Here is a 65,000-nt window from a genome sequence, read left to right on the forward strand (position 1 = left end):
AATGCAAACCTTGACATCCATTTGACGTTCACATATTGATGCCTTTTTGACCATCAAAGTAACAAAAGTATTATAATATGTTTCTATATCTGAAAGCCCCAATTGCAAACGATAAATTCACACTGGATTTTGTATTTCTACATGCATGTAAATTGAATTGATGTCAATTGACTACCTTCATGTCAAATTGACATCAAATCCACATCTTACAATGGTGTCAAAAATGCATCAAAAACTGATCACAGAAGTGTGCTGATGCCAATGTTTGATGTCAATTTGAAAACCTTCATTTTGACATGAAGGTAGTCAGTTGATATCAAATTGAAATCAATTTGTATTTTTGACGTGTGTTTTGTAAGTGTCAAAACAACATCAAATTGACATCAACACGACATCAAAAAACACATCAAAAATGCAAACCTTGACGTCCTTTTGACATTTACATATTGATGCCTTTTTGACCATCAAAATAACAACACAAAAAGTTTTCTAATATAATATGAGTTTATTTATCTGAAAGCCCCAATTACAAATGACAAATTTACATTGAATTTGTACTTCTACATGCATGTAAATCGGTTTGATATTAGTTGACTACACTGTAAAAAGATATATAAACAATTAGTCATGACTGCATGTGTTTTTAATTCATTGTTACTTATTAAACTAAGTTAATAATGTTCTGACTTAATTATATAAGTTACACAAGCTTCAGCTTAACAATTTAAGGCAACCAGGATTTTTTTACACTGTACCTTCACCTCAAAATGACATCAAATTGACGACTTGCACTGGTCTCAACAATGCATCAATGTTTGATGTCAATTTGACAACCTTCATTTTGACATGAAGGTAGTCAGTTGTTATCAAATTGAAATCAATTTGTATTTTTGACGTGTGTTTTGTAAGTGTCAAAACAACATCAAATTGACATCAAGCAGGACATCAAAAAACATGTCAAATTCAAACCTTGACATCCATTTGACATCCACATATTGATGTCCTTTTGATCATCAAAATACCAACACAAAAATTATTATAATATGATATATAATATGTTTTATTCATCTGAAAGCTTCAATTTATGAATTTGCACAGGATTTTGTGTCTCTAAAATACATGTAAACTACATTGGTGTCAAACTGACATCTGACATTGGCGTCCAAAACACGTCCAAATCACTTGTGTTTTTTGATGTCAATGTCAATTGGCAGAAAGGTAGTCAACTAGCTTCAAACTGATTTGTATTTTTGACGTATTTTTGATGACAGCAGATATTGGAGATTCATATACATTTAGTATGTTCAGTGCATGGACCATACGCACTATCATACACTCATAAAGAAACTGGGATGGACTGTTGGAAATTTTTAGTATACAGTGATTCAACATTTTAGTGATACTGGCTGTTTTAATACATTTAGTAATCACTAAAAATCACAAGTGTTTCTACAGACATTCAAACATTGGCGTCTTTCTATATTAGGTGAGATGAGATAGTAAACTATTTGTAAAAGTGGAAGCAACAAAAATAAATCGTTTCAAATGAAGTCCTCTTAGGGTTCATTGTGTAATTAGTTGATTAGAGCAGTGTTTCCCAAACCTAATCCTGGAGGCACACCAACAGTGCATATTTTGGATGTCTCCCTTTTCTGACCCATTAACTTCAGGTGTTGGAGTCTCTTCTGATGTTATGATAAGTTGATTCAGGTGTGTTTGATTAGAGGTTGAAAATGTGTACTGTTGGTGTGCCTTCAGGAACAGGGTTGGGAAACACTGGATTAGAGGACACTGTTAGTGAAGTTCCACAGAGCTGTGCTTGCGTAATGTGCAGTGACAATAATGTGGACAACATTTCCTACCTATCACTTGAAATATTGGTACTATTGTACAAATCGAGACCATAGCAGGAGATATTATAACGTGTCCTCTGCAAGTCTGTCATTGTGAAAGCAATACTTGACTTTACCCAGCTGCTTCCCATGAGGAAGTGTTTTATGGGAACCATATTAAAGCAACACACATCACTACTTCTACAGTATTTCTGCAAGCGTTTAGCTGCCGTGCAAAGTGATCATTGATTTAGCACGTATTTATCTGCTCAAGGACACCAGATACATTCGGAGTGGTGGAGGGGAAGTTTTCTTTTTCTTTTTTCTTTTGGTCTGGTAAGCCATTAAGCACAGTAGATGCTTTCAGTTGCCTTCAGTCTGTCATGATCAACGACTCCCTTTTAGGGCCTGGTAGAGGCACTACCCAATTTATGTATTAGCAACGGGTCCACCCTTAACCCGAGGATATTCGTCTGATACAAAACCACCTGTAATTATATTCTTCATGCAAGACCAACTTCCTTCACTCCATTTCCCAAGCCAGAAAAAACACGAGATGAACCACAGAATGGAAAGCCAGTGACCCAAAATACTCTGGCACTTCTGGAGATTCAAAGGGGAACTCGGGCCTTTTGTTGTTTCAGCTGGAACACTTGTCCCCACATCTTGTTTATGAAAAAACGGGAACGATTGATGTCGAAGTCCTTTGAACGTTTGATTCAGATGAATGGGTGTCAGATGGCCTGGCTTATAATGGTCCGGATGAGCTCATTCTTGATTGGGGACATCAAGAAAGTTGCATCATGGTGTAATGTTGTTTAGGCATCATCGCAAACATTGAGTCCTCTCAAGAACAGATTCAGTCAATGTAACTGTCACAGATTGTCTCAGAGGAATACAAGTGGAAAAAGTCAAAACTTGGAGATGTAATAATCTGAATTTGTATCAGTTTTCTAGTAATGTTTGTGAATTTTGAAGGTTTTACCTCAGAGATTTTGAACTATTTGACTATGGAACCATGTGAATGTCAAAATTGCTAATAATTTATTTATTTGATTGAATGAAACAGTGGAAATGTCAGAATTGGTATTAATTAAATCCTTTTTATGCAACATTGTGAATGTCAAAATTGCTAATAATTTATTCATTTGACTATGGAACTGTGTAGTATTCAAAATTGCTAATCATTCATTTGTAATTATTAATCTATTTTAAAATATAGGCCAGTCAACAGTAGCAAAAGTCAAAGTCGAAATGTTTAGCTTTACTCTACATTATTCAAATGTGCATGTTATCTCATATAATTAATAGGAAATGTGTTTCTATCTATCTATCTATCTATCTATCTATCTATCTATCTATCTATCTATCTATCTATCTATCTATCTATCTGTCTGTCTGTCTGTCTGTCTGTCTGTCTGTCTGTCTGTCTGTCTGTCTGTCTGTCTGTCTGTCTGTCTGTCTGTCTATATACACAACAGTTCTGTCTGGTTCTCGAATCTGAACTCGTACAGCCTTCTCACTATTGTGTATTACAGTGACAGCAGATCAATAAACTCACTACAGTTTGACAAATATTGCAGCTGTTGGACAACACAATGTACTTTTGAGGCTTTTTTAGGTGAGAATGTAGTTGTTTAGATTGCAACTATGCAGTTTATTTTTAAGAATAGTGCCTATTTTAAATATTTATAATTTTGTACACACAGTGCGTCTGCATCCATTAGCATGTCATAGTGAGCAGAGCACAGATGGTTGATGTTGTCCATCCACAAGATGGCGACAGAGACCGCACAATAAGCCCTTAGAAAGGAAAAGCTCGGCGTAATTTTAAACTACAGCTGATCAAATCATTATTAAACTGGTAAGTGACATTTTAAGTGGATCTTTCTCTTTTGTATGTTGTAGTGCTGTATTTATACCCGAGTAATTGCAGTATATTGAGTGTGAGATGGGACTCGCATATCAGGAATGTGTGTATTTTGTGTTGGCCACTTTTGTATAACCCTGAGTTACTTTTTGGTTGGCCATCTGTTTCTAATGAGTCTCCTGTTTTTGTTACTGCAGACTAGTTCAGTAAACAGAAAGAAAGAAGAAATGCCTGTATGTGTTTACCAACAGCAATCTGGTAGTGTTTGCGTTGCTTTGGCTTTTTTGGGGATAATCTCCCGATTGCAACAAAGAACTACTGGGAAATGTCTGTAGACTGATGGTATTTCATGCTGTTCAGCTCTGTAATCTTAAAATATGAGCAAAATCACCTGTTTTGTCATCACTTTAGGCATTACACAAGACAATCATTCAAATACTAGCTCTAAAGTGACGTTTGTGAAGTAGCTATGGTTTCTGCTGTTCTGACGTCAGCTGCAGATGTGAACGAATGGCGGAAGAAAGTAGTTCCTCATACAAAAGGGTTTTTAAACTCTCCGTGTTTGATTTTCTTTTTTATATACACGATTATGCCGTCGAACTGTTGTATAAACGCAATATCACATGAGTAGCAGGGCAATTTGGCACCAACTCACGCCTCCCACCAGTGCCGATATACAGCTATCACACTGCTACTCGTGTAATATAATTGCTCATATATAAGTTGGTTAAATATAACTTACAATTGCTTACTATATGTAACTACAAATTAATAACGTACAAAATGTGGTACCAGTTACATTGCAGGTTAATTTAGATTTGCTGAGTGTCGGCTCATGGTACCAAAAAAGGGAGGAAAATAAATAAATAAACGTTAAATAAAATAAAAACTAAAATCTCTCTCACTTTTCCGTAATGCTTCTCTGTTAAAGCTATTTATGTGTATTTTAGTAATCGTTTATTTATTCTAGCAATATATAGATTCAAGCATATGATAATATTATCTGAATACCCTATAAAAACTAAGAAAATAGTTCACATTTTTAGCCTGGATACTTGATGGTGAAGATTTAAAGTAAGTGCTGCTTTTACATTTTTGCTTCAGCATTTTTGTCACATTCCTCAGCCTAAAGTTGTCTTTCACACAATTCAATAATTTTTGTATTTAAAAAAACTTTTTGTAAAAAATAAAAAAAGCATTGTTTCATTAAAAATTTGCTAATTTGCATACATTTGTAACACTTTTGACATATTAGGTTCAAAGGTTTTTACAGAGGAGAATTTTAAGCACTCAATTCATAAAGTAGAATAAAATGTTGCAAACATTTATATTTGAACGTTACCTTCTATAGATATGAAAAAACAGTGAAAAAAACATTTAATAGACCTAAATTGTTTATATACTTAACACATTTACACATTTATTGTAAATACACGAATATAAAATAAATAAATTCACATTTATTTTTAAATACACGGGCTTTTATTTTGAAATCCAGTGTAGCCGGTAGGCGGAAGTTGAGGTCTGTATTTACTCGCGCGCGCGTGTTGATGATGGCAGTCTCCGGTGACAGCATGCAGAACATAAACAACACACTTAGTGAAATAACCTGTGAAAAACTTACAAACACGCATCTCGAAGCTTTACAAACCCTGACGAGCGCTTTCCGAGATGAGCAGTTCAGGTACCAAACACTTCCCAGTTCACAAAATGAACAGAAACGTGTGTTATTTTGTGCTGTAGTCGATTTCAATGCATTATAATTATCATAAGTATTACCCTTTTATCTTTATCATATCTGAATAATCCCCTTTGCCCCTTAAACAAGCCACAAATCTGTGTTTGAATAATAAACATGCAATAATTGCTTGTGGAGAAGCTGACAGGATGCACGAGCTGCTGTAAAATGTTCATCCTATTGAAAACTTTTGTCTGGTGTCATTATTGTCGTGTTTCAGAGGCAGTGTTGACAGGGAGGTTTTTGGAAATCTGTCTGCGGTGCTGTCAAGGCTTTCTGTGGATGTCCAACGTTTGACAGATGAGACAGAATCACAGGAAGAAGCAGCAGCATCTCTGTGCTTTAAACTTACAGCAGAGTGTTTCAGAGCACACAGAAATGCCTGCGTTCAATGCACTCAAAACCAGTGCAGTCTGAGGTAAGGTCTGAGACTTCTCATATTTTGAAATTGGTTTTATTTAACAGGGACAATGCTCATTAATCAACAGTAAAACTGTAAATAAGCCAGAGTTAGCCACAAGGGCTAATTTTCATCTGTTGCCCCCTGCCAGATTTTAAAAAGGCAACCTAAAATCAAAAAACACGTTATTACACATACAATAACATACATCAAAAAGACTAAACAAAAATGTCATAAAAAGCTAGAGAAAAGAATTACACATGATTACAAACTTGATTTGCTTTTAGCCATTTCTTTAACGTATTTAAATGGTGAATAATTTGTAACACCCCTTAAATCAATAGGAAGTGTGTTCCAGAAATGACTGGCTCTAAATGAGAAGACTGTCCGTGCAACACTTGTACGTCTAAATTGCACAGCACAGTGTCCTCTAGTAATAGATCTTGTTGCTCAACCATTGTTCTTCTGTGTCACAAACTCACATAATGGAGGTGGCGCTTATCCATTTAAAATTTAAAAAATCATACAAGCATCAGCAAAATATTTCATGTTATCAAAGCTCAATAAATAATGTTTTTGTGTTATATTACAATGATGATGCCTTATAGTCTTCTGATCAAATACTTTCAGTGTCTGTTTATGAAGTGAATCAACTGATTTTAAAACTGTTTTACTGGTGTGTGTGACCAACTAGTAAAGATGATATGTAATATGAGAAAAAATCATGGAGTGCATAAAAAGTTTTGCTGCTTCTTTAGTCAAGTAAGGTCGTACATGCCGAAAGTTGGCCAGATTAAATGTAACAATTTTAGATTAGATTAGATTAGATTCAATTTATTGTCATCACACATGTACAAGTACAAGGCAACGAAATGCAGGAAAAGAGTATTTTTTAGAGTATTTTTGCAGTACTGTAAAATACAAGCCTACACAAAAAACCTAGAAAAGGTTTCGCTAATTTGGTGACAACTTAATTTTTTTCATGGCAAGGTTGACATTTGCATGGAATTGCTGGAGAGTAAATGATGACAGAATTTTCAGTTTTGGGTGAACTATCCCTTTAATGTTCACAGTGAATCTCTCAAATGCTATTTCGTTGTTCGTTTAAAACTTCATACTTTGACACTTCTTAAACAATGAGATTTTATGCAGAATAAATGTTTAGTTTCATTGTTAAGTAATCGTCTGTTAATGACAGTGAACATTATTTCACCCTTTTTTTCCTTAAAGTTTTGACATTTTATTTTCACAAAATATATCTTTGACACATTCAAGTAGACACTTAATATTTTTTCTATGTACATAGAATCACTTGTAAATTAATTGATAATGACAGCAGCACAAGATTGAGTGAAACCTAATGTTTTCCTCCTTAATTTAAGATGATGTTTAAACAAACTGTATGTGCAAAGTAGGGCTTCTTGAGATTATGGCAAAAATTGGAATCATAACCATAAGCATTGGTCAATATTGTAATCAAGATTATTTACCATAATTTGTTTTCATGACCAAAAAGCTGTATATGTCGTAAATAAATATAATTTATGTAAATATGGTTGCTATGACAACTACATTTTAGAGAGCATGAAGAGTTCTCAATACCTCAACAGAGTGCAAGGCAAAGTCTAGATAGGATAGAGCTGCGGATACGCACATCAATATAGCATCATTTTTGCAACACCGTATAACAATAATTAATCTTTATACAGTAATGTGACAGTTGGGGTGGGGTTAGACGATAAAAGAATGCAATTTATTGGGTAATTTAATAAATAACATAAATAATACTCGGTACAACTACTGTTTTTATATTGTTGTGTCTTTTGGGTTTATGGTTGGGGTGGGGGTAAACGATAAAAGAATGCAATTTATTTGGTAATTTAATAAATACCATAAATAATACTCGGTACAACTACTGTTTTTATATTACTGTGTTTTTTGGGTTTATGGTTGGGGTGGGGGTAGACGATAAAAGAATGCAATTTATTTGGTAATTTAATAAATACCATAAATAATACTCGGTACAACTACTGTTTTTATATTACTGTGTTTTTTGGGTTTATGGTTGGGGTGGGGGTAGACGATAATAGAATGGAATTTATTTGGTAATTTAATAAATAACAAATAATACTCGGTACAACTACTGTTTTTATATTACTGTGTCTTTTGGGTTTATGGTTGGGGTGGGGGTAAACGATAAAAGAATGCAATTTATTTGGTAATTTAATAAATACCATTAATAATACTCGGTACAACTACTGTTTTTATAATACTGTGTCTTTTGGGTTTATGGTTGGGGTGGGGGTAAACGATAAAAGAATGCAATTTATTTGGTAATTTAATAAATACCATTAATAATACTCGGTACAACTACTGTTTTTATATTACTGTGTCTTTTGGGTTTATGGTTGGGGTGGGGGTAGACGATAAAAGAATGCAATTTATTGGTAATTTAATAAATACCATTAATAATACTCGGTACAACTACTGTTTTTATATTACTGTGTCTTTTGGGTTTATGGTTGGGGTGGGGGTAGACGATAATAGAATGGAATTTATTTGGTAATTTAATAAATAACAAATAATACTCGGTACAACTACTGTTTTTATATTACTGTGTTTTTTGGGTTTATGGTTGGGGTGGGGGGAGTCGTTAATAAAATATAATAAATGGGAAATTTTATAAATTATGTAAATTATTCTCGTTAACCTCCAGTTGCAACTGTCTAGCAACAACCAGAGTACAGGGGTAACTGATATTAATGACTAATAAAAAGTCTTCAAAGTTATTGAAAAAAAATTTGTAAGTAATAAAAAAGCAAAAGATACATGCATATGAATAAAAACAAACCAATGAAACAAACTCTGTTTAAGGTTTTTTGTTTTATGAAAGTCTCAAGTATTTGATAAACAGAAATTAATAATTGAATGTTAAATAACACATTGTGTTCACCTCAAGAAATGCTGTTAGTTTCACATTCGCATGTATTTTGATTCTTGTGTTTATTATGTATTTTTAAAAGATATTTTGTTGATTCATTTATGCAGATGGAAAATAGCCATTTGGCTAATTCTTGCACATTGTTCATTTCTGTATTTTTAATGTGCATATGTGCATTGTCCCTGTCAAATAAACCTAAAGAATACTAATAAAAAATCAATGCCAAAAAATAGAGGTCTAGAAATAATTCATAATCATAAAAAAATGTTTTTTTTTTTGTTTGCGCTATATTGAATAAATTAATTATTATTATTTTACACAAATATGTTTTGTTTTGTTTTTTTAATCTAAGATCCTCAAATGTTTTGATGTATTGTCTTAGTCTTATGAACAAATTTTTGTAACATCATAATCCTTATTGTATATGAATATGGCTGTGGGTTTTATAAACCAGAAGACAAACATTTTTATCTTCACAGAGATCTAGGCTCTATCAAGCGGTCTTTTGAGATTTTATCCAATCTCATCAAGATTTCATCAAGAGGTTCAAATGACATTTATGACGGTGAGTTGTAATCATTTGAGCTCCATCTGAAAAATCTTCTTCTTGAGACGGAGGCAGATAAATCAATGTACTGCTCTCTCCTTTGGCAGCGCTTCGATGTGGGATTCAGTTTCTTGGTAACATTGCTGTAGGAAACCAGCTCTGCAAAGATGACATCTGGGAGTTTGGTTTCCCACATATCTTTTGGTGAGTGAATTTATGGTCAAACGGCTGCTGGTGCATTTCTTATGATGTCATTTTAAAAAATTGTTCGCTCTTCACTTTGTGTTGTTCCACTGATATGTAAATTTCTGTATTGGTGTGGTTTTGTGAAATGTTTTTTTTTTTATTCAAGGGATATTTTGCAGCTCCCCGATGAGAAATCTGTTTCATACGCGTGTATGGTGATCCACACTTGTCTGGATGAACACAAGACGGAGCAGTTTGTTAAAGATACACAATGGCTTAAACTGCCTCTCAAGATCATGGACTTGTGCAGGACTTTGCCTGATCTCGACTGGACGTAAGCTTTGTGCTTTGATTTGTTTTCATTTAAATAAACATTTAAATAAGCACATTAATTTAAGTTCACACTAAGAATTATAACTATAGTAGCATCTACACCACTAGTAGCATCTACACCAATGCACCATAATGTTTTGTTTATTTCAAGCATGCTTTGTATTTTTTGTCATTTTTCACATTAAAGGAACACTAGAGTTTTTTTTTTGAAAATAGGCCAATTTTACCGCCCCCTTTAGAGTTAAACAGTTAATTTTATCCATTTTTATATATATATATATATTCGGTCAATCTTTGGGTCTGGCAGAAGCACTTTTAGCTTAGCTTAGCATAGATCATTGAATTGGATTAGACCATTAGCATCTCGCTCAAAAATGACCAAAAGGTTTTGATAATTTTTTTATTTAAAGCTTGACTCTTCTGTAGTTACATGGTAGACTAAGATCAACGTAATATCATTGTACCTGCTGTGGCTTTAGTACAGCATCAAAGTTCCTTGTTTATTACACCTGGAATGAGAGTATAGATCCTAGCCATATCGACCGAGAAAATAGCAAACTTTTAATTGTCTGTCGGTCTTAGTACAAAATGTAACTACAGAAGAGTCAAGTAAAATAGGAAAATTATTACTTAATTATTACTACTTATTACTTTTTTTGAGCAAGATGCTAATCCCATTCAATGATATATGCTTGCAACATTTACAAATAACAAACAAACTTACAAATAAGAAGTAGTACTTCTACAAGGAAACTTGCTATATAACAGAGAAATAAAAGCTAGATAAAGGAGGGAGAGTTTTTTGTATGGGTTTTCAATTGTCTTTTGAGTCAAATCAGTGAATCAGCACTCCTTGTGGGAATGGGAACGTCATTCCACCAGCGAGGAACATTGAATGAAAAGGTTTTGGAAAGTGATTTAGAGCCTCTCTGTGATGGTACCACAAGGGGGCGCTCACTTACTCTGACTCCCTCTAGGACGAGCAGCAGCATTCTGGATCATTTCTAGAGGTTTGAGTGTGCAAGATGGGAGTCCAGCCAGAAGAGCAGTGCAATAGTCCAGTCTTGAAATATCAAGAGCTTGGACTAGAAGATTGGTTAGGAAGGGTCTGATCGTTCTGATGTTGAAAAGTACAAACCTGCATCTTTGAAGGACAGCTGGTCATTTTAGATAACTCCAAGATTCCTTACTGATTTAGACGGGGTTTAACTAGACGAGAAATAGATAGTAGATATATAGATAGAGAAATTATGTTGAATGTGTGGAGGTACTGGGTAGATGAGTAGTTGTGTTTTTGCCAGATTATGCTGTAGGATGCTTTTTCATAAACCTATCTTATAAATGGTGGAGTGTACATCTTCCACCACTTATTTGAGTTACTTTCTAATGTTGAACAAAGAATGTTGAGAAAAAACTTTAGACTTTTTCTTCATTTTTTTGATCCTACAGTATCCTTGTGGAAGTCAGTCGTTGTTTTTTTATTCTTCAGAATGTCTTCTTTTGTATTAAACAGAAATTCATGAAAGTTTTGAACCGCTTAAGTGTGGGTAAATGATGAGGAAATGTTGTTTTTTGGGTGAAGTAGCCTTTAAATGTTCAAGCAAGTTGGGTGGATTCTGATTGGCTGTCAGTGGGTTTTTATAAAAACAATATTGTTCTAAATTTGACTTTTTGTCTTTTTTGATATTGTATTTTTGATTTGGACATTGTATTTAAAACTATGTCTTTGTTATTATTATTGTTATCTTCAATGGAAACTACTGTTTAGACAATTTGTTTGATTTTAATTAAATTTTTTTAATCATATATTTCTTATTTTGCAGGGTCTTTATTGTCACACAGCATTTCCTCAAGTCTACAGGGCTCATTAGGAAGATGTACACCGAGATGAGCAATGAAGAAAGGTATAAACTCAAATTTGTGCATCAATTTAACCCTTTATTTGTCACTCATTGAAATACTGGCTATTATTACAAGACTATTGTAGTTTTAGGACTTTTGTACTTTTAGGACAATGTCAATGAAATTACCATTTATGGTTCTTTGTCTGATAAAGCGTTAAAGCTTGAAAGAGGACAAAAATGTGTCACAAGGGCAGCATTTTTAAAAATATTTTTTACACTTTCACTGACATATTCATTAACCAGAACGAGCCCTGTTGATAACTACCAAAATGTAATTTGTTTTAATGACATTAATTATTTAGGTACAGTTTGTTGCTTTTTAACGAAAAAAGTACAACAAACTCTATTGTTGTCCATATATTAAAGGGCACCTATGGTGAAAAATCTACTTTTAGAGCTGTTTTGACAGACAAATATGTTGGTATAGTGTATAGACAGTCATATTGGGTTGATGTAATCACACTCAGTCCTTTTTTTCAAATTTAACAACATGAAACGGTGGACCAATTGAAGCGGTTTTCAGACCGACCGCAACTTGATGTAGGAGTGCGGTCCCCCCGCCCACCAATATTGATTGACAGGCGCGCATTAACATGTCTTCGTAGTAACGCATATAATCATATCAACAAGACAGGACGAGCGCAAAGCAACCGAGAATAAAAGGTCTGTTCAGTTCGCTAGGATCATCAATCATCATCAAACGTGATCAAGAGTGAGTTTTACAAGTTTAAAATGTTTTAAAACAGTGCACGTGTGTAATGAATTACAGCGATTTACTTCAGATTTACTTCATCAGCACAGCCGCGTGTCAGAACAATTATAAAGGAAGACGATTCAATCCTGGTTTGTGGATGTTTAATCAGGTTTATTTTGTGCGTTAACATAACAGGTATCCATACAGCAGTGTAGATTAACCTGTATCCTGTCACATATGTGTGCAAAAACAGTGCAAAGCTAAACGCGCTGTGTGTGCGTGCGTGCGTGCGTGTGTGTGCGTGTGTGTGTGTCTGCGCTATGTATATGTGTGTGAACGTTGTAACTACATTGTGTGTGTCTCATGGTTGCAACTCCACAAAAAAAATGCATTAAACACTCATTGGTAAAGTTCTTACTGTAGTATTTCTCACAAATGCAACGTGAGATCTGCTTCCTGAGGCAGCCGAGGGTGGCGATTGAGGCATGATGACAGGCACGTGGGAATGGTGGGCAGGGAGGACTAGCCTTAAAGGCCCAGTACAAAAAAACAGCAACAAGCTTTTACCAGTTATAATACAGAAACTTCAGACTATAGCTATAATAAATAATCTGATGGTTGTTTTGAGCTGAAACCTTACAGACACATTCTAGGGACACAAAAGACTTATATTAAATCTGGAAAAAGGGATAACCTTAGTGCCCTTTAAAGGCTAAGCTGATTTTATTGGATCGTTAAAGTCTTGGGTAAGCAAATGATCTGAAACAACATTCATTTTGATGTGATCAATTTGACTATTTTTGTGCAGTGTCACATTAATAAAAAAAACTACCACTCACACACAACTTCTCAATGTAGACATTCAAATCAACCTCTGATATCTGTACCAGCACACCCATATAATTAATATTACATAATTGTTATTAGCTTGGCCTGCAGTGCTCAAAAGCAGGCATTTTATGATAAAGCAGGGAATAAGTAAAAGAAAAGTGAGCAAGTGCTCAGAAGCTAATTTAATTATTTTAATTAAATTTTACAATTGTATAGCCTTGCTAACAAAATGAAAGTCTGTTAGCAAAGAATGTATGACTTACATTGGCAATAAAACATGAAATTCATACACATAGCCCCTTTAAATAACTAATCTTAACATTGTAGTAAACATTATCCTCCTTTATGAAGAATGCAATCACAGAAAGCACTGGGAGGATCTTCAAAACATTTGGCCAATATCAAATACCTAAAGATAAAAATAATGGGCTTAGTTAAAAAAAGACTTTTGTGCATTTTAAGTCTTGTATTATGTATTGAAAGTATTCAAATGAAATAATTCTGTTTAAGCCTATGATGTTTCTACTTACCTAAAAAGGTAATTCCCTATTTAGACAGCAAGACAGCTCACTGCTAAGTATTAAAACAGAGCTTGAGCATCACTCCTATTCTTCGTCACTCTTTTCTTATATACATCACATCAAATGTGTCGAAGTAGATTGTTTCATTCATTCATTCATTCATTTTTTTTTTTAGTTTAGTCCCTTTGTAGATTGTTTTATGTATGTAACTGTGTTCTTAACAGGCTCACACTACTGGAGCTGATATTAGCACAGCTTGGTGTTGTTGAAGAGCAGAAGGACTGTATGATGCCTCTGAGTGCTGCTCAGTTTCTGGCTTCTTGCTTCACCGATCACGGCAAAGCTGTTCTCAGTCTGAGCTCTGAAGCATCCGATGACCAGGTCAGACTCAACTGCAAATGTCATGTTGCTTCTTTTCTTGTTTATATATCCCAAGCGTTTCAGAATAAAAGTAGCATTCTCTAATTGACTATATATATTAATATAAACGATAAATATAATCTATCTGAATACTGTTAAACTATTTTTGGTAAATATTTTATTTAATTTAGCTTTATTAGTAGCTCATTTTTCTAAATAATATTTTGATTACATTATAAAATTCTGTGTAAACAAAAGTGTTTATCAATAAAGTTGTGATCAGGTGGGATTTGTGGCCAGTTCACAGAAAAAATATTAATTTTGAATGTTATTTAATAGATATTGAGATCATATTAGATAACAGGCAATACTGTGGATCTTTTTATCAGAATATGTTTCTAATGGATATTTATTGTCTGTAAATGGATGGCTATTTGTGTTTTTTTAGCATGTTTTATCTTCTTCCTATAGTGTATTTAATTTTATTTTTAACAAATTCATTACTGTAGATTTCTATGTTACATTTATTAATTAACATACCACAACATGTACATTTGTAATATGCATAGTATTGACTATCGTTCAGAAGTTTGAAATCAGTAAAAGAAAGGTTACAGTCATCATAACCATAATAAATCACATTTGCAATTAAATATTACAGTACTAAATAGCTGATAAAATGAATGCAGCCTTGTTGAGCGTAAGAGACTTACTACTTACTTAACTGTTGAACAGCAGTGTATGTTTTTTTAGAAGTTGCACTAAGCCTGCTATTTGTCTTGCATTTGTAGGCAGCATTGGTTGTCATCTGGCTTTTAGACATCCTTTGCGAGATGACCTCTGACCGAAAAGAGTTTATGGCACTACAGGATCACCCTGACCTTCTGAGCGCCACAGTCGGTAAATGTGAAGCACTGCTTTTTGCTTTTGTTGGAGATAAAAATCTTAATGCATTCTTAATGTGAATACACAGAAACCTTTGGAAATTATCAAGATTTTTCCATGAATTGGAGATAGAAATATTTGTTTTGGTCCAACTGCATACTTACTCCTTCAAAAGTCTCTTGTCTTGAAAACATGTTGCTGATCTCACTATCCCTCATACTGTTCGTCTTGCAGATGATTAACTAAACTGAATAATCTACCACACACCCCTATAAGCTTTTTCCCACTTTCCCATTTAAAACACAAAGCAGTCATTTCAGAGGGGCGCTGTATGAAACTGACACCGCTGACAGGTCACAGCTCACTGCCGACAGACATAATCTACATTCTTTACAGACTCTCCTGTCATCCGGCCAGCTCTGATGTCACACCTTAAACATGGGAGATATGCCAGTATGCTTTTCTCTCTGTCCTTTTCTCATCTCATTTGTACAGTGGAAATCAGAATTAGAAAACAACTTACAATTTCCCAAATTTAATGTAGATGTAAAACTGGTCTAAAGTTTGTTTAATGATGAAAGCGATTTTATTTATTTTGGGTCTGATGGGAAACATTGTTATGAGGAGAAAACTGAACCCAAAGTGTGTCCAGATATCAAAGATGGAGGCAAAGGTTTGTGGATGTTTTTGCAGCAGGAGTTTGGGGCTTTTATAAACATGGCAAAGTAAATGCAATTAAATATTTAGCAGAGGCTTTACAGGCAATATGCAGTTCCTTCTCTGCATTAATCAAACAATTATCTAGGGTGCATTTTCATTCAGTACAATTAGCCTATCACACAGCAAAATGAGTAAAAATGTTTTATGCATCTGAAATATTGAAATAGTGGATGGAAGCCAGAGCTCTGATCTAAACCTGATTGAAAATCTCTGGAAAATAATTGGTGACAAATTGATGGCTAATAAACCACAACTTTGGAAGAGACTAACAAAAGAGGATCAAGGTCACTGCAGAAAAGTGTTAGAGAGACTAGTGACGCCCTGTGAGAGACCCCATTTCCTGTACATTTTTGATTACTGTAACCCTCAGAAATTGTAGTTGTCTGTCTTTGTGCTACATTCATTGCTGCTCCCTAATTATTTTTGTCTTCCACAAAATATTGATCCTTGATCTGCTATTATGATGAAGCCACATATAACGTATTGGTTACGTATTTAACCCTCATTCCCCGAAGGAGGGAGTGGAAATGTCCAGTCGATCAACTTGGGGATTCACTTAGAAGGACCAGTCTGATTTATAGAAAAATGAATGAAATGCATATGAAATTGGGGAGCGCAGCTCTTACAGCTGTAGCCACTCCACAGTTAGGATTATAAAAGGCTGCCTGAGAGGAGCTCATCAGACTACTGGCTAAAGAGGCAAACCTGCCCTAGTGGCAGTAGGGCACCCTCCATGACCTTCTTAAAGACTTGAGACAGAGAGAGCCCAAACGATAGGACTTTTTATTGCCATGTTTGACCATTGAATGCAAACTGTTGTCGAGGAAGTATTGAAACACGGAAATACGCATCCTTCAGGTCAATTGCTGTAAACCAATCCGTGTGTTTATGCGTGAGCATCCTGAATGGTATCCTGTACGACTATTGGTTCAAGACGTGCAGATCCAGAATTGATCTCGACCCACCACTCTTTTTGGGCACGATGAAGTATGGGCTGTAGAACTCGGACTTCACCACGGGTGGAGGGACTGGCTCAATTGCATCCTTCGCCAGTAAGACTGCAATTTCTTTGTGCAAGACAAGGGTGGCTGCAGGATTCACCACAGAGAAATGCATGTCTCTGTACTTGGGAGGCCATTGGCTAAACTGAAGTGCGTAGCCGAGTTTGATCATCCGAATGAGCAACCATGCCGGGCTGGCCAGCGCTAACTGTTTCTTTAAAAGGCCTCTTTAAAGTCAATGACCTTCTACCTAATCTACACTAACAATAACCAAAAATACAAGAGTTGGTGCTCACCTTCTTAACTAGTGTATCTCTACACAGTTGTAATTCTACAGTTGAGATGTATGTTAAATGACCTACTTAGGGAAAGGATGGTAACACAAGGATATGAACAGACAGCAACAAAAGTCAAAGAACAACAACACAGTGTAAATTAAAAAAGACGGATAAAAACAGCAAACTAACCAAACAGGGATATCAAATCTATCTGAATACCAAGCAAAAAGCACAAATGCAAACAAAACTAACCGAAAGATGCTCAAACTGCTAGAATGAAAAGATTTTAAAGGAGAGCTTGCATGAGGGGTTTGACTGAAACCAGTACTGAGTTGTAGAGCAGGAACCGATTAGGATGAAGCAGTGACAGGATTGTTTGCAGCAGTGAAAAGTAAAATAGCCAACCAGGGACAGCAGTAGGCAGGACAAACAATAAAGTAAACTGGGGTGGTATAAGGAAATATACGATAAGACAAAAACAATAAATAAATATGTGCTGGCACATAAAGGAGCAACCACTGATGTATTCAAGGAAAGGCAACCGAGTACACAGGGGCATTTGCCTTGTGCCTCAGACCATGCACAGGGGGCAGAGTGACACCTGGGAACCGGTGTCCCATAGGCCTCATACCCGCTGACAATTTGTCTCTGTGCTTCTGTGCTGCGGGCAGAAAGATAACTTGTCCCTGACCTTCAGTGCCTGAAAATTAACACCCAGAGGAGGTGGAAACTGCTCTTGATGGAGGATTTTGGTACCACCGGCTCTTGGGCCAGTTTTCTTGACTTAGCGGTGCCCAGAGACGGGCATGTCACCTTCGAAGCAGGCTCAATGCAGCCACCCCGATGGAGTGAGAATTGACTGCAGAGTGGTGGAAGATGCTGCTGGGGGAAGTCTTTTGCGGGGAGATCTTGTGCTGCCGATAGATAACCTCCTTAATATCGCTGGACTGCTCCTTCACTGCCAAGAACACAGTCGTGTAGGTTCTGGACGCGAGCACATTAGAAAGCCTTCACGCTTTGGAAGGGAGATGAGGCACATCTCACCAAGTGGAAGCAAGTGGAAGCCACCAAGTGCCCTCACAATAAGGGCAGAAATGCACAGCCGTGATGGCATCTTTAAATAAAAGGTTTGCACTGACCATTTTGATCTTTTAGAAGAAAACTGCTCTGATAGAACGCTATTGTGGTCTTGGAAGCACAGAAATGAGAGACAAGTGAGGTGGACAGGAACGGGACCCAGACCAGCAAGAATTTTAAAAAATTTCATCAAATTTTTAATGATTGTCATGGCACATAGGAGGAAGAGAGAGTTGTTTGTTTTTCAGGTAAGTAAATCTAAAGGGACACACAGTGATGAGAAGAGCATGAAATGTGGAGACCAGGCAATACCTTGAAGGTAAGTACCAAAGGCAGAGTGAGTCAGTAAGTAATTTACATATATGTTGCATATTAATTGTGTATTACCATAATCCTATAGAGCTTTACAATCAGATCGTCTTGGTTGTGTATGTAACCCTCGCTCCCTGAAGGAGGTAACGGAGATATATATGTTGAGTTGATCAACTAGGGTTTCGCTTGGAAGCACCAATCACTCTAACTTATATAAAACGGCGAATAGAATGGCTGTGAGATTAGCGAGTGCAGCTCTCGCAGGTGCAGCCGCTCCGCAATTAGGAGTATAAAAAAAGAACCGAACCCGCCTGCATTCAGGAATCGTGGTTTCAGCTTCTGTGGCAGGGGAACATAGGCGTTTCTGTTCCCTCCTTCAGGGAACGAGGGTTACATTCGTAACCAGACAATCAGTACGAGTTTATGTTGAGAGCTGAACAAGAGCTGAACCCGCACTTTGATGAAACGTAAATATCCAACGTCCCTGGCCCTAATTACCTTAATAGGGAAAATAGTTTGGAAGTCGTACTCACCAACCATACCTAGCAACTTACGTTAGGGCTTGCCTAGCATGCCAATCTCGAAGGGGAACGCGAATCAATCCTGGGAGCGGACACATGCGATGATGCCCGCACGAGGCATCATCGGAACGACTACTAACCAGTGGTGGGGCAGCTTGTGGGGATCTGAGGCATCGCATCTCAAGGAAGGGCAGGCGGGTGACCGGAGGTCTTCGCCTTGTTTCTTAGACCCCGCACAGAGGCCAGAGTCACACCCGGGGTCCCACAGGGGTCTCATGGCTGCTGGCGATATTGTTCGCTGCTGCGGGCAGGAAGGCACTGCATCCCTGGCCTGCAGCTCCTGAGAGTGCACACCCAGAAGAGGTGGAAAATGCTCTTTTTAAGGAGGATTTGGGTGCCACCGGCCCAGGGGCCAGCAGCGAGATGTTGCTGTTGAAGGGCAGTGATGGCTTCCGGCCCTCCAGCGAAAACAGAGCAGATCTTCTCACCTCTGGGTGGCCCGTCTAATGGATGCGTTGCTGTCTATTTACCGAGCGTCAAGAAAGCAAGCTTTGTCACAAGCTTTTGCCAGAGGGTGGAAGCTGATCTGGACTATCATCAGAAATGGAGAGCTCACCTTACGATACCGCAAGAGACATCCGCTTACCAGTCATCGAGCAATAGAGAGGTGATTCTGGAGGAAGCACTGGCAGTATTGTCCAAATCCTGGATAGGGACTGTTCGGACGGGAGGACGGTTGTAAGCCTCAGGTCCCCTTGCAAACTCACTGCAGTGCGGGGAAGCACAGATGTAGTTTAGCTGTGCAAGCCATGACCTCAACGTGGCCACGGACATGCTCTCGCAGTGAGGGCATGATCCGTTCATGAGTACCGCAGCGTCAGTGCCTGACTATGGTACAGATTGTATTATTTCTAAAAATAATCTGGTATTTCTAAATTGTTTTACAATTCATTTTAAATTCACTATAAATTCTCCTTGTATCTTCTCACAGATCTCCTGAAAGAGATTCACTTGCTGGGCAAAAACAGTAGAAATGTGTTCACTGCAGCACATGATTTTACTTTGTCAAGGCCAGAGGGCGCCGAGACCCACCCGGTCCTCAGTTTCAAAGCCCATCTCATTCGTCTGATTGGGAACCTGTGTCACGGACATGTTGTCAACCAAGACAAGGTACTGCACATAATAATATATGTTATGCATTTATACAAGAGTAGTCAAATATGATTTCTTGAGGGGATATTTGCACAATGCTTGCTCTCCATTTTAATGATGTTTTAAATCAAACCATCCAATTATGAGGAACATGTTATTTTGATAAGAGGAAAATAGCCAAACTTGAATTTATCAAAGTAAATGGGGATTATTTTACTAAGCAGAAAACGTATAGAAAAATAAAATGATCACAGTATATTAAGCATTGATTGCAGTATCAAAATGGAAAATATACATAAACAATACATCAGTCATTTTTAGATACAAGATACATTAATAGATTATATTAAGATACATTTTTCTAGCTGGTCATCACCTGTATTTTATGAAAAAAATGTGTGTCTAATTTGTACAAATATATGTGCAAAATATGTAAAGATTAGATCCTATATTTATTTAAAGATTTTAAAAAAAATCATTAAAACCACAGTACTTATGTAAAGTAAAACAGACCAATTCTTAAACAAGAAATATAAAAAGATAGGTTATTTTGTTTATTAGATAAGGTCTTGAGCATTTAAACTCCTAAAACTAAAGAAATCAAAATTAAAATCTTAATCCTAAACGTTCAATGAAAATGACTGCACCTTCCTTGAAATACATCAATAAAACAGAGTTGATTGATGGTAATAAAACCTGAAATAGTCAACGTTATTGCCAAGGGAAGGAAGTATTTAGCAGAAATCTTGGAAATCATCTTTTAAACTTCCCCTCCTGTGATTTCTGTGACTGGTAGGAATGTGGAGGAATGTGTTGGCAGTAAGCGATGAAGCTAACGCCACAGAGTTTGCAGCCAGCAAATCCAGTAATGTACTGATCAACCCAGTCGTGGTAAACACATTAACAATACTGTGGTTTAGAGCCTCTCTCAGGCCTGGGCTTTTTGTTTGTGGAAGCTCCCTTCTTGAAAACTAATCAGGGGATTAACGCCGCTTCATAAAGACTCAAGAACCAAGCTGAATTTCATGCATGTATCATCTCATTTCTTCCCCAAATCTTTTTTCCACTTTTTGTTCCATTTCTCACAGTTTTTTCTTGTTAATAAATCCCCTTGTAAGCAGCCTATGGACGGATTTTATCCTTTCAGGTTTGCGTCCATCAGTCAGCTTAGAGGAGAACCTGCTACTGGCCTTCTTAAATAGGGTCAAGGCATACAATTGAGAGGTCAGAGGTCAAACAACAAAAGCAGGTCTCCCCCAGCCTGCTGACTCACTTTCACAAAAACTTTCTGCTCAAAAAGATTATGATTGAGTTCCTATCAATGCTTTCTAATGTGCCGTACAAACAAACAGGTTTTTGCAGTTCATTGGTCTCCCATTGTATTAATTTTTTTGTGCATATATAAGTTAAAATAAGTCAATATTGTTTATAAAATCATTGCCAAACGAAATTATTATTATTATTATTATCATGCCAAACGATTATTACAGGTAACTAAAACAAAATTCATTAAACTAACATGTTTTAACACTTAATTAAAAAAATATTTTCTTGTTTTTTTTTTCTCAGCTAGTTGCAAAGAAAGTTTCTCGTGTTCATTATTAAATTAAAATGAATTAAAACTATATAGATATGATTTTTTAAAAAGCTAATAAAATAACAATCACAAAACACAAGAAAAATCCCATTCTAATAAATGATGAGTAAAAAATAATGACTAAAAGTGACTATTGGTAATAAAACCAAACTTCTACTGATGTTTTTACAGTTTATTGCATATGTAATTTAAGCAAAATGTGTATTGTGTAAATCTCCTACAAGCATATTTGTTATGGAAACTTGTGAATTATTGATTATTGTCAGTTTAATAATAATTTACTGACTTTTCATCCAAAACACTATAGATGCATTTGTTGCTAATGCCAATGTCAGACACATAGAATATTTAATATAATAATAAAATTATAATTTGTAAATTAACAGGAAAATAATGACTACTGTACAGTGCATATTTAAAACTGCATAATTTAAAAATGAATACAATTTATTTTAAAACAATCTAATTATATTAATAATAACATTATCTGAAAATGAAAGTTGAAAATATCTACAGTAGTTATTAATATTCAAATTACATTTCTCAAGAATAGGGCCAGACAGAATTTTTTGCTATTTCTGCGCAGAATATTGTGAAAAATCTGTGGATTTATGTAGAATGATTTTGGGAGTATCATAACTAAAAACTTAATATGTTAAATTAAAAAATTATACATTTTTAACTTTTATTTAATGTTGACAATGCAAATCCTATCAGATCCATTTATTTGGTAAACAAAGCAAGTCTACTACTTTAGTAATATATCTACTAAAAGACAGAAATTATTTTATTACTTTACAAACTGTACTGTAAGTAAATCATGAGTGTTTTCATAGTAGTTAGTACTATTACCGAAATTAATTTAAAAACTGAATATATATAAATTTACACACCTTTACACACAACTGAATAAATAGACTTGATGGGCTGAAAATCTGCGGAAGTAAGAAAGATAATTTGTGGATCTCCTGACTTCCAGGTGCAGCTATCCTGCCGTTGTGGCTGGTGTATTCTGGGAAATTTTCTTACCCCTTGTTTTCAAGTGTGGTCCTGAAAAATCTCTATTCGAAGGGGTATCTAACCCTTCCCCTTAGCCCTACGCCTTCAAGCTAAAGAGAATTGGGACACCAATTGGGTGTCCCAATTCTCTTTTGCTTGAAGGTGTTAGGGCTAAGGGGAAGGGTTAGATACCCCTTCGAACGTAGATTTTTCTGGACCATGGGGAAGGGCTAGAAGGTAGAATTAAGATTGGGCCTAAATATCAGTTTATTCCACAAAATCTCCATTTTGGACGTTTGTCCAGTGTTTGCTAGAAGAAGGTGGAGGCCGTTTTGCCAAATTTAACATTGTGATTGTCGATGCCTTCAAATGCTGCCTTTGCAATAATCTCCTACATATGAGCATAGCCAAGCAAAACTAATTCTGTGGCCGAAGCATATGGTTTCCCTTTCTTTTTATTGCTAACACTACTTTCTCAATCAAACTCCATGCTAGTCATTAGCATCAGAAAATTGTCAGGGCTCTACGGCTTGTGTTTTCTCTTTCTTTCTCAGGTTTTTTTTAATGATTCAAGGTGGTTAAATGGCAACCACTGTAGCTCTTGGGTTACGATATGCACTCAGAATATTGTACGCTGTAGTTAGAAAGTGCATGTGACGAAAACCAGCGCAAACCTATATGACTGCGCCAAACCAGAACTCAACCGCATGGACTTTCCTCCATGGAAAGTAATTGTTTTCTGACCAGTCTGGCTCATGATGTCTCTGTTAAAAGCAGTTTTCCCTCTTTTTTTGTTTTGATTTCCTATAGGTTAGAGAAATGGATGGTATAGCTCTCATTCTGGACAACTGCAGCATTGACAGCAACAATCCCTGTATCCTTTTATATAATAAACATTTTCTGCTTTAGTTTACAACCGCCTTTAAAAAAACAGTGTGAATAGCTTTGTATTAGGGGTCACTGTTACTATACATCACACTTGGGTTTACTATTGGAATTTTTTGAGGGTACATTAATGGTAAAATAACTATAAGCTAATTGTCATTGCTTTGTGATAGCCATGATTAAAATTCAACTTTACTTTTTATTAATACATGGAAAAGCAAAGGTCTGCAATACAAAAAAATAGTGTTTGACATACTATTGAGGAACTTAGGCATTGCAACATTAGTTACAGTATAAATATTTTTGGGATGTGTTAAATATTACACATTAAGAGACATTAAGCAGCATAAAAAAAAAAAAAATTCAAATACAAATAAAAACAGGGAAAATTAGCTTGTAAATAGTTACTAAAGAACTGAAGAACCTGAAATATTAGAAATTGAAATTAATTCTTTTAAATACTGTTAGAATCATAGTAGAATTGTGATTGCAGTATTAACATTCTGCATGATAAACTATGCTTAATTGTACAATTAAAGCCCCGGTCAGATCACACGATTTTTGTTGTCAGTTACAAAAGTCACTATGACTGATTATGTGATTTTTATCAAGAAAACATGCCAGACTTCACGTTTCTTCACAATCAGTCATTCCGTGACGTCTATGACGAGCGTTATTTCCCAAAACAGTCACAAAGCGTTGCTATAACAATATTTTTAATCTCATTTTAATGTATTTAATTTAATCTTATTTCAATCTCAATAAACACTGATGCTTGCTGACAACTAATAACTGCATTATTTAAGGGCATTCGTCACGACATTATTAGGGTTATGATATTTTTTTGGAAATCTAAATGTATGTTTTCCTGCCATGGGTTTCTTATTAAACACTCGCCTGAACTTGTCGCAGGTGCGATGAAGAAAATGAAAGCACATAAGCAGCAACAAGAAAACAAAATCAGATGCTCAAGACATAATCTTTAAAATAATGACATATTAAAAAATTAGCAAATATATGACTGCATACAATCACAGTGAAGCATTCATTAAATCCTTATTTTCTCAGAGCAAAACAAATCATCCACCTGTATAGTTGGAGGGGCACAAACAAAAATATGATTCGTATATTTTTCTTGGACATATTATCTTTTTGAAACGAATTTCGTTTGCTATAAATTTTATCCTTATTTTAATGTTTCTTTTGTTGGTCAGTTATCTATAAACAAGAATAACGAATAACATTTGAGGTGATGCGCTTCAAAACAAGTCCGCTATATGCACCAAAACAGGAGATGCCTTGAGATTGTGTTGGTTTGTTAAATAAATAATATTCTAGCCTAAATAAAACTAAAGTAAAATATTTACAGTTTTAGAGAAGCCTATATTAAACTATTTTCAATAATAATGACAAATTTGAATAAGCAGGAAAAGCTTTTGCAATGTATTCGCAGCACTGAACATTTTCCCAGATTACCTCGGAAGAACAGACTCTGTTGGAAGAATTAGAGAACTCAGAAACTCGTTGTGAGAATGAAGATGTCTGCATATTTGTGCTATTCTGTCAGATTAAATTGCTTAAAACATCTTAATATTTTAGAAATATAGTTAAAGTTTGCATAACCAATGATTGATCTTATCCACCTGTGACCCAACCATAAGTAAATATGCAGCCTATTTTTTGATTACCTGACCGACGCATTAACAGCAGCACCAGCTGAGATATAAATTCTAAATCATGTGCTCCTATTGCACAGTGTCACCTACGTGATGGAACTCGTCGTAAAGAATTTTTAAAAATTAAGCATTCTAGACTTTCTGCGATGGTGTCATGTGACGACGTAGGCATGGTATCGGTTGTCGATGAACTATGCCACATTACACGAGAAGGAACGATTGAATCTTGTCACGATGCCCAGTTGTCGTTTACAAATCCCCATAACACTGTACGTCAAGGAAATCGTGCCGAAATCGTGACAAATTTGTGTGATTTGACCAAGGTTTAAAAATGACCTAACACAACTGTAATTAATCTACGGTTTTCAAGATGAAGCTATTGTTAGATGATGACATCAAAAATTGTACTATTTAAATTAATAAATTGTGAAAATTAGCATGCAAAATTAAACTTCCAATATCAGGAAAATAAAGTAAAAAAGTGAAGACTGGAGACTAAAATCAATCATTTTAAATGCTATCAAGGATAATGATCAACTGCTGTTTTAGTAACAACCGCCACAAAAATGCAAACAAATTGCTATCTAAAGTGTGAATAGCGTTGCAATAACCCCTTAAATTCCTTCACTAATGGAGGTTGTACTACACTATTTGATGTTTGAATGATTGGTGGCTTGTTCAGAGCTGCAATGTTATTAAAACAAAGCCAGAATTTTGCAGAACTTCTTCACGTCCCTCCGCCTTGCATCGTCTCCTGTAGAGAAGTGGAACCATCAGGCTGAATCACCATCATTTTATAACCCTCACTCATCAGTCTTCATGCGTAAAATATCTAGTCATAATAGTTTATGAAGCTAAATGTAGACATTGCATGTATGAGTAATACTGTGGTGTTGACTGAAATCCATTTTATAGACGTGCAACACTTTCTGGAAAACTTGATTTGCAATTCTGGGTGGAAAAAACACCACTTGAAATGAAATGACATGTTGTGTTTTAAAGAGCCCATATTATGGATTTTTGAAAATGCCCTTCCATGTAGTGTGTAACACAGCTCTAAGTGAAGTGAAATATCCAGCTAAGGCTTAAATCTGTAAGTGTACAGTGTTTAAAACTGTTGATTCATCTATAAAAGAGTCGACTCATAGTGCTTCAAACGAGTCGTCTTGATAACGAGTTATTAGGTGTTTCGCGATGACGCAGCTACGAAACACAAGTCTCACACACACACAGAGACACACACAGACACCGGTCGAATGAAGTCACGCTGTGCAGATGGAGATTATGGACAGTCTAATCAAAGATGAAACATCAGCAATATAGCCCAGCCTTGAGCAGTTTTGAGTGCTTCTGAAAACTATATGCTTTCAAAGAAGACTTCTTCAGTTTGTTAAAGGAAGGATCAGTATAGACTGTCAGAACATGGATCAGTGCATCATGGATCAGTTTCTACCCCCATTTCACAAGTGTAAGTACGTGCGATTAAAATTATTGCCTCGTTTACTCTATCTTGCAAATTCTGTCTTTAGTTGTGTTTTGTTACTTGTAACCGCGTGTGCTGTATCAGGTTAACTCTTTATTTTCTCATATCGCGTGTAAAGCCACGTTGAAAACGCGACGCGTGCCGCTTTGATTACGGATCGTCAGCTGTTTACACACATGCAACGGTCAAGTTTCAAAATATTTCAGCTCAATATTATTGTCTCCTCGTGTGTGTAACGCACGGGTATTCGCGGATATAACTGAGCGCCGCTCCTCTATGGACGCGCCGGCCCTGTGTGTGTGTGTCTGTGTCTCCTCGTGTGTGTAACGCACGGGTATTCGCGGATATAACTGAGCGCCGCTCCTCTATGGACGCGCCGGCCCTGTGTGTGTGTGTCTGTGTCTCCTCGTGTGTGTAACGCACGGGTATTCGCGGATATAACTGAGCGCCGCTCCTCTATGGACGCGCCGGCCCTGTGTGTGTGTGTGTGTGTGTGTCTGTGTCTCCTCGTGTGTGTAACGCACGGATATTCGCGGATATAACTGAGCGCCGCTCCTCTATGGACGCGCCGGCCCTGTGTGTGTGTGTGTGTGTGTGTGTGTCTGTGTCTCCTCGTGTGTGTAACGCACGGGTATTCGCGGATATAACTGAGCGCCGCTCCTCTATGGATGCGCCGGCCCTCTGTGTGTGTGTGTGTGTGTGTGTGTGTGTGTGTGTCTCCTCGTGTGTGTAACGCACGGGTATTCGTGGATATAACTGAGCGCCGCGCCTTCTCTATTCAGCCGGTCCTCTATGGACGCGCAGGCCCTGTGTGTGCGTGTGTGTGTGTGTGTGTGTGTGTGTGTGTGTGTGTGTGTGAAAAGAGCAAGAAGACTGTGACCTCGCCAGTTCTTGGACTTTTGCTTGATAAAATAGTCGTCAGTATTTTCTAGTACATCGTCTGTATTTACATTCACCCACTGGCAGCCAAAATCCACTATAAAGTGTGTGTGCACTGTGACTACTTTTATATTGTAGATTAGCAGCTGGGCATTTCACTCTGCCTCTCGCGCTGAAGCCTTGTCCGTGTCGACCAATCGCAGCAGGCTGTCATCGGTCCAATCAGCGCAGATTAGCTTCGCGCTGAGGAGGGGTTTGGGAACAAATGAATCGCTGAACGATTCATATGGGAGTCGCTGGGATAATTAGGTAAAATTAAATGCAGATTATAAGACCATCAAAGTGTTTTTTGACCTTGCATGCATATTAGACTGTTGTTGGAGACCCTTACAACCTAAATATGACCCTATTTCATGTATAATATGGGCTCTTTAATAGTGTTGACCTGCATCCTGCCAGCTCTGTTCCATATGAAACGGTTCATTGATAAAACGACAATCTGATGCATTACAGCTGTGTTTCCAAAGGCTCCTTGACTGATGCTGGCACTGCGGTTGAAAAAAAGCATGTTCATTGTGTGTTGATGACTGCCGGTCTGTATTAGAGAGAGCAGGGCACAGTGCCAGCTCTTTCACCAGGGGATGAGCCTCTAAGCTGAGCTTGTGTGCTCCCGGACGCTGCTTCCTGACTGCTTCAGTAAGTTGTTGTCCTTGCGTACTGTTTAGTGTGGTTGCTGGAGCTGGATGCTAGATTCACTTCTGGTATGAAGTGAGATGTTTGTATATGGCTCATTTTTAATTGCATAGGCTCAATTGACTTCTTGTTGCTTTCATGTCTGTTACTATTGATTACAATTTTAATATTGCATATTTGACACTATGTTGCAATACCAATACTAACACCAATACCAATAATTAGTTGGTATTGGATAAAGAGATAAAAATTCTACACTATTTTGAAAGAATGAATGGAAAAATGTATCACTAGAAATCTTTGGCATTTGCTAAAAATTGTGTAACGCTACTTCAGATTGCATGATTTTCAAAGTAGTTGTGTCACAGCTGTTTTCACACTGCATGACTATCTGGGGTAGCATTTTGTCGGTGCTGTGTTTACACTGCAGGATGGATCAGCAACAGGGAGTTTCACACTGTATGACAATACAATAGGATAATTGCTGATAACTTTGTCTCGGTACACAAACTACATCTCACAACCAAACGCATGCAAGAAATGACATGGAAAAAAAGTGTGGTTATGTAGTATATCTTTTGTTATTAACTACATAATGAGAAAGAAGCTGGGGTATAAAAGGTGCTTTATGTGATCACCTGATGGGAATTGTTTTCTTTTTTCACATGAGCGCTCCTGAAAAATTTACACTAGTTTTTCCTTTATTTCTTGGGTCTAAATTGACCGAAAATAAGCGTTTTTAACTTCACCCTCAACCTCCCGCTGGCCTGCAGATACTCATACTAGTAGATGCTGCTCTCTCATTGGCTGTAGATAATCGCCGATGTTATTTTCAATCAGAACACATTTCACACGGCATGATTTGAATTGCCGACAGCTCCAGATATTTAGCATCCCAAATATCTTGCGGGTTGGCGACTCATCTGCGATTCTCTCAGATACGTCTTGGGTAGTTTACACTGTGTGATTGTTAATCATGTGAACGAGCAGCGATTTGCCTGTGATTTCAGGCATTTGTCTGTGATTTCTCAAAACCTGTCGGCGAGTCAAAATTGGGGCTAAAATCATGCAGTCTGAACTCGGCATAAGTAGTGTTAAATGTAAAAAGCACACAAATTTAAATAACAACTAATAATAATTTTTTTTAAATAATCTGAAACACTAGAAACTAAATCCGTCATTTATAACATTTCAGGTATTTAGGTATTGCCGTTTTAATGTACAATATGAAAAATTATTATACAGTTGAAGTCAGAATTATTAGCCCCCGTCTGATTTTTTTCTTTTTTAAATATATTCTAAATTATGTTTAACAGAGCAAGGACATTTTCACAGTATGTCTGATAATATTTTTTTCTTCTGGAGAAAGTCTTGTTTTATAAATTTTTTAAAAACCATTTTAAGGTCAAAATTATTCACCTCTTTAAGCTATATTTTTTTTCGATAGTCTACAGAACAAACCATCATTATACAATACCTTGCCTAATTACCCTAACCTGCCTAGTTAACCTAATTAACCTAGTTAAGCCTTTAAATGTCACTTTAAGCTGTATAGAAGTGTCTTGAAAAATATCTAGTCGCATATTATTTACTGTCATTATGGCAAAGATAAAATGAATCGGTTATTAGTTATTAAAACTATTATGTTTATGTTAAAATCTTCTCTTTGATAATCAGAAATTGGGAAAAAAAATAAATGGGGGGGGGCTAATAATTCTGACTTCAACTGTACATATATACAGTATAAATACATGTATAAAAAGTGATGAACCCGGCTGTTTTCTGTTCAGAATCAGCAGTTTTGTCTTGAGATCTAACAGGTCAGATTTATTTATTATTTTAACATCCTCGTTGTACGATTCCTTGTTTGTATATTATAATAATCTAATGTATTGGAAATTTAAATTAAGCATTATTGTAATGTCATGTTAGCAAGAGTAGAACTAAAAAATATACAAACACAAAGGAAACATATTATCAGGACATTGAAATAAAGAAAACACTGACAACACCGCTGACTCTTAAAAGGAAGCAGAAGGCTTCATCACTTTTTTTTCTCCAACACATTTCTGTTGGTGCTATTTGGTGGTTGGAGCTATCAGCCCGTTTCTGTATTTGCATGTGTTGTTGTTATACATGTTGTTTTCTCAAAACAGTATACATGATGTTTCTCGGCCACCATAGAAAATACATGTTAATGCCTGATGGGCACTAATGTGTGAAATGTATGTTGGGGAAACATTACAAAATGTTAGTCATCAATTAGCCACAAATTCCCTAATTATGGCTAGTTGACGTGCAGCTACAAAGTTTTATGTACAGTAGTCAACTAAGAAAACCATCAAAATGAATTGCTACATAACTTTCCTCAGTACCCCTGCCAGTCACAAGCCATATATTTAGGCATTGCATTAACATAAAATATTGCATTAACATAAAAATTGTATTATAAAATATGGATTCATGTTGAAGGTGGGACCTGAATTATTACTCTGAACCAAAATATTGCAGCTGAAACCAACCAGGACACACAGACAACCAAATAGCTACAAAGTTTTATTTACAGACAATTAAGAAACCAGAATAACCAAGTGTTACCAAACTTTCCTTAATTTTCCTGCCAGTCATAAGCCAATGGGCTGTATTCGCCATCCGGAACATCCTGGAGCACAACCTGGAAAATCAGAAGCTGATTCAAGGCCTTCGGAGACAAGGTTTGGCAGACGACACAATGCTCAGAGACATGGGCTTCAGGGTGGAAGAAAGGGATGGCAGTTTGCTCCTCAGGCCACTAAAAAAGGACCCATAGCTTAGCTGCCCTGGGATGCCTACCCCCACACTATATTACTCTCTTGAGATGCCTTTAAAACACCCACAGAACACACTCGGGTCATTAAACATCCAATCAGTAGTTTTGGGAGCATGAGAGGGAGGGCTGGGTTTTTGTGTTCTCTATACAAGTAGATCAATCAGAGGAGCTTATCTTAGAGGACTCATGCTGATGTCTGGGATGCATTTAGGGGTCTTTGATTTCAACCTCTCCCCCACATCCCAAATTGGGATTCAAATCCTATGGAACAAGGAGAACCATGTCTTCATGGCTTTTCAGACACGAAAGAGACTTTGATGACCAACGGGGAGTAGAGGTTAATCCCTAATTCAGTACATTTTGTAGAGAGCAGTATGCCTCTTGATCTGTACACATAAAGTTGTGTGGATGGAGGTTATGGTATGTTAAAACTGTATGTTTAATGCATTCATATAATGCAATTATTATAATAAAGTAACAATTAGAAGAGTTAAGTGTTTCATAATATGTGATTTTCCTTCCAATGGTGCAGTTTCCAGCCTCATGTGTGCGAGTCTGAAACCAGGTCCAGCTTAACATTAATCCCATTAGAAATATTTTATTTGTAAAATACTTTTTTACCACCTTTATTTAATTGAAAACATTATTATTAGTTTTATATATATATATATATAATTGTTTAATTTAGAAGCTAATTAGGATTTTTCCATGTGCATTTTGCTTACCAAGTCTGGTTAAAAACAAAGAATAAAAACATTTAAATTTTGTGAGTTTAGTTTTTCAGGCAAATTTATTGCTGAGATTCAAAGTTTATTCAGCATAATAACTCTAGTTGTCATTGTTAAATAAGCTTTTACAAATTATTCTAATATGCTGATTTAATGGTCAGTAAACATTTCTTATTATTATCAAAGTTGATATGATAAACAGTGACACATGAAGGGTTAGATGAATATGGTACCTGGATGGAAGCTGAAGCTGATATGTGACCTCATTGATCTGCCTCTTGACTTCGAATGAACTTATGTAGCGGGCACTGGGTGTCGGATCTTCGGGGACCTGCAAAGCTTTTATGCCTTTAACAGTTCGCTGCTGTTGGATATAAGTAGAGTCCTGTGCTCTCTCTGTCACTCGGAACCAGTGACTGACAGCTGGAATGTAGGGGGGTTCTTTTGTCAGCGACAATCTCTTCTGGGAGATTAAAATTTGTATAAATAAAAAACAATGCATGCACAAAGGTGCTAAGAAAGCTGGCAGAGCAGCTGGAAAAATGCAGAGTACAAGTGAACAGCACATTAGCATCAACCAAACATGTTCAGATCAACATCAAGGAAGCAGATGACAGGTACAGAGAGAACAGCCTGGAATGGGGTGGGAGATGTGCATTTTCTTGTACTCACAACTCATCTTTCCAATGGAGATCACCCAAATATCATTAAGACAAGATGTGGTGATTTGGTCAGCAGTGACCAAGAAGAGTTTTGTGATTGAGTTGACTGTGCCAGGGAGGAGGGAATGGCAGCGGCGAATGAGTTCAAGCAGCTTAAGTACTGGGACTGACAAGTACTCGGATGGCGACAGTCCATCCCGTAGAAGTTGGGTGCAGGGTATTTGTCGGGAAGTTGGTAATTCTGCTTCTCCGTCCTGTTGGGGCATCTGGGATAAGTCCGAGGAGAGCTATTAAAGAGCTGGCAGAGAAGGCAGGTTACTGGATGTGGCTACAGAAGAGGGACAAGAATTGGTGCTTGGTACCCTATTAAGGGCAGCTGCAAGGGGTGGCAGGGAGATGTCTCTACAAGCCACACCCCAAACCCCGGGAGACGTAGTGGGTGGGGGCGAAACATCAGCAATAACCCTGCAGCTGACGCAAAAGTGGACCACTGGACGAGGTGCGGCAAGCAGGAATGTCAAGCAGGTGACACTTAAAAATATTTGGAAGGTGGGTGGGGAGATGGACTGTGCACACAGCATTATCTGTCACTCATGAAGGCCAAAGGGAGTAATGAAAGTCATCTTTCAATAATCACTTACCTGGATATGAACAAAGTTGTATGCAAACTGCAAGTTCAACCTTGTGAATGCTTTGAGGTTCATAACGGCCACTGGGTCCAGGGGATTGAATGCAGGCTCTCAGACCTCCATGCTTGGCCACAAAGAAGAAACTGGAAACAGCCGGTGAGGTTGATGGTCAAAATTGTTGTTTATTTAAACATCCTTGTGAGATAAAGTTGTGTCAATGAGAGTAGACACAGAATCACATATTTCTGGAATGAACAGCATTTTAGGAATCAGTTACAAATTTAGAATAAAAAGATTAACTTGGACAGTAATTTTAATGAAGTAACGTCACAGTTTTGGCATGCCTCATTGGCTAAGTCAATAGTTGATTGAAATTGATTTGTATCGGCTCTGGTACTGGAGGAGTTTCAAGAATATGGCAGACAGCTTGGCATTGCGATATGCATGTGGCTCGTTATAGGAAGTACTCTAGTTCAATCAAGTCATGGCAATACACATGTCGGAGCCAAGTCCTTAACTCCACACTGAAAACTGCTGTCTTATTCCAGCCACTAGCTACTACCAGTGTCTTCAATTGGAGTGTGTACTTGGTAATAAATGATCGTTGACCGAGACGGGACAACTGATAAGATCCAGAGAGCACTCCAGTGGCCATGCTGAATAGTCAGTGAAATCTGAATATGTTGATGATGAGATAATTAGCATTACATTGAGTTTTGATATATAACAGGGCTTTATCAGACAGCAGAGTGATGAGGAATGCCAAGGGTGAGGGTGTACTCGCACTATGTACAGTTGCCTTGAACTGGGCTGAAGCACGCTTGTCCCCCCTTTGCGTCTTTAATTATCTATGACAGTTTGCGTTCATTAAACAGTAAGAATGATTAATAAATCCATATGTAACAGTCCCTTAAAAGTTACGTCTCATCTTCAGTTTCTGAGCCCAAGTGAACCGCGCTCTGGCACACCTCTTCCAACCAGGCCAGGGCTGGCCAACTGAACTGCGCCTGAGCCCGATTCAGAGCACTCACACTTTTCAAACGATCCGGGAAACGGGCCTGGGCATGGTTCGGATAGCATAGTGTGAGTGCGCCCTAAGAGTCCTCTGTGGGATTTCGCTGGGATGCATTTCAATGTACAGATTTGTTTGAAGCGAAAAACACTACACTCAGCAGCCTCCCCAGATTATGGAGCAGGAAAGGCCATGGGCCCTCCAGAGGCAGATGGCAGTGGAGTTGGTCTTAGTTAGGCCTTGAGTGCACTCACCAACTTAGTGAAGGGATTCTGGTATGGTGGCGTTTGGTAATTCTTGTTTGGCCAGGTTATTCTCAGATATGAACTGTAGACCAGACAGTGAGTGAGAGACAGAGCTTGCCTTGTTTGCTGAGGGTAATGGCAAGACCAACAGGTGATTAGAAATCAGGTGACTGGAAACATGCAGATATTTTGTGTCTATGGGGGGAGATGAAAATGTGATTATGTGAAACAAATGTCCTCTACATGGGGAAAATCAGAATGGATTGAAATGGAATGCCCTAAACCTTTGAGCACCTGGGAACTACACTGTTGTGACGTTACAATTGCATTGCATTCTGGGACATATAGGTGCAGGAGTGGGCATATAAACCCGACTCACTCCCTCTGTCCTGATCGAGGGTATGTCCATATTAGATTCCCTGGCTCACTTGATGAAGTGGAACGCACTTGAAAAAAGTGGCGAAAATTCCCTCAGGTAAGGGAAGTTTGCGAGTGTGTTTTTAAAAGTGCAGTAGAACACAGAGACAGAGTTAAGGCTGGTTTATACTTCTGCGTCAAGTGATCGGCGTGACCCACGGCGTTGTTGCACATTTATTCTTCTACGCGCTGTTTATGTTGCTCTGCAATAGCACTTTCGAAACGCTAGCTGGCAGTAGGTTTTGTGTTCCTGTGTGTTGAGTTTCTTAGCTAGTGTTTTTTTTTTTTTTTTTGAACGCTACCTTACTGTATAAGTAGCTAAAACTAGCTCATTCAGAGGCGGGAACCAGCAGACATGCAACAAGTTTAATCATAAGGTAAACACAAAACAAGACTTTCCACCTGGAGCTCCTTCACGGGACTTGACCCTTGTAAACACTTGCTCCAACAGGCTTGCATGGCTCTCACACTCATCAGGGATACCAAGCTGACCCTTCTCAGAGCTTGCACACCGCCTCGTTGCGACGTGTAGTTACGTTTTTTTTTTTTGAGATGTGCACGTCGGCGTCAGTCATGGCGTGGGCTATGCGACCGTGCAAAGGCTGCACCGGAGCATACGCGTGCACTTGACACAGAAGTATAGATCAGCCTTTAGGATTAGCCTTTATGCCTTTTAAGCTAAAGGTTTTAGGCTTGCCTTCAATAGGCTTTTGAATGTGCATACTGGGGTCCTGGGGTCAACATATGTATGAAGAACATACATTATTTTAATTAGCTATTTAATTAATCTGATTAACCATAGTTCTTTTATTATTTCACAATATAACTGTATTTATTGTACTTTTATTGTATTTTTGATCAAGTAAATGTGGCATTGGTGAGCCCAAGTGCCTCAATTAAAATCATGAAAAAAATTATTTCACCTTAAACATAACATTAATGATATTAATTAGAAAATATAAGCTTCAATACAAATATCATGATGTTCCAGAAATTTATTTCGGTTTTAAAGACAAATAAAAACAAATAATTTAATTTTGTAAACATGTCATCTTTATAATAAAACGTGTACTCATACTTTTACAAAACATTTGAATTGTGTGTTTACAAAATTTACACAAAAAAATGAGTCTTAACACAAATAGCCACAGTATATTTTAGCAATCGGGTTTTAGTTTTCTTAGTGATTTTCATGTATGTTTACTCTCTTAACACCAAATGGCACCAGCCATTATTTCTTTCCATTTCTCTCAGTCCCTTACCAATTTTTTTTTGCTCTAGTTCTGCACTTAGTTTGTCCCAAGTGAATCAGACCAGAAGTATTAGCTTGCAGAATCCCATCTCGCCCCATCCTGTCCTGGAATGAGCTGAGTGGTCCACACACACACGCCCCCATGGCATTAATACCCCTCAATGGAGGCCTCTTCTCTCCCCACCACACCCTGTTGTTTCTGCCTCATATTTTTTAATGACAAAATGTTTGTGCGAAACAATCGGGGTTGACTTTTCACTCAATCCGGGGTATAGTGTTGGGAGCTTACGCGGTTCCGGTACCCAGCAGTTCAGACGGCTAACAAAACAGCTCCCATTTACTTCTGCTCTGGTGGCTGCTTGCAATGCTTTTCACACACAGGAAAAAGAGCAGAGCGGCAGAGAGCATACGGCGGGTTGATGAATGAGCCAGGTCGGATGCCTATTCAAACCCTCTGCGTCACTTCGAAATCAGCGTTTCACAGTATCTGCTCCCGCAAGTGTTAGCGCATCTGGGAAGAAACCGCAGATGTTGATGTGTGTAGGATGAAGTTAAATGATGTATTTGATGCAAACTGACTTTTTTATTCATCTAGCAATTTTAACTGTACAGGTCTGGCAAAAAAGTATAAATACAACCAGTCTAAAAAAAGATGAGATGGTTCCAAGCAGAGCTCTGGAAAATAATCATTATTAATTAAAAAAAAGTCTTTACATCTGCAATTAAATGATACAAAAACATAACAAGGAAAATCGCATCAGTACTTCCTCTGACATAAAGTGCCATATTCTCTACATATAAAAATATATTTTAACACATCTGCCAACTCGTATAAACAGTTTTGATTTTACATAACAAGAATGCTACTCAAAAGTATTTCCAGTGACCTTTTAACCGTTTTAAGATCCATAAGCTCTATGGTCCGTTGGCTCAGGCACAACACGCCGGACCGGTGATGTGGAATCCTATGTCTCTGGCAGTCGTGGGAATGTTCGGTCTCTCAACGGGTAAGTCACATTGCAGTTCTGTGGAGTTTCTAAAAGCTCTTTTTCATTCCATCACACGTTACAAGACGAAACATTGCAGCTTAAGTGGACTATAAACAGATTTTCTTTACATAAAAGACACAAATATTTTCCATTTTCTTAAGGCCAATGTACATGCCATGTACAAGTGCAGCAATTGACGATGTATTGATTAAAATGATCACTATTCAATTGATAAACTGCAAAACAATGGTGAAGAGAAGCAGCTTTTTATACATGGAGGTTGAATTTTAGAAGCAACAGATCAGTAGCCAATGATACTAGAAGTTCACACTTCTGCATATCATTATGAGACATCTACAGTATGAATTTATTTCTCTCCAAAGAGAAGGAAAATACTTTTTTTTCAGTGTTCAAACAGATACAGTGTGAACGAACATTTTACTTTTTCTTCTTGAGCTCCCATAGGGGCTCAGCATTTCAGACAAGTTTTTCTTGTCGTCAATTAGAAGAATGTCACTTTTATACGCAGTTTATACTGCCTGATAAGTATTTAGAGTCATCATCAGGTCCCTGTGAACTTCCTCAAGAATCTGAGAACTATGAAAGCCTTGCACTCATATGAAGTGTCCACATTTGCAAGAAAATCGGTCTAAGGTCAGTGCATTTTCCTCCTAAAGTTCTGACATCTTCTTTATTATTCCTCAACAAATGGCCTTTCTTGTGTAAAGACTGCCTGATGTGCAAAATGAAGAAGCTGTGTCACTTTCTGCTTCTCTCCATTGGCTTATTGCCTTTTTTTCTTGTCCATAACCTTGTCCACGTCTTCATTTACAAGTGAACACCTCTGTCTTTTCGCTGCAGGTGTTGCACTTCACAAAGCAGCACCACTGGAACTTGCAGTTACACTGCCACACGCGTGTGTACTGATGAGTGTTGTGTCCTCGGCCGCAGCACATCAGGTTGCAGCCGTCTGTGAGAGGAGACGTGTGGTTACACAGGCGTCCTCTTGTTCCTGCGCTCCCCGTCACAGTGTCCTCCTCGCAGTAATTGGGGGAGCGCTCTAAGAACACCAAGTCTGTGTCTGTGGGCTTGATGTACCCTCGAGACTGCTTGAGACGTAGAAAGGAGGGCTGCCGAAAACGAGTGGCTCTCACAGCCTCCACCTCAAGCGCGGTGGTGTAACGCTCCTTCAGCACGTAGCCGATCTCCCGGAATTTCGGCAAAGTGGTCCAGCAGGTTTTGGTGGTGCATGAGCCGGAGACACCATGACATTTACATTCCAGCTTCATCCTTTCTTCTAGAACCTGCGACAGTAGGAAACTATTGTTACTTAAGGCATTTAAGGTTTAGGGTTAATTCACCCAAAAATGTTAATTCTGTGAATAATTACCCACCTGTATGTTGTTCTTATCCCCTGAGACCTTTGTTCATCTTTAGAACACAAATTAAGATATCCTAGATGAAATTCAAGAGCTCTCTCATCCTCCATAGTGGCCACAGTAAAGACGCACCCTGACCTTACGTGGAAGAATCGTTTTTGAATCAGGTGCCAAAAATAGTTTTTGGTGATTTGCATGATTACAGTTGAACACTGGATCCACATCGAAAGTTTTGACAATGTTATTGGTTCATATCTTAATATTTGTGTTTTGAAGATGAAAGGTCTTGGTGGATTAAAACAATCATTTAAGCATATATATATACAGTATATATAAGCACAGAACAACCTACAATTTTCATAGTTCAATTGCTGTAACCTTTAGATATTTTAGTTGTAATCTTTCACATTGGCGTTTTCGGTGAAGTGTTTTGGTTATTTTGTAAGATACGGTTTTGTTAGAATTTTTTGTCTTGTTTAATTAAATTGTACTTTTTCAAGAAAAAAAATATCATCTAACATTTTTACTCTGACAGATAGAATCATTTGATGACACAATAAGCCAGGGGTCACCAACCCTGTTCCTGGAGAACTACCTACAGATTTTAATTGCAACCCTGACCAAACACACATGTCTGTACTTATCAAGTGCTGCTTAAGGTCCTATTACAGAGTGTCCGCTGGGTCTTAAGATGTCTTCAATTTCAAAAGCAAAATTTTAGGTCTTAAAAAATCTTAAAATCACTGAAATATTGTGTTGTAGGTCTTAAATCATTTTAAACAGGTCTTCATGTTTTTTGTTTTTTTTTTGTCCAAGTAAAGCGACCCTTGGGTCGACACAACTTTTTAAAATATATATTTAAGTTTTTATTGCAAAGAGATACAATTCTTAACAACTGTTAGACATGTTTACAGAAAATTCTCTAATTTAAATTCCCTAATCAGGGAGTAACACATCCCTTTACATAATCTACGATTAATAAAAAACTATATAGAAAAGTAACTGGGCCATTAGAAAAAATCCTTAGCATCTATAAGTCGAAAGTTTCATTCATAATGGTCTTAAAAGGGCCTTAAAAGTCTTCATTTGACTTGAAGAAACCAGCAGAAATCCTGCATTAATTGGTTTAGGTGTGTTTGATTTTGCAGGAAGATAGCCCTCTAGGAACAGGGATGATGACCCCTGCAGTGAACAATGCTCAAAGTACTAATTAATTGTCCTTTTAAATCTTCATACTTTACCACTAAGATTGACTGATGAATGTAATAATAATAATGTCTATGAGCACATTGTTTTATACTGTAGTTTTATTAAGCAGGCGTACTTATGTTGTTTTATTTTGCATAATTTATGTTCAGCTAAATATTTTTCACCTATATTTCGTTTTATTTTTTTCCACAAAAGTTAATTTAAACTTTAAAGTAGACACTAATCTTGCATTTAATATAAATATTTTAAAAATTGTACATTTTCTTTGATGCAGATCCCCAATTGGGCCTTCTCATCTTTGGCCCATAAATATAATTAGAATTCTAAATGAATGTTTTATTCCACAATATTTAAAAAAATATGGCTCATCTGCTTTTTATTTCCTGCTAAAACTCACTGGTCTTTTACAATGGGCATGACTTCATCAGAGGCCTCTTGAATCTGTGGTGCGAGTGAATTCGTGCAGCTGACGGGTAAGGGAAATTCTTGACATTTTACTTTGACTGTTTTCAGCAATTTGAACCAAAACCCATTATTCAATACGTCCTAAGCAATGTCTCAATGTGCGATGCCAGATATCTGTCAAAACTGAGAGGAAAAAATATGTTTTAGCCAACTCATACCCTGTAATTTTCTCTACCTTCCTAAGGGCCACATCAAAGAAGAAGAGAAATGTCCATAATTCTCAAGTCCCCATTTATGTATATGGTTACATTTGAGTTAAAAGCAGAACTATTTGGCTGTTTGATGTGTTACTGATATGTTCAACAGACAGACGTACGTGATAGTTGACATTTACCCGTTTAGTTCAATGTTAAAATTCTCCTTCTCCTGAGATTCAGTCGTATTGTTCCTCTAATCCCTCTGTCTAAAAGCAGTGTATCACTATTCATGGTTTTTATGAACTAAATCTCATGAAAACATGACATTTTTATACTGTTTTTGTATTTCGGGTCAGTTTAAACATGAGAAATTGAAATAACTTTTCTTCTAAAACCACATTGTGTGATCAGCAACTTCTCAGCAATGATTGATGGTAAAAGAATGTGTAAATCTTTTGCATGTGAGTATATTCTACCATGATATTACTGAATTCAAACTTTTTGTTAAGGACAATTTATTTTATATATATGTATATATATATATATATATAATTTTTTTATTGCATTCATCACGCACACAGAAAACTAAGAAACTAATTGAGAAATTTTATTTGAAAATATAATTGAATGAAATTTATAGCAACATATAATCTGAGAATTGCCAGTATTAAAGCCACTGGAATTAGTGGAATTTAATTCAATTCCATTTTTAACTAATAGTTCCTTAAAACAAATTTATGAAACTTGTATGATTGTTTCTAACTAAGCAACATTAAAACAACTACATATAAACTTAAAAGTAAATCTTAAAACTAAATAAATTCATTTTACTTTAACATAAACTTCTGTTTTCAGATAAAAAATTATCTTTTTTTCATGCTGTAGTGGTTTGTCAATGGGTGCATTTGTGTGTTTATCTACAAAATCCAGTCCCAAAATAGTGTGAGAACAGCTGATTCAAATGTTATCACTTTATTGAATAGGTGTTATCAATGGTTATCAGCTGATAGATATGGGCCAATAATGCCCTTCTGCGCCTACTGTAAGGTTCAGAAGGCTGTTATCATCCATTCACATGGTTAATCAGTTATAGATCACACATGGCTGTGGATGGAAATTAACGAGAAGTTAAAGTCAATTCCGACCCCAACCCTAAACCCAATTGTCACAGTAATGTAAAAACATATCTGGATCTGGAGTCTTCTCTATTAGTATAGCTAATAAACCATGAGAATTATTTATATTATTTATTACATTTCCCATAAATTGTATTTTATTAACATCTATCCCTACCCCAACCTTAAACCCAACCTTCACAGTAATGTAAAAACAGATCTGGATCTGGTCTTCTGGTCTTCTCTATTAGTATAGCTGGTTAACTATGTGGATGAATGATAACAGCTTTCTGAGCCTACCAGTAGGCGCAGAGGGCCCCTCCTGGCCCATATCTGTCAACTGATAACCACTAATAACGCCCATTCAATCATGTGATAACATTCGAAGCAGGTGGTGAGAAATGAGGATGAAATATTTTCTGACTTTATATATGATATAAAAAAATTGTACACCTAATAGTTCTCTGTATATACTGCTTTAAGAGTGTAAAAGCCTGAACATGAAAAAGGTTATATCTCTTCAAAATCACAGCAAGGTTTTGCTCCCTTGCTAACAAGTATATATTGCTTTTAATTGTGCATCTCTTTTTGATTAACATGGACCCAAATTTCTGCTGTGTTATTACACATTAAGGAAATATAATGTATATAACTTGTCTTATTCCATACCTTTCTTCCAGCTTCATTATTGTGCAGGTTCATTAGCCTCCTTGCGTTTTTTTTAATCTCTCGTGCATCCACGAAGCGCCTGGAGAACTCTACTCCATATTTGACGTCCGCCGAGCAGCCGCCCCATTTCCAGCCCTCTTCATGGTCATGATAGCCTTGTTTTTCTCTGTCGCAGCCGCAGTGGCTCAGGTTGCCCTGACTGCAGGCTGCGGTCACTGCATGGGCAACTCCTGCTGCAGTTATGGCGTAGGTAAATGCAGCCTCCTTGCTACCTAGGAAGAAAAGAGTAGATGTTTTGACACCATTGACTCCCCAAGATTCATGTCAGTGAGTTTCATCTTTGTTAAACTACCAAAGAGACGCAGCCAATTTAATGTAATATCTAACTAATGATTAACTGACCCATGTTTGTTTAATTAGCTGAACTCTGTGGGCAGGAAAATCTCTGGAAGCAGGATTGATCCCAAGAAGGATGTAAGGAGACTAAACTGACCCCTGCTGGTCAGCTTTTATGAGAAGACTAGAGGTGAGTGGGGTTAATGAACTGACTGCGTTAAAGGTCTGTGTATTTTTTGTTTGTATGAAGGTCCTTTTTGGATTAATAATGGGGTTTTCAATCTTTTAGACACAACAGACCCCCAAATATGATAATCCCAGAGCAAGGAACCCCAACCATTTAATACAAGAGTATTTAGGTTCTGTCAAGTTAACATTTTTATGTTTTTAAATAATCTGTTTATTATAATCAAAAAAATGTTTGCTTTAATATTTTATGTTAATATTAATTAATTATTAAAAATAATTATTGTATTTTTATTTAATATTTTCCATCAAACATTTCAAAGGTCTCCCTTGAACTCACTTTTAAACCCCAGTTGGAAAATCCCTGAATTAGTTCCAACTTTTATTTCCTTTAAACCAGGATTGTTTAATGATTTTATTTTTCACCCAAATATGTGGTCATTCTGTCATAAAAAGGGTGCACATTGATTGATCAGTTGATTGATTGGTCAGTTGATTGATTGATTCTTTTTTTTTTTTAATGATGGCATTGTATTGTTCATGGGTGCCATATAGTGAAGAGCTGAAATCTGATCATTACATTCACAATTACAGTCGAACATCATTGCCAGACTTCAGATGATGACTAATCATTAAGTCTGCCAATAATACAGCAGTATTTTAATATATACCAAAGTGCATTTACAGTATAAGCAGGAAATAAATATGAAATTGCTGTTGTTCTTTTTTCTAGCATAATATCCCTCATCAAGAGATGCTGGCAGGGAATCTTGTAAAAGCAACAGTGATTATTACCCTCTCCATCTTGCGAGATGGAAACAGACCATTAGTGTTGCGGTTCTTCTCATAGCTAAAGCTGATTTTCTGATCATCAGGTTTGCCTGAGCACAGGATATTTCCTTTATTCAGCCAAAATTTGATGCGAATGCTATGAAGTCCTTGTATAATTTGACATGCTTGGACCTACTGATGAATTCTAACTACCATTATTCTAATGGATTTTGTGGAAAAACCCATTCAGTATTCCGTTAAGTCCACAATGGCTATTAAATAACCTGTAGTTTGTCCTAAAATACCCATTTGAGCCTTCAATTTTCAAAGGCAATTCAATGGAATGTAAACCATTTTGGAAGATTTCAGTCCTACTTCTTAAAACCAGTGTAAGTAGTGTGTAATAGTGTGCAGATTCCATCCGGACCTAGATATTGCATATAAAACGTAACTTTCATGCTACAGTAATCAAATACAATGACCGTTCTTTAGGACTCACACAAGCGGTTTGCACAGCAGAACATAAAAAGCTTGGTACACACAGCTCAAACATACATTTCCTTGAACAAAAAGAAATAAGATTATGTTGCGTAAAGCCAACCAACCCCCAAAAGAGTGATTGTTACCAGGACCATTGGATTAAACACAGCCCCGCACCGCACCCTGACCGTAACAAAACATTTCTGACTGAAAGGCAATTTATATGGGAGTGCATTATTAAAGAAAAGCATATTACTGCGCGTTCCCTTGGTTCTCAGAAAGTCACTGATGCCATTTCTGTCTGTGTGTGTGTGTGCAAATGTTTTTTAAAAGAGATTTTTTGTAAAGTAATTGCGGACAGATTGTATCTGCTTTAACGTTTTTTTTTTGTCTCACTTGTTTTGCAGGGCTCTAATGGAAACAGATCCAGCCAAAACAACACACACACACACACACACACACACACACACACAATGAATGTGACATGAAAGCACAGCTCACGGGGCTGCACCTACTGACCTACTCTCAGCTCTTGCCCAAAGACGGTCCTCTCGCCAAGGGCAGAGCAGTTCCACCGGCCGTAGCGAAACTGATACTGGCACTCGTTGATGCCCAGCTGAGCGCCTTCCCCAATGATGATGATGGCATCTGGGCGGCTCTGGCAGATGGCACGCTGTCGGGGGGCCAGGCCGGGGATCTTGTTGCAGATGATGTTTGCGCCCAAAGCCACGACTGAAGACAAAGCCCTTTGGAGGAGACCAGACACACTGATGTAAGCAGCTGATATAGATGAGGTATTTAAAAGGATGTTCAACCACAACTGAAAATTTAGGATTCATTTATTTGCCCTCGGCATGTCATGTTTATTTCTGTAGCGCTTTTACATTGTAGATTGTGTCAAAGCAGCTTAACTTAGAAGTTGTAGTAAATTGAAACTGTCAGTCTGGTTTTCAGAGAGTTCAGTTCAGTGTGGTTTAAATTTCACTGCTGAAAGTCCAAACACTGAAGAGCAAATCGATCGATGAGCAGCTTCACAAGTCCCCATGTGACATTATGTTCTTATTAGAAGGTTGAAGACATTTTTTTTTTGCTCAAATAGTTCATTACAAGGCTACTTTAGTAAACGGAAACTAATACTACGACTAAAACTGTTGGTCAAAAAACATGTTCGTTAACTGAAATAAGTTAAACAATTACAATGAATGAAAAACTAACAACAGTCACTAAAAAATTAACTGAAATAAAATAACTAGCAAATATAATAATCATTTTCAGAATTATTATGCAATAATTCTGTTGCGGAAAATCTCACGTGATAGTCTGCTGTTTTTCAGAGAAACAGCTGTAGATGCTTTTTCAGACAAACACACATGCTTACCCATTGATTATAGCACATGATTATATATGAAAACATGTTTTTATGTAAACATCAAACTTTTCTTCATTTGCCAAAACTGTAAACTAGACATTTTTCACTATAAACATGATCTTTAATAGAGAAGTTTGTCTCAATTCTTTATTATTGAGTGTTTACATGGACAGCAGTAATCCAATTTCAATATGATTAAAACAATACTCTGATTAAGAGTCTACCATGTAAACAGCCATTTTTGATTAATATAATCTGATTAAGGTCATAATTGAACTAAACAGAAATCGAATTAAGACATGTGGATTATGCCTATTTTAGTGGCATTGAAGTGCAGTACAGACATGTAAACACTTTAATCAAACTGTTACCATCGTGTAGGATTTTCGCCATGTTTTGCGACTGTTTGACACTATTCTGTACACCTACAGAGTCAGTAAAGGACCACAGGCACCTGCATGGTGAAATGCGGAGGATTTTATCAAATTCTATTAAAACAACACTCTTCCAGCAGTTCATAATCTCATCCAATACCTCAGTTTGTTTTGGGGGGCATGTCTGAAATGTTCCTGAATGAAAGTGAAAGTGCCAAACTGCAGTTTAAGTCGCTAAAATTAAAAATGAACCACCCATAATTACATGAAACTTAAGAGGAAATGTGGATAGCGCAGTGACGTTAATCGAATTATGTGCTGTAACATGTAAAACGGGATCATGAAAAGAACATTCAAAAAGCAACTCATGTAAACACCTTAATCATGTTATTGTCTTGTTCAGATTAAGGCAAATAATACGATTACTGATGTTCATGTAAACGTAGTCATTGTTACATTTATTTGTTAAGCTGCATTTGTATGGCTTTCAGTTCAGTGTCTGTTCAAAGAATTATTTTATTTTAGACTTATTTTATTATAAATCACTTATTTTATTGCACAAGAATTAATGTTAGCTGCGCCAAACACAAACTTTCACTTCCGTCAACACTGGCAGACTTCTATTAACATTGCTGAACTAGAATTACAGGAACTTTAGAGAAATGTGTTCACAAAATAAAAACTAAACTAAAACTAGTAAAACCACGAATCAGTTTAACTAAAATTAAACCAAAATTTAGAAATAGTTTTAAAATAATAACTCATTTTAAAATGCTAAATTATTATAACCTTGGTTCCTTGGGGATTCATAAAATGTAAGTAAATGCAGTTTCACAGTCAAACAAACATAAAGTGCTTCTAGTTATACATCAAGGTCTTGTAAAGTGTAATGATGAGCCTATGCAAGACTCAGAATATTATTTATATTTAGAAGTATTTGTAACTTTAATCCTCAGCCTTAGCTCATGGCAGTTTTGAGTATGAGCATCACATTGAATAAAGTTGACTGACAGATTCACAACATTTGATATACATCTTTAAGCAACCAAGTTGGCCATTTGTGTTGATAATGTTGTATATAATATCCAGTGTCTTGCACAGACTGATTCTTTTGTTTCCCTAGCCATAAAAATATCCTTAGGAGCCACATGTATTAATTTACTTTCACCTGTTTGTATACTTTTTCTATATTGTCTCTTAAAGTGCAGGTATCCAACGATACTTGGAGTTTGGGAATCACTAGGGAAATCATGGTTTCAGCTTCAAATCTTCTGTAATACAAATTAATTAGCCTGAATTTATCTGAGTAAATTAACATATCGGTCAATGATCCCTTTAAGAAATGATCATAAAAGTCACAATTCACACAAATATATATATATTTTTATTTATTTACTCACCTCAGGTAATTTTAAACCTGTCACATTTAATTGAAAAAAAATAATGGAGTACACTGCATTTTTTCCTATCTTCTGTGTTTTTCTGCATTAGACTGAGTAAATGATGACAGTAATTAAATTTTTGGTTGACCCTATTCTTCAATAATCAATTTTCTTGATTAGTGGGCTGCACAGATTGTTCAGTGTTTCGTAAGATACATATTGTTGGTTTATATAGACCCTTAAAAATACCCAAACCCCTCGCATGATTTAACTGCACTTTGCCAGACAGTTTCCTCAGACTTTTCAATCATTTTTAATATGCCAGAGGAAACATTTGAAGGATTGCCTTTACTATAATGAATGAATTTAGGAGTATGTTATGACTTTAGAACAGAACAACAAAAATTTCAATCTGAACTTGAACATAAATGAGACTGGATCCCCAATAATGTCTACACAGATTAACAGACCAATCGTGCGCCACTCTACAGACAAAGACCATATACAACAATGCATTCGTAGGATATACTACCCAATTTAAGTGTACCTACACACATAATGTGGATTAGCCTTGTAAAATCAAACCGTCTGTTCTGCTGATAATCAACAAAGTGAACTTACTAACTGACATTTAACATAATCTAGGAATATATTGACCTATCAGAATAGATCAAACTGTTCCTGGCACGGTGGGAGATGCTGGCACCAATGATGATAGGATGAAGTCCCATTTTAGAGCAACTAATGTCTTGGTTAAAATCTAAAATAAGCATTTTAGGCTAAGCTTGAGAGAAACTACTAAAACTACAGTGTCTATTCATCATATGTTCATATGATGATCATATGACATAATAACAATTGGCATTCTTGTTCGAGAACAAGAATATTTAAAGAATAAATGAATGAATAAATAAATAAATACAGAGAAACTTTAATGTAATTGTTATAGCTTTTAGCAGATCTCTTTTATATATTGTGGCATTGGTTTATTAAATTAGGTGTGGTCTGCGGAAAATCCATGAAACCCATTTTAAGCTGTAAATACTTTATTAGGTAACAGTCGATTAAGATTTTTCATTAAAAACGTAATTATGAAAAATGCTAAATGTTTGCTTGGAAAATTAGCACTATAACTAAAATGGTGACATTATGCACATGTGGGATATATATTGAGTTTATAGGTAGACATACGCAAGTACTACAGTACATTTAAACTTGCGCGATCTCATGACACGAGATATCGTCACACCCCCAATATCGAAAAATTGTGATGATGGAGGAAATAAATGTACTTTTAGATTCATGATACCATCTTGATTGGTTATATTGACCGCTCTGACAAAGAATGTGTATGTGCGCAGGCTTGTCATGTTCCTTTACAAAGTGATATCGCCAACTACTGGCCTGGCATGCATAATACAGCAAAAAAAAAAAATTGTGGTTTCAGGCATCAATGTGAACAGAGATTAAGCGTAGCTGAAATTTTGTGTATCAAATAATACACAAAGCTTTTCAAGAATGCAAATGGAAATATTTTTGGTTTAGCACGTCATTGTAATGCAAATGTCCTTTCAAAGAAAACCAAACCAAACTCCCAGAAAAAAATGTATATTTGAAGAGACTCTTAGCTTTAAATAATAATAATAATGACCACTTCTAAAACCAGAATCTATTTAAAGTACATTTATGATCTACTCATAGATGTTTGAAATGTGTGGCTCAGTCATTTCTCCACAGGCTGAACTTTAGTGCAAATAAAAGGTTCACTCTTTTCAGGCCAGTCTGAGACGCACATCTCACCCTCTGCTTCATTTTTTTTTCTTCTTTTTTTCCAGATGCGGTTTTCCAATTACATGCATTTGAGATCAAAACATGATGTTGTAATGAGTAAAACATTGTCCTTATGGTTTCACAGCAAATGAATGAAAGGTAATCTCATCAGTTTGACTGAATGAACTGGTTTATACTGGAATATGATATAACTGGGTGGTATATAGCTGCGGTAATATAGAATTTAAAACCTTTTGCTTCATCTGCTAATATGAAAGTGTATTGTATGTAAATGCACTGGCATTACAGGAGAAGCTTTGAAAGTTTAAAACTAAATAGTTCATAAATGATCATGTTAAAATATACTGATAACCAGCATGATGTTAAAGGTAAGCAAGAAGAATGGCATATCATGCTTGAATAATGACTAATAAACATGCATAAGTAATAATCAACACAAATGTATACCGATCCACAACGTTCATAATTCATAACCTAAATCTTAGTGTTTTCCTGTAAATGCCTTTTATATGCATTAATCTTAAAGAACATGTATTATTGTGTTGAGTGTAATATTTATTTTATTGTATGTGTATTAACACATTTAACTTTAGAAATCAAATTACATTTTTTGTGTTAAATCTTAAAACCGTTTATCAAGCTATTGGATAGCTTACAATTAACTAATCAACATTTAAAAAAAAAATTCTTTCATTTTTAAATAATAAATATAACCGGTAAGATCCAATCAGCGGCGTTGCTCTTCAAGCACACTTACTTTAGTAGCTACTATCAGTGCCTCAGAAGATGTAATTAAAGCACAAGCACATGCTCAGTCTGTTCGTGCAACACAGCAGGTGCATTAAACAATGCCAAATGCACAAATGTGGAAATGATGACTCGTTTGCGCTCCTAACATCCATGAACATCCACTATCCGAATTTTCAATGCAATAACGATAAACCTCAAACCGAATAGTCGCCAGATTCCGATTTCCAAATGTGAAATAATAGAGAAAGCATTCGCTCAAACCTACAGGTAGCTGCCGCTGGTGAGGATGAGGAAGATCTGTGGGTAGTAGACTGACAGCAGCGCACCGCAGGATGAGATGCTGCGCATGGTGACATTGAAGAGAGCGCGTGGAGAAAAGCGAACTTCTGAAGTTTGTTTGCCGTGAGGTTACGCTGCTTCTCGGCTGCTCCGTGCGTGAGCTGCGGCCGCGGAGAGTCGATCCGTCATCTCGTGCGCGGTGCGGGCTAATTCAGAGTGTGCTCCCCGCCGCGGGCTGACGGCTCATTTTAGGGATTTCGGGTCTTGCTTTGCCATTGGCAGAGGTGGGGGGGACACTCCAGTCCGCCCACCTTTACGGGCACGGTTGAGTGACATCTCCGCCTTTTTTGTGATATATTGTGCGGTGATGTCGATAAGATTGATGAGGCGTGCGGAGGAATATGATTTCTTTTAATAATAATAATATCCGTTCGGTCGTTTGGATGTAGTAAGAACCAAAACGAGAAAAGCTCGAGGTTTATAAAGTGTTCAGACTACAATTCCTGTCATTAAATGGTGCGTGCAGCTTCTCTCATCACTGTGAATGGCAGGCATGGGTCACCAAATTGGAGATACAGCTTTAACAAGGGTGCAAATTATGAGGGGGTTGGAGGGTCTCCCTTGTTGGGGCTGGAAATGTCCCAACTGGTGTCAAAATTCAAAATAATGTTTTCATTTGACATTAAGCAGCTAACCTATATACGCTTGAAATGGTTTGGCGGGAAAAACCGTTCGATGACCACCAAACTTGGAGCAGAAGCAGGATAACGCTCGACCACTTTTATCAACAAAACAGAAGTATATTAACAAGTTTACATATTACAAGTCTATAAAACTTTAAGTTCACTATTTGCTGGATGATATTGACGCCAAATTTGGTAGTTTTCAGTCAAGAAATTACCCTAAACGTCGATTAATCTGAAAATTGCGGACTGCTGGAAAGATCTATTTTAGGATAGTAACCTGATAGCTTTTCTAAGATGCTCATTACCTGATCCAGTCTAGTCATAAGGTAGGTGAAACTCTCTTGCAAAACAGACTACAAGTTACTTGACTTATAGCTGGCTTGTTCAACCGCTGTGGTGTTTAACCGTTTTTTTTTTGTAAAATATGGTACATTAACAGCCAATTTATGAAAGTTAATGGAGATCAGATAACCCTTTTATGAAAACTAACCATGGTTTTACAACAAGTAAAACAAAAAAATATGGTTATTGCAGTTCAACCATGGTAACCACAAATTCCCCCTGGTTTTGCTACTCTAATCATATAGTTTAACAATAATATTTATAGAGATCTATGGCTATACTAATGGAAATCAGTGCACCAGTTACACTTTTACTGTAATAAAGCAATGGATAGTTTTCATAAGGGCTGCATTGCAAAAAAAAAACACAAATAGATTTGTTTGTTTACTAATAGTGTTTAGGAAGGCCTATCAGTAAAAGAAGTTATTTTTAAAAGTCACAGCTGTCAAACTCGGTTACTGGAGGGCCGCAGCTCTGCACAGTTTAGCTTTAACCCTAATTCAACACACCTGATCAAACTTATTGAATGCTTCAGGTTTGTTTTAAACCTCCAGGTAAGTGTATCGAAGCAGGGTTGGAACTAAACTGTGCAGGGCTGCGGCCCTCCAGTAAGTGAGATTGACAGCCCTTGTCTATGGTCTTCAAACAACCATTTATGGAAATAACCCATGGTTATTATGAAAAAAGTAGTACATTTTGTAACCACAAATTTACTGTATACTTCAGTTTGCTGGAAAAAACATGATTATACAAATGAAAATCAGTGTGCCAAAAACAACAACAAAAATAGTTACTACAATTTTCTTTAATACCTTGGTCAGTTTTCATGAAGGCCTTTGGACACCAATAACTTGAATAAAAATGTTTGTCTTTTTTCTTCAGTGTTTCTTTTGTGTCCCACAGAGCAAAGGACATCACAAAGGTTTGGAATGATGTTAAAGTAAAGGTAAGTACATTATGACGGAATTTACATGTTTGGTGAACACTATTTGCTTACAGTGCCATTTTTTTCTTGTATCTGTTCATAAAAAAAATTAATGTCTTTGACACACAATTTAACCAAATATTCAGATATTGCATACAACAACAAAGAAATTAAGTTATCCGTCAATTCAAAGTGATTTACACCCCATTCATGCAACCATTGTAAATGAAAACGCGCTCCCTCTAGTGGCCATTGATAAAAGTGTTATAACTCTGATGTCACAGACAACTCTAAAACTAGAATAGATGTACCTAGAGCTAGTCCTGTGCAAAAAAAAATAAAAAATAGGAAAGGGATGTAAAAACAGCAAACGTGTTCTCTCATAATGGAAAACATCAGCGACTCAAATGCCGTTGGGTGGTAGGAGCTGATTGGTGAAGGAAAGCAAACAGAATTTACTGTCTCTTGTAAAGATGCTCTCTGCAAACATGAGCTTGTTTGCTTTAAGGCGGGGAAGGTTGGACGGCATAGAAGGTGGAGATTTAGCTGCGCAGTATCATAAGCTTCAAAGGCCGGACATGTTTATGAGCTTGTTTCTTTCTCTAGTGTAGAGATCAAAGTGCACAGGCTATTCAGAGGTTCTGCTTCTGTTTGTGTTTGATGGTTGCAGTTAAGCCCAGGTTTTGCTTTCAGAGCACTGTATAGTTTGGACTCCATTCACATTATCTGGTATCAGTTAACATTATTTGGGTCACTGTGGGTTTCAGCTCTGATATTAACTATTCATACATGGCGGGCAGCTGAACTTATTTTGTGCATGCGTGTGATCTTTCAGTGTGTTTAAGTAAGATGTTTGAGTCTGACATTGGGCTTGTTGAAGAAAATGTGGCTATATTTTGGGAAACAGATGTTTAATAGTATGCATTATGAATTTATACTACAGGAATGCTTGATTCTGATTGGTTGATGAACATTTTAAGGTGTGCAATTATTCTCAGATTAACACACACAGTTAAAGTAGTTCCAGGCAGGTCTTGACTGCATTACAGTTGTGTATAACTGCTCTGATTGATCTCTGTTTTTTCACAGCCTTACAATAGTCAAAGTTTTAAATCAATATATATCAAAGGGCATTGGATGAGAGGTTTAAAGGTCTCATGAAATTCAAAAATTTTTAGATGTTAGTATCAGTATTATTTATTTTAATGATCTCTATAAAACAGTGACAAAATTCGCATTTAGAAGATATACAACGGATCTAAACATGTAACGCTTGTAGTTTGTCACTTTCGCCCAAATGGAGCAACGGTTTTATTCATTGTCAACTCATACTACAGTTTCTCATCACATCATAACCAATCAAATGCACTCTAGTATCTCACATGCCCCGCCCCCTTCAAGACTCTTCTCATTTGCTTTTCATTTGATACACTTCAGCTCAACCACTCTCACTGAAAGAGCTGTGATAAAACTAAACTAAATTGGCTTTTTTTTAAAAAGGGGAGGAGCTACTCTGTCCCACCCTTTCATCGTGAGTTTGACGAGATTTTGTCTAACAACAAATAAAGATGTATATTTCAAAGCACTTCACATGACCTTTAAGAGGCTATACACAGCAGTTTGGGAACAAAAACCTGACAAATGCCTTGAATTACAACATCTGGACAGTGTCTTTTCGCTGTGTTAATCATAGTAAAAGTGGAATAATTGACTGGTCTGTTGAATTGTTGGAAAATAATGCACACCCAAGGTGGTGATGTGGCTGTGATGTAAAGCAGAGTGGCGTTTATACCTAAGGTGTGCATTATTTTATTATAATTCAACAGGCGACTGTCTGTTATTTCTTACATGACAATTAGGAGCCTATGAAATCCAAATTCAGTGTAGTTTTTCTTTATTTGTTGTCTCCATTTTTAAATGCTAAAATAACTTTTAGTAATCAAAAATCAGGTATATGATTATTTGAATAAAAAATTGAATATTATTAACAGTCTAATAAAAATACATTTTTAGAAACCTTATGAAACAGTAGAACAATTCTGTGAATTTATTAAATTATAAATATGTAGTTGAGTTTGTATTTATTATTATGTTATGTACAACAATATATTTCTGACAATTTTTTTTTCAAGTTAAACTGAGTTTTGATCTTCATTTACAAAATATGTGAAATCAGGGGTGCACAAACTTTTTCATATGAAGGGCCAAAAACCAAATATCATTGATTGCCGTGAGCCGAAGGTAAATAGCAAGCCACAGCGTATTACATTAAAGTTTCATGGCTAATAAAATTATTTAATAATATTTTTAAATAAATAGAAAACATTGCTTTAAATGGTATTAGCTAATGCAGTATAAATTTTTTAATTATAACTCGTTGTAATAAAAACATAATCACGTTTATAACATAGATGAGTTCAAAGTTTAAACAAAATCTGATTCATTTACATCATTTAATTAAAACCATCCCCATCACTCTTCTTCTCCTTTTAGATTAGATGGTGGGCCAAATGAAAGTTTACCATGGGCCAATTTTGGCACCCGGGCCCTAGTTTGCGCATCTCTGTTCAAAAGCATTTCTCATGTAAAAAAAACAATAAATTGACTCTCAGAATGTCCTATCCTAAACAGTGTAGTAGTCTTATACATGTGTATTATAACATATACAATAAATAATAAAAATAGTTTTATACATGTACTTTTGAAGTCAGAATTATTAGCCCCTCCTGCTTATTTTTTTCAACAATTTGTTTAACGGAGAGCAGATTTTTTTCAACACATTTCTAAGCATAATAGTTTTAATAACTAATTTCTAATAACTGATTTATTTTATCTTTGCCATGATGACAGTAAATAATAATTTAATAGATATTTTTCAAAACACTTTTATACAGCTTAAAGTGACATTTAAAGGCTTAAATAGGTTAACTAAGCAGGTAAGGGTAATTAGGAAAGTTATTGTATAACGATGGTTTGTTCTGTAGACTATCGAAAACAAATATAGATTAAAGGGGCTTATAATTTTGACCTTAAAATGGTTTTTAAAAAATTTAAAACTGCATTTATTCTAGATGAAATAAAACAAATAAGACTTTCTCCAGAAGAAAAAATATTATCAGACATACTGTGAAAATGTCCCTGCTCTGTTAAACATCATTTGGGAAATATTTAAAAAAGAAAAAAAAAATCAAAGTGGGGGCCAATAATTCTGACATCTATCTATCTATCTATCTATCTATCTATCTATCTATCTAACTATCTATCTATCCATCCATCCATCCATCCATCCATCCATCCATCCATCCATCCATCCATCCATCCATCCATCCATCCATCCATCCATCCATCCATCCATCCATCCATCCATCCATCCATCCATCCATCCATCCTCTCTCTCTCTCTCTCTCTCTCTCTCTCTCTCTCTCTCTCTCTCTCTCTCTCTCTCTCTCTCTCTCTCTCTCTCTCTCTCTCTCTCTCTCTCTCTCTCTCTCTCTCTCTCTCTCTCTCTCTCTCTCTCTCTATGTATATGTGTGTGTATGTATATATACATATATATATATATATATATATATATATATATATATATATATATATATACAGGGGCGTAGCAACCGGGGGGGGGGGGGGGGGGGACGGGGGGATATGTCCCCCGCACTTTTAGAGACAGACCATTTAGAAACAGGTGATTAAAAATGTAAACCTTTGGATTTCATACAGCTGTCCCCCCACTTTTAAAATGTCCACTACACCTCTGTATATATATATATATATATATATATATATATATATATATATATATATATATATATATATATATATATATATATATATATATATATATATATATACACATGTTTACAGCAAATTCTTCTAGTTAAATTTCCTAATCAGGGAGAGAAAACTAAAGCAACACATCCCTTTGCATTATCCTTCATTAATACAAAAACTATTTGCTGAAGTAACAGGGCCTTTAGAAAAAAAATAGTGTTTTCTGTATCTGTATAAGTCTAAAATTCCATTATGAATGGCCTCAAAAAGGTCTTTAAAAGTCTTAAATTTGACTTAAGGAAACCTGCAGAAACCCTGTTCAAAGGGGGGCTAACAATTCTGACTTCAACTGTATATTATAGATTTTTTTTGTGATTTAATATTCACTACAGACAACTTTAGATTTATACCTCCAAAATTTTCCAAATTCTGTGACAGCAAGTGATGAAGCTAATTCAGTTTTTATTTCATCCACATTTCCATACGAAATCACAGGAACCGAAACTACCTTTGATTACCTGTATGATTCATCCACAATTTGCTCTGGAAGCTTTCTCTTTTTCCTCTTAACAGAAATGCTAAATGTAATTTTTAGTCAATGCCGACATAAAAGCCAAAAGAATGGATGTCATCTTGTGCAGATATAATTAAGTCTATCTATTCAGTCCCAAGTTCAAGTCCACTTGTGTAATAGTCTATAAAACCGAAAATGATGCATAATATTCTTCTAAGCCAGTGAAATTAGAAATGAATTGAAAGAGAATGAAAGGGAGGAACCAAAATGGAAGAAAAAAAAAATCTTTTCTTTTGTTAGTGTTTTTGACCGCAGAGCTTTCTAGCCAAAACTGCACTTTAGCTGGGCTCTCATACTTTGGAGGGTTACACAATGGAATCTGCTTCTTTTCATTTACTTCATCAAGATTGTAGGGGAAAAGAGGACAATTTTCCTTGTCTTGGGGGAATAGCATTGTCTCATTGCATTTTGTCAGTGACCCGTTTGCTCGAGAGCCCCTTAAAATGCTTACGGGGACGGAAAAGGCTTGTTTAGCGCTCTTGTTCTGTATAGTAAAAGCAATGGAAAGTGGACATCAATACAGCCCACCTCCCTTCAGGGCTGTTTGTTTCAGTTCTTCATCTGCAATTACTTTCTGGGTACTTTTCTTTTTTTTTCCTCGCTTGCACCCTGTGACATCTGTGAGTCCAAGTGCGTGCGATCAACAAGTTGGTTGATTTTGACCACATGATGCTCTATCACACTTGAATTTGCTCGCATGATTATGCTAGGCTTATTCCCCAGAGCTGACAAAAGATAATTGTAAACACGTGTACAAAGATGTTTCAGAGGCATGTCTTCCCAATTACAGCCTGTGTTAGAAAAAAAATGAGGCGAGCAAAGAAAAAAAACAGCATATTTTCATTAATGTGCTGCTTATAAATGTCTGTGTAAATCACACAATTTTGCTATAAGTTACTCCAGAATTGAGTCTCTTTTTTTATTCGTTCTCACTTAAAACATAAACCAGATGTTGCTTATGTCTACCCACAAACAGATGCAGAAACAGCTGGACTAGTGACAGTTTGTTATACTTTATTATTTACTCACTGCCAGCATATTGTGTTCCATTGGTTAATAAATAAAAAACTTAAATCAGCAATTTTTTATTTCCTTACCGGTATTAAATTTGTATTATATTTATTATTATACACATATTATATTTGTTAAATTCATGCTGTGAAGCGGGATTGTATTTTCCTGCACCTGTTTTTTTTAAGATTTTGTGCTTTTCCTTTAATCACTTTAATCAATTAATAGATCAAAAATATCAAAAACACACATTATAAGTATCTATAGCATTTGATCAATTTGTGTACATTTAAATTACAACACGTTTATAAAAGCTGTTAATAAAACTGCAGCGTTTGGTTCATATCTGCATTCTAAAGTTTTCTGAATTATAGAGTGATAAATAGGGATTCCCAAAATCTACTTTGTAAAAACCTTTGACTAATACAATAAATGGATGTGATTTGGGTAACACTTTATATTGCACATTTTGTTGCATCGCAACTACATGCCGAATACTTTTCATTTAAGTAATAGTAGACTGTCTGCTTAATATCTGATACTGCTCTTTTAAACAGACTCGATTTGTATGCATACTTAATTTAATAATGCTTTATTTGCATATTTAAACATTGCATAATACAGATTAAATAGAAAACCTACAGTCAAAAAATGAGTGAAAATTTTGCTGCTTGTTAAAACTGCTTGTTTAAAATGAGTTGAAAACAATTTATTGTTTTTTGGAACAATTTAATTGTTTTATGTTCAATCAACTTAAATTAGCAAAAACAGTTAAGTTAACATAATTGATTTGTGATGAGACAACATGAAATAATTGTGTGGTAATCAGCATTTTTAGTGTATTATAGAAAAACTGGAGATATATGATCATTTTAAACCCTTATTTGCCTTTTTTTCCAATTTCCCCTCAATCCCAAACTCTAACTTACCAGTAGAGGGAGGCAGAGCTCCACAAAATAATCCTTTCCCCTACAAGTTTTAACAGCAGGCTTCCTTCTATTACTGCTGTAAGAAAATCCCCCTTTCTGTCCCTTCATCAAAGTGAACTTCCCACTTCAGGTTTAGCATAAGTATAACCTACCCAACGACCCCCATGTCCTCTGGCCAGAACACTTTCAACGAATCTCCACAAGGGGGCTCTACTCAACAGCCTATTCGTAAAAAAACTGCTGCCGCCCCGAATGAGAACTGCACCTCACTGCTCCCGCCATCTTGTATCCCGCCCTCCGAAGTATAAACTTATCCACTGTCGATTAAAGCTGAATCAAGACCGCCTGGCTCAAACCCAAAGCCCGCCATTTTTGGGTCTGAAAAATCACTCTGCACCAGGCGGTCAATCAGCATTCATTTTCTACAAGTGTGACACAATTCTATGGTGGAGTTACAGTTTTAAACAATTCTAAAACTCATTTTGAGGAAAAGTGTGTTAGTGTTGGCAGTGCATTAAAATAAAAACAATATCTTAATTCTTACAGAAAACTTTAAAGGTCAAAGAGTAGTAGAAGTGTGACCTTGGATGTTTCTGGATTGGATGTTATTCAAAGCACACACACACACATGGAAAACGGTGTGAGATAAGTGTTTCTAAAAAAGATATAAAGGAAGAGAATCTGAGCATTTCAGTCCGTTATTCATGCCCATTTTTTCTTTATTAGTGCTGAGCTCATTGATGCGGTTTGTTTGTAATCACACGGGTCGACTGAAGGGTCACCTAAAAGAATAATGGACTTCTAATGAAAATCTATTCCGCAATGCACATGCTTGTAAATGTAGGATGAGGAATGAGATACAGGTCAGTGCAGATAATAAGTGTGGAATGGAGAGAGAAGGAAAGCTAGAAATTGTAAGATGAGTAAAAAAAGAGGGAGGTTTGTCGTTTTGGTGCCCATGTGATGAATGCCTGTTGGGACAACAGATGTGTGGTGATGTCATTTTAGTGTGTGTGTGTGTGCGTGCGTACAGGGAGGAGCAGTACCAAAATGCACTCAATTCTTTGGTCTGTAGTGTAAAGTCATTTTCTGTTCATGTGAATTTCCATACTGTTCAAAGCTGGTTTATGATAATTAGGCAAAATAAAATATGGGATTTTAACCTCTTCTTTTAGTTGTAGACCTCTATAGTTAGGGCATTCGTTTGAAAATTAGCACTAAAGGTCTGTTCACACCCTGTATTAAAAGGTGTTTTTGTTGATGCAAACACATCAAATACAGATGTAAACAATGAGTATGTTTACATGGGCACCAATAATCAGATTTTAATACGATTAAGACAATACTCTGATTAAGAGTCTACCATGTAAACAGTGATTTTTGATTACCTTAATCCGATTAACATCTTAATTGAACTAAACAGAAATCTAATTAAGATCTGTGGAGTATTCTGATATTAGTTGCATTATTGAAGTGCACTGCAATCAAACTGTTACGTCATGTAGTTTTGCTGCGTTTTGCAATGGGATATTCCACACACACATGGCTGTTTGACACTATTCTCTGCACCTAACGAGTCAGTGAAGTACCACAGACACCTGCATCGCAAAATGCAGTTTTTTAGGGGGTTTTTTTCCCCATACGGGGTGTGGTAGTATCAAATTCCATTAAAACACACCAGTCCTTACTTCACACTCACATCCAATACATCAGTTTGTCACAGGGGGCATGAACGAAATGTTCTTGAATGAAAATGAAACTGCCGAGCTAGTTTAAGTGGAAAGAATTAAAATGAAACACCCTAAATCATGAAACTCCAGAGGATAGTGTGGTGACGCAATGATGTTAATCAAACGATGTGCTGTAACATGTAAAACGGGATCATGAAAGGAACATTAAAAAAACAACTCATGTAAACACCTTAATCATATCATTGTCTTATTCAGATCAAGGCAAATAATACGAATGACATGCCATGATGTACGTGTAAATGTAGTCAGTGTCTAAATCATTTTGTGCTTGTCCACTTTTGACCTCTTCCAAAAAGAGTTGAAAAAGCATTCGGTCGGATTGCTACAGTAGTATAAACGCTCATGTGATTAAATGTGTTCGAATAGCCACCAAACACCACTGACCACGTACTGACCTAATTGTTAGATCTAAAATGAATCAGTAGAGTAGTTAAATGTGGACAAAAGTGATGTATTATAATGCCAGGTGATCTACTTGTGATACCATTGACCAAAATACCTTTTAATACAAAGTGTAAACAGGGCCTGCTACCACCTTATACTAAAGAGATCTCTGTTCCGAATGTTTACATTTGAACTGAATGTTCGCAATCAATGTTCCAATCCTAAGACCTTTGTTCAACTTTGGAACACAAATTAAGATATTTTAGATGAAATCTGAGAGCTCTCTCATCCTTTGTAGACAGCAAAGTCCAGAAAACTGTCAAAACAGTACAAGTGCCTAGTGGTTAAACTGTAATACAAAACTATAAGAACTATAATGAATTTTAGTAAGTAATTTTACAGGGGTTTTTTTGTATGCACAAATGTGTGTTTGGATCTTTTTGGAGAATTTTGTTCCAGTTTGATCACTGAAGTCACATGGTATGTTTTGACAGCGTTTTTAGTTTCTTTTCTGGACAGAAACAATTAGGGATGCTCTGATTAGTATTTTTGCAGCCGACACCAGGAACCGATTCCTTGTAATGGTGATTGGCCAATACCGAGTACTGATTCTGATGCTTCAAGCTTTAAAATGCCCAAAGCACATTTTCCAGATCTCTTCTTATCTAAGAGAATAAATTAAGGATGTTTAATATAATCCCTTAAACACGTCGCTTTTATCCATTTAGTGTGGACTTGTAATGGTCAGATGCAGGTTTACAGAAAATAATAGATAAAACATGTTATAAAATAGGTAAGAAATGACTAACAATGCAATTTAGAAACACTGCAAATGATGGAAGAGGAATTCTACATGTCTCATTCAAGAAAAGGTTTGGAGCGTAGACTTTATTTGATGCATAAGAATTTAAAATGCACACCTATTAATACATTACTAAAAGGAAATAGTAATTAAAATATTACTTTATTTCTAAGTTTTAGTAAACTTGAAAAATTATCAAAAACACAGAACTTTTTGTTCTTGTATGTAAAAATGCCTAAATACATGCAAGGCTATTCAAATATTTTGTTCATCTCGAACTCGTGATTGCAGCTCAATGATCGCAGCTCTGGACAGTCTCGCAGCAGCTCGATGAGAGAGCGGGGATTGTCTTTACTGCACTGTTCATTAAACCTAACAAATATAATTCTTAGGACATCACTGTGCCTCTCACGATCTGTTCTCTTGCTCATTCATTTTTGTCGCTATGATTTGCAGGGTATTTTATCTAATTCGCAAGCATCACAACGCTACTATGAATATGCAGGAGAATCGCAGAGCTTCAGAGAGAGGCCATACGGTTGGATGAGACACAAGATAGCGGCGATCGTTCCACTAAACGCATCTTAAAGCACTGGACATACAATGGTTGCACTTGCGACAAAGAGACACAAAGTCAAGCGAGTCACTTACCATCATTTACCTCTTTACGTGTTGTAGCTCTGTTGATGAGTGCACGTGCGTCTTCCTCTGTGTGTAAACTCGTAAACAAACACTTGCGATCAGTTCATGAGATCGGCCAGATTGGCGAGTACCAATCGAGTCGTGAAATATGATTATCGGCCGATACCGATCTCCGGCCGATCGATCGGAGCATCCCTCGAAACAACATGAGGGTGAGTAATTAATTACAGAATTTAGATTTTTGGGGTGAACTAACCCTTTATCATACATTTTTATAGATCACCTCACAAATGGCCCTTTTGCTGATGCATTACTGTTTTCGGTTTCCACATTACATTCACATTTGTTATAGACTCTTATCTTTTAGACAGTTTTTATGTGTGAAGCATTCAGTTTGGTACAGGTGAAGCAATTAAATGTAAAGCATGTGAATGGCAACTATGCATTAGGTGGAGAGTAGCTGGTCTTTTGTGGATGTTTGAACTTATTCGACCACATGAGTGTTTACTTCCATTGAATGCATTTTCCACTACCTCAGAAAGTGGTCATACGTAAGTGCTCAAGCTCAAAATGTTTCAGACCCCATTTACACCAGTATTTAGCGTCATCCTCTTATGATCAAATTGACAAAATTGCATCTTAATACCAGGTGCTAACACGGCTCATTGTAGAAAAGGGTCATTTTATATCTGTCCTTTGCTGCTACCGACCAACCACATTGCACAAAACCCTATCTCACTATAATGGCCTACTAAGCAATAGGTTTCTGATTTAATTGTGGCTGCAATGTTAAACTTTTGCCTCTGTCTTCTGACTCTCTGTGAGGGGCATAAGAAGTCAATTGTTCTTGCGGTATGCCGTGACAATAGCTGTTTGTCATCATGTGGAGCCAGAGAGAGACAGGGCAGAACACACAGTAACTAGACTACACCGCTGCCAGCGCTAGGATTTTCAGGCTGGGTCGCACCAAGGTCAAAGGACTTTCAGTCACACCATGTCGTGTGCCAATTGCACTAATAAGATCGCCTTTTCTTGTTGACCATTTTAACCCAGTCAGCGATTTTTGCATGCATTGTGTGTTTGTCATTGCTAGAATCGTATAGTATTAAAGTGTTGAAATGAAAATGATGTTATTAGTTACTCACCCTCATGTCGTTTCAAATCCCTGAGACATTTGTTCATCTCGGGAAGACAAATTAAGATATTTTGGAAGAAATCTGAGAGCTCCCTGACCCGATATAGAGAGTGATGGTCCTGACTCTTTCCAACCTCCAAAAAAAAGCCCAAAATCCCTCAAAACAGACTATTTATAGTGCATAAATGAGTACACCCCATTTTGAAAATGTATATTTTTATTAATTTCTCAATGAATATAGCCATCATATTTTGGTGCATTTGAACAAAGCAGTTTTATTAAACAGATATATTTATTAAAATAATATTTTAGTCACAGAACATATTTATAAATAGACAATACATAATAACTACATATCACATTTTTGATAACTACAAATTTTCAACAATGTTCTATATTTTTGGTTTCTCTTGATTTTAACTCTTTTTAAAATTATTGATTAATATTTTTCTTAACCAAATTTGGGTGTACTTATTTTTGGACTGTTATCTTAAGATATTTTGTTAGATTAGCTCCAGGTTTGGCTTTAGTACTGATTAAACTAATGTATATGCACAAATATAACATTGTATTGCATCTTATATAAAATATTAAAATAAAATAGAGACTATTACACTTAATGCACACATAAAAATAAAGATTTTAAGTTTCTTCTTCTAGGGCACTATGCTATTTACTGTATGTGCTTTGCCCTCCGTTCACCCTGCTGATGTAAATTTTAGAACGTGCCTGTGCTTTTTTTAAACAGAGAAAGCTGCACCTGGGCATCCAGGGTATACATCAGTGCACAGCACTCATGAACATGCGCCCTATACTGACACTGAAGGGAAAAAAACGGTTTTTTTTGTGCACACAAAAGTATTCTCGTAGCTTCACAATGATCCAATTTAACCACCGAAGGTAAATGCTCTGTTTTTAAATAAGTCAGGAAACTTGATGTCTATAGAGACCATATAGCTCTCAGACTTCCACTAAAACATGTTAATTTGTATTCCCAAGATGATCAATGATCAATGGTTTGGAAAAACATTATAATTAATAATTACAATTTTTAGGTAAACTAAGTCTTTAAGATGGTGCCCTATCTGTCAGGCTGACTGTGGGAACCTGCTGAGGTCGCCACTTGAAAATGTATGATTTTATCGCAGTCCTTGCTTTTCCACGTTTTAATCTGTAGATTTTGGGTGGGTTTGAAAAGAAGGTCTCTTGGGCAGTCGTCCACATGTGAATAAATCCTTCAAAAGAAGGAATGTCTCGCTGTCAGAGCCTCAAAGCACACGGTTTATGTGATATATGTCTTAAACGTGTGATTTCTCGGGCACAGATTAAGCCTAATCTCATATAAAAGAGATTTTCTATGGAGAATCCCTGTTGATAATGCAGTTTAGTATAGGACTAAGGTTAATCGCTTTCTGGGAACGGGACCAAGATGATGCAAATATGAACTAATTCTTAACTGTTTCATGTGATTATATTGCCATGTGTGCAGAATATAAGCAATTGCAAAAGAAACATGTTTGGATTTCTTGTTAAGTCAAAGAGAGACAGCGGGATTCCATACTATTCACGAAAGCATATCAAAGCCGCTCTATCAGAATCGCTCTTAATGTAAAGTGATACACACAGCTGTCGGCCTTAACTGGGCTCACCGTTTTTCACTTCATACAAAGAGGCTACGAGGAGCCAATAGTTCATTTTTTACTCCGGGCACTTGATTTACTGAGAAGAAATGGATGTCAGAGTGGGGAATATGTCATGGAAGTTATCTGGTTTTGTGATAAAGTCATAGGTGCACTCTGGGTTTTATCGTAGCCTCAAGATGTGACCCCTGTCTGAGGACACGGCTCGTTTCTCTGTAATCATTCACTTATAGCCTTGGGTTGCGGGGCTGTGTCAGGCATTGTCTTGGCTCTTAAAAACAAAGTAAAGATATGTAATAGACCTGCATTACCAAAACCACAGGCATGCATTTTGTTATTAACTCAATGACTCAGCAACTTCGACTGGTGTTGAAAAGTTTGAGTTTGGTAAGATTTTGTAGTACTTGTAGTACTTGCACAAACTTGTAGTACTTTTGATCAAAGAAGTGCACCCAAAAATGTCAAAAGTACAGTAAAACAGCAATATTGTGAAGTATTTTACTATACTTTAGCATACATTTATTGTAAATATACTGTATTTTATAATGTATTTATGTAATGGCAAATTTGTATTAGATATATATTTTAAATTATTTGTTTTTCACAGCCATTACTTCACATGAATCAGATATCATTCTATGCTGATTTATCACTCCAGAAA

General features: G+C 36.4%; 2 protein-coding genes and 1 long non-coding RNA gene across 3 annotated transcripts; 2 read left to right on the forward strand and 1 right to left on the reverse strand.

The window, feature by feature from the left end:
• The first annotated feature begins 5,219 nt into the window (after positions 1-5,219).
• On the forward strand, positions 5,220-31,618 carry atxn10 (ataxin 10). Its single transcript, XM_056455643.1, has 11 exons — positions 5,220-5,386; positions 5,661-5,858; positions 9,261-9,346; positions 9,436-9,532; positions 9,681-9,848; positions 11,671-11,751; positions 14,022-14,178; positions 14,949-15,057; positions 19,943-20,121; positions 23,510-23,573; positions 30,940-31,618. Exons 1-11 carry the CDS (start codon positions 5,253-5,255, stop codon positions 31,122-31,124), a joined length of 1,458 nt encoding a protein of 485 aa, XP_056311618.1. The 5' UTR covers positions 5,220-5,252; the 3' UTR covers positions 31,125-31,618.
• A 5,663-nt stretch (positions 31,619-37,281) lies between these two features.
• Positions 37,282-49,906, reverse strand: wnt7ba (wingless-type MMTV integration site family, member 7Ba). The gene is made up of 4 exons (XM_056455644.1): positions 49,737-49,906; positions 44,325-44,551; positions 42,033-42,304; positions 37,282-38,362 (listed from the first exon to the last, which is right to left on the reverse strand). Exons 1-4 carry the CDS (start codon positions 49,817-49,819, stop codon positions 37,883-37,885), a joined length of 1,062 nt encoding a protein of 353 aa, XP_056311619.1. The 5' UTR covers positions 49,820-49,906; the 3' UTR covers positions 37,282-37,882.
• LOC130222997 (uncharacterized) lies at positions 42,470-48,927 on the forward strand. Its single transcript, XR_008836557.1, has 3 exons — positions 42,470-42,558; positions 44,213-44,577; positions 48,766-48,927. It is a non-coding gene; the product is annotated as an uncharacterized LOC130222997 (long non-coding RNA).
• Positions 49,907-65,000: the final 15,094 nt, after the last annotated feature.

The sequence above is a fragment of the Danio aesculapii genome, chromosome 4, assembly GCF_903798145.1.
Source record: "Danio aesculapii chromosome 4, fDanAes4.1, whole genome shotgun sequence".
Classification (NCBI taxonomy): domain Eukaryota; kingdom Metazoa; phylum Chordata; class Actinopteri; order Cypriniformes; family Danionidae; genus Danio; species Danio aesculapii.

Bases quoted from the DNA above. Each gene is read 5' to 3' on its own strand.
- atxn10 (XM_056455643.1), top strand. From the start codon at position 5,253: ATGATGGCAGTCTCCGGTGACAGCATGCAGAACATAAACAACACACTT. The intron at 9,533-9,680 runs GTGAGTGAATTT...TTTTTATTCAAG, and splicing joins GGTTTCCCACATATCTTTTG to GGATATTTTGCAGCTCCCCG. The intron at 9,849-11,670 runs GTAAGCTTTGTG...CTTATTTTGCAG, and splicing joins TTGCCTGATCTCGACTGGAC to GGTCTTTATTGTCACACAGC.
- wnt7ba (XM_056455644.1), bottom strand. From the start codon at position 49,819: ATGCGCAGCATCTCATCCTGCGGTGCGCTGCTGTCAGTCTACTACCCA. The intron at 44,552-49,736 runs GTAGGTTTGAGC...TCTCCTCCAAAG, and splicing joins CTCACCAGCGGCAGCTACCT to GGCTTTGTCTTCAGTCGTGG. The intron at 42,305-44,324 runs GTCAGTAGGTGC...TTTTCTTCCTAG, and splicing joins TGGGCAAGAGCTGAGAGTAG to GTAGCAAGGAGGCTGCATTT.